At 37.6% G+C, this 72,089-nt stretch overlaps 1 protein-coding gene across 1 annotated transcript; it reads right to left on the bottom strand.

Annotated features, from left to right (window-relative positions):
* Positions 1-20,608: 20,608 nt before the first annotated feature.
* CXXC4 (CXXC finger protein 4) lies at positions 20,609-43,580 on the bottom strand. The gene is made up of 2 exons (XM_037164139.2): positions 42,510-43,580; positions 20,609-24,552 (listed from the first exon to the last, which is right to left on the bottom strand). The coding sequence occupies exons 1-2, from the start codon at positions 43,578-43,580 to the stop codon at positions 24,508-24,510; spliced, it is 1,116 nt and encodes a 371-aa protein (XP_037020034.1). The 3' UTR covers positions 20,609-24,507.
* Positions 43,581-72,089: the final 28,509 nt, after the last annotated feature.

The following is a 72,089-nucleotide window of genomic DNA, read 5'->3' on the forward strand; positions in this document are numbered from 1 at the left end:
GACATTTTGACAGTTCTGAAAGACAAATATGCCAGTCTTTGGAGCTCTGGTTCTTTGAACTCAGCTGCAATGTGCCACCATGTGCACTTGTCCAGTGAGAGTAAGATGATACTACAGTGGCAGTCAGAGTGAGTACAGAAAAGACAAAGCTAGTTCAGGTGAAAAATCAAAGAATAAATTTTTAAACAAATGACATTGTAAGCAGTTTTCAAACAGGCAAAATAAATAAGATTGCATTCCTAAAATTAAATCTTTTAAACAATGGTACGACATAGAGTATAGATAAACACTTTAATCACTAGAACCATTTTAATGGATCCCCAAGTGTCCTTTATCTATGTTTGTTCTTATTCTTTATTCTTTGCCCTATATTCCTAAGTATTGCTAAAAGAGAGCAATAAGGTGGCAGTATGAGTACTAGAAAAAATTAAAAGGTTTGAATTCTAGTTTCATTTGTACTAGTTGATGGTGTGACTCTCTAAGCCAGAGTTTCTTTATTTGTGAAATTAGGAAGATAAGATGTCTATAACCTAGCTATATGGTACTTATCTAAAATATATAAGAAATTAACTACCAAAATGCTTAGCATACTCTGAATGTTAAATAACTTTATTTTTTTAATAATTACATACATTTTGCTTGGGCTATCCTTGCCTTCTCTTATTAAGTGAGGCGCCCTTCCTAAGCCAACTCAACCATTTCCATAGCAGCAGCTACATTTAATTTGTGGTGTTCAAACTGTGTTATCGCTCCAGAGTTCTGAACTCCAGTTCCCACACGTGAATGTCCCCGAGGAAGCAGAACTATCTTTTCTTATTATGTCCAAACTTATCCTTCCCTCACACTGAAAGTCTCATGACATAGAGCTTCTAACCACCACGCCAGACACCTAGCGCCATCCTGGGCTCTCTTTTTCCTCCGCCTCCATTTCTGAGACATGGACAATTTTGATCAATTCTGCCTTTGACCATCTCCGTATGCCATTATTCCTTTAATTGCTCTCTTTCTTCTTCCCTTATCTTTGTTCTTCATGTGTCCAGTCTTGTTGTCCTTCAAATGGAACCAAAGTGCTCTCTATAAAGACAAGCTTATTTTTCCGCTATTTAGCATACCAACTTCTCTCCCTTCACATATGGAGTGAGGTCCAAATGCCTTAGTATCACATATTAGACCTTCTGAGATCTTTAGACTATTCTGAATGTTGATGCTCATTCCCGTGGTAAGCTGTGGCTATTGTGAGTTTGCAGTTGTCTGCACACGTGGTAATATCCCAGGTTCTCTTGCTTCACCAGTTCTGTTCTCTCATCGGAGAATGGCCTTTCTGCCCCAGCCTCAGCCTAGACCTTTCATCGACCTATTGATAACAACTTCATGTTTCCAAGCGTCACTCAAACATTACTCCAGAAAGCCCTCTCTGATACCCTCTTCCCACATAGAACCAATCACTGTTTTTTGTATGTGTGACCTCTCTGCATGTCCTTAATTTGCGATCCATTTATGTGTTTACATGGTTGATTCCATTTCCACAGTTTAATCTCCTTAAAAGCAACACCTATATCTAATTCTTCCTCATGGTATCCTCAAAGCCTCTATCAGTTAGTTCAGAAGACAAATGCTATCCTCAAAGTTTGTGATCTGAGGAGTGTTTAATAATGAAATTTATTTTAAGAAATGTGACTGGAATTTGGGAGATCACTAATGGGTAAGTCAGAACTTGGAAGCTAGCATAGAGTATAGCCGTACTGAATAGGATGGGAGGAAAGAGTAATTATGGAACCCAGAGAGAACAGTTATATGAGCAAGGCCTTCTGTGGCACAAGAGCTGTGGCTTTTTCTACAGGGATGCCACCAGCCTGAAACAAACCCACAGGGAGAAAATTAAGGTTATAAGTACATTTGCTTCAGTATTCTCTCTCTCTGCCCATGGGTCCCCATATTCTGAACCCAACCCCGAGGCCCGGGAAATGCAGCCTATTGATGTAATCCATAGAGATAGCATTTGGTGAAGGGTGGGGAGGGGGTGAGAGGGGGGCAGAGCACCTTGGAACAGCAGAAGAAAATGTAATACAGTGTCTCAAAGGGCTGACAGATACTAATTGCTTAAAAGTGTACGTTGAGTGGAAATTTATTGAATGATTCATGTGCCTTTGCAACTTGTACAAAATGGACAGTAAGGAGTTAAACACAAATGCTCTGAAATAGCATTTCTGCCAGCTTTATAGAGGATTATGTTGTGCAGCCACTTAGCTGCTTCAGCAGAGAAATGCTTTAAAGGGAAAGATCAGGCAGCGCTGGAGAGAAAGGTTTTGTCATATTTCCTGGGGGGGAAATGTATTCCTGGTGGTTTTACCCAGAAGGTGGTCCTTTCTGACAAAATGGTGATGTTTACAGAGGATAGATGGGAAAAAATGAGGAAGGCCTGCGTATGACCACAAATAAACAAGTAGACGTAACAAGAAAGGCACCTAAACGAGAATGCCAACAGCACAAAGATAAAGAAGGGTAGGTTTAGTGATAGGTGGGCAGCAGCAGCGGCATGACTAGAAAGGAAGGAGAAGATGGAGAAATAAGGTGAGATAATAAGGACTGACTGCAGGGAAAGCAGGCAGTGGAATCAGCAGGAAAATGAGATATCTGCGGAAGGAATCTGTAAATCTCCCACAAAACTCATAACAACTGTAAGAGCCTTGGAATAGCATGTCTGCCAGCTCGGAAGATTGTCCAAAAAATGACAGCCTGCAACGCCAGCAGGATCTGCAAGAACAATGTAGGCTCCTAAGGAAGACAGGGACATAAGACGGAAGCGTGAGAAGATCTGGACCCAGGCCGTCTGCATATAAACAAATGCATTTCTCATAATTGGTTACGGACAGCTTTTACTAACTGTGTGTGAACAAACTGATTTTTTGCGGAACTGATTATCATTTTTATGTTCTGGAAATATGGAAGTACTTCTAAATAGAAGAGATAGTTGATTAAGGTTCTAAGGTTCTAATCATGAGGTGTAATAATGTCCCAGCCAGGCATTGTCTATGCAATAAATGCACAACGTCATCAATGCTAGGAAGGAAAATTTATATGAGGCAGCGTGAGAGTGTTTGAGAATGAGGGCTTCACTTCAGACATAGCTTTATGTTGCTCTTGCTCTACCAATGAGCAGTTACGTGAGATGGTTTCTGTCTTAGCTTCTTCCTCTATAAAATGAGAATGTACAGTCCCTTCTTCAGAGGTTTCCTATTATGATTAGAAGAGTTAAGACATTTTAAATTATACACAGTTAACGAATGTGAACACAATGCCTGGCACATGTTATGTGTTGAAATACTAAAGTAGTGTGAATTATAATGGAGCCTACATTTCACTTGTTTTGCATGCGGTTGAAAGCATAAAAATTGTTATAGTTTGAAATTTGCATACTATAACACAATTTAAGATATTATTACAAATAATTATTTATGGTATAGGGAAATTCATTCATAAAGTAGTTTGAACATAGCGATTTGTAATTACAATGCCACATTCATACTGGATTGGTGGACCATCATACGGCACTTTGTTTAAAGTGATAGACTAATCCACAATATTATTTCTTAATTAACTACATGTCAGTCCTAAACTAAAATGTCATCAAATGTCCCAGTTTTTTAAGTCCTATTTTTCTAGAGTTATATGATTTTAACAAGTAAGAGTGTAGAATACCATATTTGTATTATCTAAATCTCAGGGTTTTTAAAAAAATACATTATTTATTTATTTTTACAGAGAGGGGAAGAGAAGAAGAAAGAGAGGAAGAGAAACATGGATGTGTGGTTGCCTCTCATGTAGCCCCTACTGGGAGCCCAGCCTGGTCCAAAACTCAGGCGTGTGCCCTGACTGAGAATCAAACCCACGACCCTTTGCTTCGCAGGACAGCACTCCATCCACTGAGCCACATCAGCCAGGGCTCCTGAATCTTAGTTTGAAGAGTTATTTCATTTTACAAATAAAGTAATTTCTTGTGTGCATACTAGGTGTTTATATTGAAAATTTCTGACTAATAGGTAAGACTTATTTAGATAAAAATATGGTATAAGTCAGGAATCAAAAACATGATAATAAAATATTTTATTAAAACTTTTAAAAATATTTATTTATTTATTTTTAGAGAGAGAGAGAAAGGGAAAAAGAAAAAGAAACATCAACTTGTGGTTGCCTCTCGTGCACCCTCCACTGGAGCTCTGACCCACTACCCAGGCATGTGCCCCAACTGGAAATTGAGCCAGCAACCCTTTGATTTGCAGGCTGGCATTCAGTCCACCAAGCCACATCAGCCAGGATGGAAATAAAATCTTAATAATTGATCACTTTTAACTAAATGAAAGTTTTTGTAAATATAACAGATTCACCTAGCTATAAAATGAACAGGTATTAAATATCACATTAATGAGTGCGAGCCATGAAAAACATTGTAACACATGCCACATTCCCATACCACATTTCCCAACCATTTCCTCCAACAGGTAAAATTTCCAGTCGTGGGGGGGTACCTTAGGCACAGAGAGGATAAAATACTTAACTGAGACCATAGAGCAAGTTAAAAAGTGACAGAACCAACATTTACACCTAGATTATCTGGCTCTAGAATCCACACTCTAAACCGTGACTTTGTGGCACAGAAATTGTATTTTGGCTAAAATATAAACCTGATTTTTCTTTTTCCATAAAGTACATAAATTTACTGCTTTATCCCGTCATGTTCTTTGCTTGTATTTTCAAACCTGTTGCTTTACTGTGTTTTTCTCACTTGGCTGCTATTCATCCCTTCCACCCGGCTTGGTCCCAGCCTCCTTCAGGACTTCCTTGGGATGAACAAAGGGCATTATCCATGTGCTCCCAAGTGCTACATGGGTAACTCCATCAGCATTGTTTATCCACCCCTTCTCCAACAAAGTTCTCAGGGCTGCCATGTGTCAGGCTCTCAGTTAGGTGTATCATTTAAATTGCTTGTTGTAAAAACTTTGATTGCAGGCCTTATTCAATTTTGCATCTCACAAATCTGGTAAAATAGCTGGTACATAGTGCACTTAACATGTTTTAACTGAAACAAAGAGTAATATGTTGTATCTAAGTTACATCAGTATCAATAATCCATAGCAACAGATAAGGCCGTTCAGAAGACCAAGAAACAGCAGGTAGAGATTCAGACAGAACTGTTATCCTTTGCTATAACCGACTTTCTATCATTTAATTAAGATGATCAAATATTTTTCAGTACTTTTATGCGTCAAGCCCCATGTTAGGTACCAAGAGAATACAGGCATCAGCGATGAGTAAGGTTTATTTCCAGCTCACAAGGAGCATGTTCCCCCTCATGGGAACAGTAGTGTATGCACCAGGCCTCTTAAAATGAAAGTGGTAATGACGACATTAATAAAGTTAGAAGAAGAAAGCACTTTGAACTAGAGTAATTAAAGTGTACTTCCAAGAAGAGAAGGCATCCAAATTTCAACTTGAACATATAGAAGTCTAATGGGTAGCAAAAAGGAATTTCAGGAACAAAGAGGAGCCTAGACAGAAACATCAGTACAGAAAAAATATTTTGAGATATTAACTAAGATTTGCCTCCGGTAATGTATTTCCTTTTACTCTTTGCCCCCTTTCTTATTCCTCTCCTCACATTAAGGGAGAAATAGGGTATTAACAAAACACGAAGAAAACCCTTTTGATTTTCAAAAACTAAAGCTTTTAAATCTCAGAAGACGAGGCTTTTGCAGTGAAAGAAACTAAGCCCTGAACCATTCAAGGCACAACGTTTATGCCATAAACAAGGAATAAAGAAGACCTCCTCACTCAGACTAAATAAAGATTCCACAAATTGAGGAAAATGAAAGATAACCCAGAAGGAAGCTAGGGCTTAGATGCTGTTACATTCCTAAAAAGGGCCCTGTACTCTGCCCTACCTGAAATTTGGAAGGTATAACTAAACCCTTGGGAATTAAGACAACGAAAACAGAATGGGTCCTATTCAAGCCCAAGGATAAGAAGGAGAAGAGTCAGGCTTGATCAAGCACTTAATAGGACAAGGCATTATTCTTACCAAATTTTGAGTCATAACTGGATTATAAGGGATTTGCCATAATAGTACCACCATTTTATAGATAACAGAACTTGGTTACACAGAGGTTAAGTAATTTATCCGAGGTCATTCAATTAAAAATGGCAGAACTGTATTTGAATCCCCATCGTCCAATTCTAAATAGTGTTCATAATCATTGCGCCATCTAAGGAAGATACAAAATTACCTGAGATTTAGTTTCTAACACCAGCTAGGATTATGGATCAACATGAAATCAAGTTCAGTTACAGAAAAAGAAAGAAAGCTGCATTTTTTTAATGAATGAACTGTGGACATAATGATAATAATAATGATAGGTTTCACATGAATGATCCCTTTTAATCCCTCCAATGGCTCTGTGAATCAGCCATTATTATAAATTGAAATATGGAAAAGTGGAAGATTGTGTATGTTAACTTGTCCAAGGTAATATAGTAGGTGGCCCAGCAGTATTTGAACTCAGACAATCTGACTCTCAAACGCATTTTCTCAATGGATGCCTTCAGGAAATGACAACTGTGGTTTCCATGAAAAATGCACTGCTTACATTTCCTGCAATGGGGAGAATGATTGACTGAGAGACCCAACTATTGTTTCTCCGGGTCTATCTCTCATTCATTCTAACACTACACCTCCTGCTGGTCTCTTCCATCCAATGACTGGTCTTGACAAGACAACATGGGGGACTGCTCCGATGTGGATTTTCTCTCAAGGCCACCCCTTGGTCTAACGAGTCCTTATTGGAACTGTGCTGCAGTTGGAGGCTCTTCATACCTAATTCCCCTCCCTCACTTGTCTCCTCCCACAGCTGTCAAATCTATATCATGGTTTGAGACTTTTCCTCACCTTATGCTGCCTCTTCACCCAATAAATCTCTTGCATGTCTAACCCTCCTTCGGCATTTACTTTTTGGGCAACCTCAACTCATGCAAGTGGTACTGACAGTGATTTGAGAGAACAAGTAATAAGATAGGGATTCTGTTAGGGTTCACTAACCACCCATTCTGAGTGGAAAGTGGGTCACAGAAAGTCCCTAGCACAAGGCCCAATTGCTGAAGATTTTCAAGGACGTGATGATTTGCCATTCAGGTATGATGTTTCAGGCATTTGAAAGAAGATAGAGTTCACTGCTTACTGCTAAATTGTATTGCTACCGAGACTTTAGAGAGTGAAATACAAAGGGGAATTAACAGTTAATAAGTATGATAGCCAGAAGGATTCTTATAACCTACTATAAGCTTTTGTCTCCTAAAATGGAAAGGCAGACAGCTAAGTAACAGACCAAATATGCAATAGAGTCAAGAGTTCTGGAGACCTTAAAGTACTCAGCAAAGGAAGATCTGTTATGTTAAACTCAGGGATTTGGTTGGGAAAACCTAGGATCTTAAAAAATGAGATGGGGATACATGGATGCCCCTGAAGATGCTGGCTTTCCACGGACTCTCCAGAGCTCACAGAGATAGCTTATAGGTTCCCCTCATTGTTAGAATATGTTGCAGAGACCATTATATTACAAGGCAACAGATGTCCCACTAAAGACCTATCCCCTTGTTCCTGGCTTCCAGGACCATGATTAAAGTTAAATGCCAGAATTACTTAGCTGGGTGTCAGTAAGGGGAGAAAAGACCATATTGAAATGTGCTTGTAAGATTTAGCTAACATGTGCCAGCAAGAGAAAAGTAGCCCTGAAATTGCATTTAGAAAGTGCTTTAATTAGGATCCCCAAAATATAAGATTGGATAAGATGTAATTCATTGACTTTGGTGGAAGGGACATTTTCCGCAGACTGTGCATCCTGAACAAAACTCCCAGGGAAAGGACAGACTCCGCTGGCCTGCATCGGCCTAAGCAGATCCTTGTTGGAACTGTGCTACGACTCACCACTTGTCCTGCAATCTCTTGACACAAATGTCAGACATCTACTCCTTTCCACAATAAATTTCTGGTACCTCTAATCCTGTTCTATTGTCTGCTTCTAGGTGGACCTATACTGCCACAGAAACTAGACAGAGCAGCGGGTTTTGTAGGAGCAGAACAGGAAATGGGGCTGAAAACGAAGGTCCGGATCTAATCATGCGCCTGAAAAGCCAGGGTGAGAAACAGTGTTTTCACTCCTCACTGAGGTGTTGTTGTGAGATAACTAATAAAGATTTATAGTAAATATGTAACATAAACATAACATAGTAAATATGTTACATATGTAAATACGTAACATAAACAATTTTTTTCTACTATGTTTATAAAAAAGTTAGAGTCAGGGTAGGGAAAAAAAGGACTGGGAATCAAACATTTGAAAAGTCATTTTTTTAAACTTTAAGTAATAATGTACGCATCAGATTTTTATATTCAAAATAAAATATGTGAGATTTTTATATTCACATGCTTGACTCAGCCAATGGCAAATAAGAGGAGGTAAATCCCTTTTATTTTTGCCTTGGAGCAGTCCCAGAAACCCAAAGGTCCATTAAGAGGCTCTGTCACTCACCTTCTTTTTTTCCAATTTTATTTTTTAAATTTAATTGTCATTCAAGTACAGTTTTCTGTCTTTTACTACCATCCCAGCCCACCCCTCCCACCCCCCCGCCCAGGGTCACTCACTTTCTTCAGTGGCATTCTGATAAAATAGATGATGAGACAAGAAAGGTTAATACACTTACAAACAAATGCATTTCATTTTCAAATGACTCAACACACATGTTGATATCTGATTAAAAATCATTAAGCAATGGTTAAGAAAGAAAGAGGGTTTATGAGCTGAGGCAGGGTAAGAGGGAGACCGTGACAGAGTTCTGTGCTTTCAATGTTGCCAAAGTTTGTTTAGTTTAAGTTTTTTATCCCAGTACTCTTGATTTCTTCAAACATTTTCTTGTTCAAATGATTTTCTTACAAAATAGAAAGTAATTTGTAAGAATAGTAATCATTTTTTAAAAAGCTAAATGAACTAAAATTAATATTATGCTGGTACCGACAATATCTAATAGAGATGAGGCTTATTAAAATGTCTGTTTGTTTGGATTCTACTTTGGCTCAATGGAAACTTTTGAGGAAGATGGCATTTTATGTCATTACCTAACTTTTTGAGCTATTTGTGACATTAACTCTAAGTAGTTACCTTTTTAGGAGTGAATAGAGCTGTGGATCCTCTTAATTGCCTTCCTCATCCTAAATTGGGACATGCAGACAAGTGATTGAAAATTAATTTATGCTAAATACTACAGAATAATAAAAGTAGTAGTAGCTATATTTGAACTTTCCAGTATCAAAAAATATAACAAATCTTTCTGTCAACTAATTAGGCTTTCAAATATGTGAAATTGTCAATGTCACTAATGTTGTAAACACAAATGTGTTGCTTTCAGGATGAATATCAACTTTTTTTAAAAGCCTGTTTGTATATGTATGTATTCTACTAATAATTCAGGAATGATAAATAATTTGAAAATTCAAAACTGTGGTTACAGACTCATTATTAAATCTAACCATTTATTTTAAATAAGATGTTTTGATTAGATTTTCTGTCATAAATAAATAAAGAATAATTAAATTTCCTGCAAGCATATTTAAAGGTCACACTCCTTATATTCTGCAGCAATGTCCCTGAATACAACTTTTCATGTTGCTATATTGGTAGTACAGTTCTACTTTAGTCCCTAAAGTACAAGGTTTGTCCAGAAAAAGTCCATCCAATGTTAATATAATGAGAATGGTTTGTGTAACATTGATACAACCTGGCAGCCATGGAGAATGCAGTGGAATGTGAATGCATGAACAATGACAACTTCACTGTATTAGTCAGTGGGGGAGACACCACTGAGTGAGCATGTGTACTGTGTGGCCATTGCATTCAAAGTGACTGAGTGATTATAGCAGCGAATCACCATCAAATTTTGCATTAAGCTTGAACATTCCTCTGTGGAAACTACTTGGATGATTCAGAAGGCTGCAGCTGTGGGCAATTGGTGATTGGCAGCTTCATCATGACAATGTGCCTGTTCATGCATCATGTCTTATGCAGAATTTTTTGGCAAAACATCAAATCACCCAGGTGACTCAGTCCCCCTACAGGCCAGATTTGGCACCCTGTGACTTCTGGATTTTCCCAAAACTAAAATCACCTTTGAAAGGGAAGAGATTTCAGACCATCAAAGAGATTCAGGGAAATATGATGGAGCAGCTGATGGCAACTGGGAGAACTGTGTGAGGTCCCAAGGTGCCTATTTTGAAGGGGACGGAGACATCATTGTCCCATGTACAATGTTTTTATATCTTCTTTGATAAACGTTTCTATTTTTCATAGTATATGGCTGGGTACTTTTTGGACAGACCTCAAAGGTCTTACTATTGAAATATCGAAAGAAAGAGAGAGAGAGAGAGAGAGAGAGAGAAAGAACAAAGAGAGGGAGGAAGAAGGAAGGGAGGAGGGAAACCTTAATTCAGGATTCACAAATTATTTTTCTCAGCATTACCTTACTATTTTAGGTGGTTTATTTTTTAATACACATATATTTTAATCCCTCTACATGTTTACATAAATATAAAAGGTCAAATTACTTAAATTTTTGCAATTCTATCCTTTTATTACAAATTGAAAAGCAATAAGAATATTTAAATATGTGCAAGAACAAAATATAAGCTTGATCTTCATAAAGCAAACATATATCTAATTGCTTGAAGAATGTTTTCCATTTTGAATGTTTCACATTTCCATGTTAATGAATAATATCAGTTGATCGATCTGTGTAAGTGAAAATCCCAGAAATAGGCACTTCTGAATCCAGCTATTTAGAATATCCTGTTAGATGTCTTCCTTCTGTCTCCTATCTATGCTTGATGCTGTTTAGGTTCATTTTTAGTCACATTCCCACTCTTGGGAATGAGCAACATAGCCATTAGTAGTCCCAGTCATATATTCAATTTTGACAACCTTAGTAGAATGCATGTTGCTCTAGTGGTTTTCAAAAAATCAGAGAAAAACTTCTGGTTTAGTTTGGTATGAATCTTCTAACTAGCCCTGAATTACCAGTCCATACATATATTAATCAAGATGCGCTTATGTGCTCAAAGCTAAGAATGTGAAATCAGTTTACCTGAACCACAGGGACTGAGAAGAGTTATCTTGCTAATGTTGGCTATCTATCTATCTATCTATCTATCTATCTATCTATCTATCTATCTATCTATCTATAGAGAGAGAGAAAGAGAAAGGAGAGAAGAGAGAGAGAGAATGGAGTAAAACACTTGGGAAAACTGCCTTGTTTCTCTAACAACATCACAAGCCCCGCTTACTTTGTTCTTGTTCCTTCTCTAGCTGAGACAAGGGACCTCAATGATGAGTTGAGTTTCATTTTCCCCATGTACTGAAGAATTACCGCACTTGCTTGCCCTGCTGTATTCTCACATTTCCTCAGACCCCAATCCTCCTCACCTTTCAGTAAATTTGAGAGTGAAAATTTGAGAGTGATAGACTTTTTAGGTCTTTGTATTCCAAAGTGGAAACCAGAAGTCCTATATGCAAGATTTCGACCTCTTTTTTCAATAAAGAACTAACATGTTATTTTTTTCAACTGTGCTGTCTTTGTTTTCATAGCAAGGTTGTTATAATCATTCAGAAATTTTATTATAGTTTTATTATTTCATAAAATAATTGTCATAAAGTGGGAAATCTGACTTTGTTGTTCCTAGAAATAACAAGTAAGAATTTTCTCACGAGCACAGAGTAATTGAGTCCGAGATGGAAAACATTAAGCATGCTGAAACTAGTAAAACTTTGGCTTCAATCATACTCATTAGTCGGGATCCAGTGAAATGCAGGTTCAAAGATTAGGCAGCAATTACAATTAAGAAGTCTATGTGAAGTGCATGTTAAAATCGGTGGCTTAAAACCGGCTTGCGTTTTGAGATTTTTGTTGTCTTAGTTTTCTGAAATAAATCTTCTCATATATAAACCTGTAGCTAATCTTCCACACCATCAATATTTTTATATGTTTCTGTTAGGCAGTGGGGTGATAATAAAAGAGAATTTTGTTGGACAGTCTGTCAAACTCATTGTGAACCATAGTCTTCATCCCAGAAATCGTGCTGTGCTCACATAGACCCAACCAGAGACACCGTGGTACTGTGTGCGTCTGCATGTTGTAAGTGTGCGTGTTTATGCATACACATGACTAATTAATACAAATGCACCTTTTGAGTTAAACAGAGTTATCACGTAATTATACAGAAATTAATTAACCTATTATAATTCCAGTGAAGAACTCAGTTTCTCTGATCCCTCTCTCTGGCGGCTGCTTCCTTGCACATTAACCCTTCAATAAACCATAATATATCTGATAAGGGGTTAATATCCAAAATTTTTATAAAACTTACAAAACTCAAAAAACCCAAAAAACAAACAACCTAATCTCAAAAAATGGGCAAAGAACCTGAATAGACATTTCTCCAAAGAGGAGATAAAGATGGCTAATAGACATATGAAAAGATGCTTAACATCACTAGTCATCAGCAAAATGCAAATTAAAACCACAAGGAGATATCATCTCACACCTGTCAGAATGGCTCTCATCAATAAATCACAAACAACAAGGGCTGAGGAGGATGTGGAGAAAGGGGAACCTTCTGCACCATTGGTGGGAATGCAGACTGGTGCAGCCACTGTGGAAAGCAGTACAGAGGTGTCTCAAAAAATTAAAAAGTGCATCTGCTTTATCAGACAGCAATCCCACTTCTGGGAATATATCCAAAGGGACCCAACAAACTAATTCAAAAGAACATAAGCAACCCTATATTCATTGTAGTATTATTTACAATTACCAAGCTATGGAAGCAGTTCAAGTGTCCGTCAATAGATGAGTGGTTAAAACAACTATGGGATATTTACACAATGGAATACTACTCGACCATAAAAAAAATCTTACCCTTTGTGACAGCATAGATAAACCTGGAGAACATTATGTTAAGTGAAATAAGCCAGTTAGAGAAAGACCAATGTCTTATGATTTTGCTCATATGAGGAGTTGAATGAAGAAGCTGAATTAACAAGCAAAATAAAGTCAGAATCATAGATAGAGAGCAGGCTGACAGCTAGGGGCAGGGGTAGGTTAAGGGGTGGAAGGAAAAGGAAAAAGGACTCCTGGACATGGACAACCATGTGGTGATTCTGGAGGGAGGGGTATATAAAAGGACCAAAAGGTAATGGGAAAAATATTAAAAAAATAAAAACAAAATACAAAAAGTGGCTATTTATCCTCTTGATATTTATTATCATATTTCCTTCCTTCCTTCCTTCCCTCCTTTTCCCTGTCTTTCCTCTTCTTTCCTCTCTTTCCCCCTTTTCATTCCTTGCTTGCTTCTTAGCTTTCCCATTATATTTTTTCTCTTGAAAATCAATCTTTTTGTTTCTGATAGTCATATACTGATTTTTCTCTGTAGAACTGCTTTTCTTCTCAGTAAATGTGGTTGGGAGAGGGTTATCTTCACCTGGATTTTAAGATTAAACAAAACTTCCCTCTTTGTAGTGACTGGGGTGAGTGCTGGGCATATAATCTAATTTATGCCAATCAAATCCACCAGGAATCAATTACTGAATTTTTGCTGGACTCATCAGGAAAGAAAAATTTCCCCTATATAATTCCAAGCAGTGGAAAATAAATCTTTAGAGATGCTATAGGCCACAGCATAAATAAATAAGGCCTCAGAAGAAAGCCAACTGAGAGTAATAAGTAGAGAGAGAGAGAATAAAATGAAAAAGTGTGGTTCATGCTTTATTTCCTCTCAGGACTTTTCTTTTTTTTTTCTCCCTAGGTAGGACTTTTCAATTTTCTGAGATAAACTTCTTTTATTATTTAAGCCACTGTTAGTAGTAACATTTTCTACCTTTTTAAAAGAGTGCATGACTAACTATTAAGTAAAAAATTGTGAAGAGTGCCATTCTCATAGAAACCTTTCACTTCATCTTTTAGAAACCAGGAAGGCTAATTACATTAAACTTAATCATCTGATTTGTGGTTAAAAGAGAGCAATTCAAGAAAAGTCTGAAAATTTGGGGATAAGGTTATGAACACGTTAGAACACAAATATAGATACATTTGCTTTTTAATATTAATCTATTATTTATGTTTTCAAACTTTCCCTATACAACTTTACTATAAATTTTAATTTGTGAGCCTAAAGTAAGGAGCAACACACTTCCTTTTAAATGTTTTAGGACTCATAGCATAATGGCTTTTTCAAATTATAACTCATCCTTTAAAAACCTATTTACTCACCAGTCTCTGAATAAACCAGTAAGTAGTCTACTAAATTAAGCTCACCAAGAAGTAACTTGTTTACTTCTCTTTTTAAAAATAAGCAGATGAGACAGTTACCTACAAATATCAAAATGATCAAAAAGAGCTATTCAGGGACACTCTGATGGCACTGAATAGCTTCACTTACTTAAAGTTCACAAAGTAAGACATATTACTTCATGTCAGGAATAAGATGCAAATTTGCCTTCCAATTACAATTGATATTTTAGAGTTTACAATTGGTATCAGCTGTAGAGAAAATTAAAGAATTCTAATTAAAGCTACTTGAAGCATATAAAACCTACACCAGATTTTTCTGTCTAATACAGTTTCCATCTTTTAAAGATAGAAAAGGATCAATAGTTATATTTCACCTAAAGCAAGAAGAGGTTTATTTACCTATCACATGTGAATTCTGCTAATAACATAAGGAATGCATACGTAGATTATGTAGTAGGGGATTCGAATGTACCACACTGGGAAAGGGTGTGATCATTACTGACAAGAATTCATCAGCATTCCTCATGCCACACACAATGCAGTTAGAACAGAAACAGCAAATCTGTTCAAGTAATGCAAACAAGCCGCATAAAAGGCTAAGCAAGTAAAAGTATATCATCAGTCATGACTTAAATTACATCTTTAAATTGTGTACCGGCCTCCTTTAACTTAGCCATGTAGAACTCGGTCTCTGACAGACTGTACAAATGAAAAGTACTACTTCTCAGAAGGTTCACCATTTTGTTATTATAGGAATACATTTAATAATGCAGCATGTAAATGAATTCTTACCTAATGCAACAGGCATTGTGCTGTGGATACTTATGCAATATTTTTCTTAGTTACTGATGGAATCTGTTGATAAACCTCAGAAATTCTACAGCCATCCATGGTGACAACCTTGCCCAAGCTCCCAAAGAAAGTGTAGATTGCAGGTTTATTGCTAGATTCTTTTCAACACAATTTCTTTTATCCTTGACATTTTCTAAGATTCTCACCATTTTCTACCAAAATCTGAAATCAAGCAGTTCAGTTTTGTTGTAATCACTGCATGTTTGGTCTTGTTCTGGATAGACTGAGGGTCCTCTGGCTTTTAATGGATTGGAATAATTAACATTCAGTTCCTTCAGATTTAGAGCTACTCTTGGTTTAGTCCTCAGCACAATGGTGGCAAGGATTCAATGGTGATCTTTTGGTATGTTGAGATTGACTTCAAATGGCAAGTTTGAAACTGAAACTTGAGTCTGAGGAGATTCTGGTACAATTTTTTTCTCTTCCACACAAAATATAAAGAAACACTTCTATCCTAGCCACGTTATCTGTAATCCATTTAGGCTATGAATAAAAATGTGCATGACTAGCGCTGTAAAGAATCAAGGGGAAGCAAACAAAATCAGTGAGTATTAAGACCTTTGCACTCTAATATCTTAATAGTCATGGGCCAGCATTTTCCCTTGTGAGGAAAAGTGTGGGGAAATCTGAAATCTTATTTTCTTGTGACTGAATCAACCAAATTTAATCCCAATTTGTAGTTTTAACATCTTTCTACTTCCTGCTCAAACATTTTAGTGTCTGGTGATATTAAATAGGAGATAGTGGTTTCATCTTCCTTAATAGAATTGCCAGCAAAACATGTATGAAGGGAAAGATAAATTATGCTGCACTAAATACCGAATTATGCTTAATTTTTAATGCAATAATTCTAGTCAGCATTAAACTTCAAACTTGATGTATTTATATTTGTGTTAGCAGACTAGATTGTCATATGTAATTACTGCATTAGAATATATTTGAGTAAACATACATAATAAATTAAGTTCTGGCAATGCAGTGGAAATGGGATAAATTGATAGGGATAAATAGTGAGTCACCTTTAGATGTAGGATAAGAATTGGGGTAACTAAAGAACAAAAACATAGGTCACTGGGAATATAGGGAAATGGAAGTATTTACTTTCAGAATTTTTCCTAGGTTTCCATTTCTTCTCTACTGTGGTTAGTGTCGAAGAAGACGGACACTAATCCGATAATGATTACAGTGAAGGTGAAGGTACAACGGTTGTAGGTGACTCCTGATCTCAGTTCTGGCCCTTTCTCCCTCTGTCTACCCCTACTCTCTCTTTGGATAATTTTATCCAGGCTCATTATTTTTTCAAATATCATCAATATGCCCAGCTACATTGAACTCCAAGCCCATATATTCAATTAGATGCTTGACATCTTTAGTTGAAGGTCTGAGAAGCAGCTTAAACTTAACATGTTCAAAACCAAAATTCAGTCTTCCCCATCTTATTAAGTGGCAACTTCACTTTTGCAGTTATTCACATAAAACCCCCCAGAGACTCCTATCTGCCTACAAATCCTATTTCCTTTGTTTCAAACTATATGCTGAATTCCACCTCATTTTACAGCCTCCACTGCTACCACTCTGGTTCCACCATCTTCACTGTAGATCACGACAATGACCTCCCCATACCGGTCTCTGCTCTTACATTCTTGACCTTCTGCTAGCCTCCTTTCAACGTTGTAGCCAAAGCGGGGTTTTTCTTGGACTATAAACTGGGTCATGACTCCCTCTAATCAATCCCCACAAAGACTTGCTTTCTCAATCATAGTAAAAGTCAAAGTCCTGAAAATGATAGTACACAATCTTGTGTCTCTTACTTCCTAACTGTATTTCTGACTCTTCTTTTACCAATTGCACGATAGACATAATGGGCTTAAAAATTCCGAGCTCATTCTTGTCAAAAGGTCTTTGTAATTACTATTCCCTTTGGTGGGTAGGTCGTTTCCAAGATACCCACATGGCTGGCTTACTCTCTAACCTCCTTTGGGTCTTACCTCAAATATCACCTTCTCAGTTAGGGTTTCTCTAACTACCCACTTAAAATCTTACCTCTCTTTATCGTTCTCTCACCCCACTGCCATGCTTTATCTCCTTTCCCCTCCTTAATTATACTCATAGTATATGTTACCTTGTGGCATTTGTATTTATTTACTTCTTCATTAGTTTTTGACCCTCTTCCACTAGAACACAAACTCTATGGAAGCAGATATTTTTGTCTTATTTGTATATGAATACATTCTAGTTGATCAGATTAGTGAAGAGCATATTTAAGAATATAATATAGAGTGAATTAATTAATAATTGCTATGAAAAATTACAAGTTACTTTGAGAGCTTGCAATAGGTGAATGTGACATAGTCACAAAAGTTGGGGAGAATTTTTTTAAAGTGAAGCTTTAGCTAGGTTCTGAAGAATGAGGCACCATTATCCAGGAGAAGGGAGACATAAAGAACATTCTAGGTATTTGAAAACAACAAAAGCAAAATTTCCTGAGGTGGGAAGGAAAACTCATCTTTCAGTCCTTACCTCATCTAGGTAAGGACTAGAGGAAAGTCTAAGTGGCCGGAACACACGGAGAGGAAGGAATCACATTTCTTGCTACTTCTTTGCTGTTTTTATTTATCTGTGCATTTATTTCAGCCATTTAACTGAGTGCTGTCATGATGATAAGGGTGTCAAGATGATAAAACCATGTTTTATTCATCTTGACATCCCCAGTAGCTGATATATTGAAGATACACAATACTAGTTGAATAAATGAGAAATTAAATCAATTTCTGGTTTGCCAACACAAAAAATAGCCACAATGTTTCTCTCGCTGCTTCTCTGTAGACATCATGCTTCTGGGGGCTGGGAGGGGATAAAGGCCTTTACTGCAACGTTCAAGGTATGGAAGCTGTGAATTGTCACGTCAGTGGAAGGACATGCAGTTGATGTTCAAATATAGATACATATAAATAGGTCAGCAGTATACAAACCTACCTAAAATGTTCAAATTATATGATGATAATGAATGCAAAGTTGGGAAGCAAATTGTACACTTAATTTTCAACAGTCACTTAAATGACTGAAAATAGGACACAGTGAACTGAAGAGTTAACCCATTAATAAGCTCCTAAAAAGCCCAAAAGATTGCATGTAGCTTTTCTAAATTTTCTGATTCCCAGAGAGTGTTAAGTATTATAAGATGCTCATTCATCCAATTTTACTGCAACTGTACAATGGTGACAGAATCTTTTCTACAAATGATGTTTAATAACTTACAGAGCTCTTTCCCTATTGTGGGGGGATTTCAACTGCTGACTTTAAAAAGTGTACACATGCACACATACACAAATTGATGTATTTCTGCCCCCACACACATTAATAAATGTATAAATATTTATAAATAAATAGAAGTTATAAATAATAGTATAAGGCAATTTATAGAGAGATGAGAAAATTTCTTGAGTAATAAAAGGAATAAGATTTTTCAGCTACATGTTTTATGATGGATCAAAGGTTAAATGGTGCATTTTAAATGTTTTTTTTTTCAATGTCCCTTCCAATTCGCAATTTTCCTGAAGGCATCCATATAATTTTAAATGGATCACTTTTTAGAAATTATTGTAAATCAAACCAAGCAACCAGTCTTGTAGCATGTAACTATTAAAAAAGTTATGTAATTCAGTCTTACATTTCAAATGCTTTGCATGTAGTTTATACATAATAAAAGTAACTTTTGAAAGTACTATTCTGGAAAATAGATGTGTACACTGCTTCCCATTTGTGAAATATTCCACCTGTTAACCAGAATGACTTTTGTCATAGTTAACATGCTGTGAATAAAGCACAGACTTACACTAAAAAGTAATTTGGTTGACATTTCATTTTATATAAATACATTGAAAACAAAAGAAATGTTGATTTAAAAATTGGCCAAAAATTCCGAGTTGCAAAGGACACAGAGGTGGACCTTAAGCCCAGATATGAGAATAAAGGATTAGAAATAAAATTTCCAAGTGAGCAAAACTTTCACATATAACTACGCTTATTTAGTGCATGCAATTACAATCTTAAATTTGCATGCATTGTGTTTACCACCAAGCATGTTTTTTCTCCATTAAAAAATACAAAGGGTGAAAAAGAAATGGAGAAGAGCTTCTGCATGAAACATGTAAACAAAAACAATTTTTACCAATAGAAACATTTGAAAAAACATGATTTTTACAGAAACAATATGAAATTATTAGCTGGCTCAATGTCTAAATCAGTTGTAGAACCCATGCCCCTTCTTTCTGGGTTAATTTAAACTATTCTGAAGAAATGTACTCTTATCATTACATATGAGCCTTCAAATATTCGTATCCTGGAAAATCCCAGAAAGTATTCTGTAGGAAAAATCAGTTATATATATTTTTGCCATATTGTGTTTTACACCAAAATATAATAAAGAAGCATAGTGACTTACCTGAAAAATCTCCGAGTATCCTGGGGCTTTCACAATTCAAGTTACTTAATTCTTCTTCATCACCCTGTGTAATCCAGCTCTGTTGCCATGGCCAGGGTATTTTATATTTGTGATATTATACTAACAGATCACATCTTGAGATTCATAAAATGACAAAAATCTTCTAATGTGATATTATTTTCTGTGGACATGAACTCTCTCAACTGTTTCAAGTTCCATGTTTTAACCATATTAAAGATTTCCAGGATATAAATCTGAGTCCTACATTTCTTGTAAAGAGACAACAAAACAATTAAATCTTCATTGGAGAAGCAGTGAGATAAGGGTTAAGCACATCCACCAGCAAATAATAAGCAGCATGGGTGGACTACAAGATTCCGTAATTTTAAAAAATGTAGTACAATTAAAGTTTAATCTCAGAGAATCCTGGGAGTGGCTGAAGACAAAATTCCATTGTTGCACATTGCTGCTTCCAAGTGCTATTACCAGGACTTTCATTCACAAGAAATTCATGGGTTGCTTTCTCCTGGCACACTTATGATGGAGAGGAAGGAGAAAAGTTTGGATAGATTTGTTTCTTCCTCTACATGATTTTTAAAGCTTTCAACAGAACCATAACTTTTGGAAATGCAAAAAAATCATGTTTTTCCCCTTCTTTAAATATATGAGAAAGACAAAATATATGAGAAAAAACAAAATGAACAAATTGGCATATTTTATGAAAGATTTACATACAGTATTCATTTTGCTAACATAAGGGCAAGTGTAGAATTATAAACTTTTTTATCATAAAATTAGATTTTCAGGATCATATGCTCCTTACTTAAAATACCACAAATAAAAATTTGTTCATGGAAAAATAGAGATATTTTTGAGTACTAAAGTCCTTTATTCAACACACATAAATTTCACAAAAACAACTTTACTGGGCAAATCAAATGTGTTTTTTAAAGTTTTTTTTACAGTTTTGTACATGCCCCATAAGTAATTTTCTTTAATAAATACACTGTTTTCCAAAACTGCTTTTTTATAATTGCACAAGCATACATACACCTTACACAAATATCTATTAGAAAATTTAATAGATAACTGCACAGTTCAGAATAGGAGAGCACTGTGAAAGGAGTACATTTTGTGGCCCACGTTCCTGAAACAATTCTGACTTCCTTGCAGTTGTGAAAATGCAACCCCTCCTAACATAGTAGCTGTCTTCTACCCACTAGGAATACAGATCTCAGTGTGAAACTGCCACATGTAATAAAAACAAAATCGGAAACATTTTGCTGTTACATGAGAACCAAGTGTTTGATATTACGGTGATCAAAGACCCACTACCGCTTTGTGCTGAACATGTCTGACCCTGAATGGTGTGTTCATTTAACCACTCTCCTTTTTTCATTATTTGATTCCAGATACTATCAGCTTAAAGACTTTATATGCATTAGGATTAATTGTACAATTTACTTGCCAGGGGTTCTGAATAAAGAATGGGAATATTACTTTATTTTAGTGATTGCTTAATGTTAATTTACAGGAAGCTCTCCATCTCTTACTCCCTATAAACAGGTTTAGAAGAAGGAATTTGGGTATCTGGAATTAAGCAACCAGGGGACGCTTTTACACACTTTTCCAGTGGAGGAAGACTCAGTGTTTTTTCCTCCCAAGCACAGATACATGTCTACCTTGAATACATGCCTCCACTTGCACACAGACAGGTAGCATCTATCAGAAAGCCACTTTCATCTAAAGGCCTGAAAAGAGATTTGCATTAGGCTGTTCCCGTGATGTGAAGGTGCTGAGTGACAGTGGACAAGGGAACTGCTGCACAGTGCCCCAGGGACTTTCCATGCCCTCCCCAATTGTCGACAGGCGATGGCATCTACTGGTCCACACCCAGGCAGATCAAGACCCCTATGTGTGTAGACCTCTCTTACAAAGCCTTTTATTTGGCTTATCTGATAAGTAATTTTTAAATTGTATCGATAGTCCACCAGATCTATAATTTAATTATATAATCAGAATTTCTTGATTCTGACTAAAAAACATGCAGTGAGAAATTTTAAAAGTTACATTTCATTGGTATTTTAAAATCACGAAAATGTAAACCTTTAAATCACCTCCTTAGAGTTATGATATGCTTTACAAGTTCTCAGTACGTAGACTTAGAAAAAAGAGAAAGGGAGTGAGACCAGAAGAGTATCATCATCAAGGAGAACTTTTATATGCACCCTACATTATACAAATAGAGTTTTAGCAAAAACATAAAAAATGGGCGGTGTAAAAAAAACAATGTCAAGAAGAACATATACGAGAATTAAAGAAAAGCTACACGTTTCCATTTTAATAGTCAACAGATTTTCTTTCATTAAAAATCGAATTGACATGTAAAACACCACATTTTACAATATACAGATTCATTAGTTCTTTAAGTAAACCAACAAAGAAAAACACATCAAGACATGCAACACTAGCATGTATTTCAGACTCTCTCGTACATTGCTATGAGATCTTTACATGTCACTGTGTGCCTATCGCAGCCGCAGAGAACAAAGGCTGTTTCGCTTCTGGGACAAGAATCATCATTTTCCAAAGAGCAAGGCAGGCTGACCATTCAAATGTGAAAGTAAGTTTTCACTTTCTTGTAAGTAATTAGCAAATTGGTTAAAAATAAGTAAAATTAAAAGGGAACTAGAAAGAATTCACATAGCTCCTGTTCCCACAGCTGACATGGAAATTCTAACTAGAAACCCTCAAACGAATATACAGCAAGTAAAAAGCTACCTTAAAACCAACATACAGCATGTCTTAGTTTGTGGTTACTTAGTTCTCTTCTCTAAACATGGATAGGTGTAGTAGACAGGTGTTTGGGAATTGTCCAAATAAGGCGACTGGACGATAACTGCAGACCTTGCATTCGCGTTCTTGGCAAGTCAAAGCACACTTTGTTTACCACATCGGCACTTGTTAGCACCTTACTCATGCCTCCCTCCAGAATCCTTATGAAGAAGGCTCCTTCCACATGTTAAAAAATCTGTCATATTATTTCCCATTCAAAACTACAACTAGCCTTTAAATTACTTATCTGCTAGTCTTTCTAAAGTTTTGCAGTCCTTCCCATCACCCTTTCTCTTATCAAGTTCTTTTCCTTCGTATGATCCATTTTGCTAAAATTTTTCAAAAGGCTAATGGATGTCATAGGTTAAAATAACTGGCTAGTGGATGAAGGACAAAAAAAACCACAGTAATTAACATGGCAACTTCATCACTCTGTATGTTTTTGCTAAACTCTTGTTTCATTGCTGAGGCTGAAAAGTCTCTATCATTTGACCAAATGAAAAGAAAGAAACTTCTTAGGCATCACGCCATCACAAATAATATTTGTCCTACTGGGACAGCCCTAGGAGCCCCGACTGCCATAGGGAAACCAAATCCTGCATGAAAAGGTAGCCCAGGTCCTACGAAGCATTACCCCTCTGCTTGGGCGCTGTTTGCATTTACGGAATTCCACAGACTAGGGTCCAGACTTCTCAGGCACGCCAGCATCACTGAGCGACATGAATGGGGAAGGGAGCAAGGGGAGCATTCCCCCGGAAGGCCTGGGGGAGGACCACTGGGCCAAGTGGGAGGCTATGAGAAAAGGAGAGAACAAAAGACTTAAAAGCCTCACTTTTATGAATGTGTATTTTTTTACTTAAAAATATACCTAGCTATGCCTCAACACAGAAGCCTTGCTGTGTTCAAATTTTAAAACAAAACTACCCACTTAATATCATACATGGAATTAAAACATTTGGATACATTTTATTGTTTTTTTTCCTACCAAAAAAAAAAGAGGCAAAATATAAACAAAAAATATATACAGCCCTTGCTAGGGCTGGTTAACAAAACAAAACAAAACTCAGTCATGGATTTCTCCCCCTAAGAAATATTTTATTCTGTATTCTAGAAAACAGTTTAAAAAAATTATACAACTGATTCTGCATGTTCCACCTACTCAGAGTACTCCGCCTTACAGTGCAACCCAAGACAAGTCAACTACACTAAGTATTTGGGAGGTATACCCTTCTGTACAACTCGTTTGTAAGCAATGCAAGTGCATAACCACTACTCTAATATAGTGCTCAAAAGATTAATTGAAACTCTCATCACATCTTCCCCTCCTATAACAATACAACTGCAGGTAATTGCTGGATGCATCCTCATCTTTTCTTCTTGTAAAACTTGGCGTCAAGTCTCTACGGAAAGGTGCGTGGCGAAATGTGCCACTGCTGTTGCTGCTTCTAGAAACAACTGGCAAAAAATATTTAAAGCTAAAATTTATTGCTCCAGATTTAACTCGCAGAACCATACTGTTGTGTACAAACTGTTAATCTCCATAGATGCTCAGACGTGATTGTCTCCTTGTGTCTAAACACACAAAATACAAGCTGCTATCTGTACAGTTTACAGTACCGAAACACATATATTTGAAAATGAAGTATAGATATGTACTTTGCAAAGATACAGGATTTTACAGCAGGGGTTTACCCAAACTTATTTTTTACAGCCACTTTCAAAATAGACGACAACTTCACTAATATAGCTAAATTACATCAAAGAATCAGTGTATTGAAAGTAAATAGACTGGCCAATTCCCCAAGCTCCCAGATTATTTTTGTATGTCTTTTTTTTCTTTTCTTTTCTTTTCCTTTTTTTTGTGAAGAAACCCCTATACATAAAATGAAAATAATATCTGGATATTTTCTTCAGTGGTGGACTAAGCAGTTTCTTAAAACAAGACATTAGTTTGCCCTTCACTTCCAAATGCCTTGAAAATAAGATACACTACTGCTTTAAAAGAACCATCGGAATGCTTCGGCGCTGGGAACAGGTGTTCTCTATAAAAAAAGAGCAAGAAAACAAGTTAAGCTTTCTTTCTATGCCAATATAAAATTAGAATTTCCTCCTTTATACTTCAGCAATATTTTTAGCCAGCAAGATTCAACATAATGACATATAGTTCAAAATGTAATACAAAATAAATGTTCAATCTTAGAACATTACAAAAATCAGAATATTGAATGTAATGCTAATTTACTAAATATAATTAAAACACATTGGTCTAAGGAAGAGGAAACACAGTCTGGAACATGGATAGCAATCAGAATAAATGGTATGGTTCCTGCTTTCAGTCCACAGCAGGAGGCCCAGCCAGTGAGTGGTGCTTAAAATCTGAATCTGCCACATCACATGCATCCTCTGTGAGGCTGATGTTTAGGATTCAGTGAAGTGATTTTTCTTCATTCTGGAGAATGTCTTTTATGACAGGACTACAATAAATATTATATAAATATTACTTCTATTACTTAACTACTAATGCTAAACATTCTTATGTATAATCTAATCAGTACAATACTGACAAAATACATCACTATTTTAAAGTATGTCTGCATTTTTAATAAATTAAAGTCTCATATATAAAACAAACTTATCTAACCGATGACACTCAATGAAACATAACTATCCTCTTATATCATAAAAATACTATTCTATTCCAAAGAAATAATAAGCTGGCACTAAAAGTTTGAGCAATTCTTTAAATAAAAAGCTTATAGTTACTATGCAGGTTTTGTCTGGTTCAGTAGTAGATAAGCTATTGCATTTCCCCCTATATATTAACATTACATCAATTCATCATGCCACACTCTCTTTTATAAAACAATCACATGAGTACATAGTGAAGGTACATAAGAAACAAGCTAAGAGTAAATTTTATTATACGGGTAACTGAAAGGAGGCCAATTTCATTCCTTGTCAGACTAGTCCCACAAGCCCGTGCAGACTGTAAGATGGCTGTTGAGGACAAACATGTATGTTAATAAGGATATTGACTGTTACCAAAATATTAAGCAGGTATAGAAGAATACGTACACATACCCCTTGTGCAGTGTTAACAGTACTTGAATTTCCTATTTCAGAAAATACATTAAAGATTCTACTACACATACTTTTTGATAATTGGGGTTAGCTTTTATTTATTTCTCACACATAACTTGTTTTATTGACTCAGTCCTATTATAGCAATGTCATCTAGAAATAAAAGTATATTAAGTGAGGGAAACTGAAATTTAAGTATATAAAATAACCATTTTGGACAGTAAAAATGTGTTCACTATCGGTACTTACAGCATAGTCAACACAATACATTTCAAAATGAATGTGTTAAGAACTAATGGTATCTAATCCAAATTTGCATAAAGGCATATATTTCTAAAAATATTTAACTTGTGAAGTATTTTCTAAATATCAGACAAAAAGGTCCTCTGCTCCGGTAAAAATGGTACACATCTTATCAATATTTTATTCTTCACTCCTCATGGTTTCATCTGTTTTCTTTTCTCTAGCTCACTATGCATACCTGGGTCCCCATTGTTTGCTTGACTGTTGAGAAAACCCCTTTACTGCTTTCAAATTAACTTGGAGTGATACATGTAATAATTATATATGCTCTTACATTATTTAATTATTATTCAAGGAAAATATGTAGTAGGAAACATAAGATAGTCACTCTAATATTCATGCTTTACACACACGCACACAAGCAGTAATTGAAAACTCAGAAGTTTATAGCAGATGCTAACTTGCTGCCTGATGCCAACTAAGAATGTATTTTATTTAAGTATGCATACTTATATAAATGTAGTCATTTTAACAAGATCAGTTAGATCAAGCATATCCATGCAATTAAAGATTCACATATGAAAAATAAACAAGTTCATATATATTCATACAGATTCATATTTACATGTACAGTATATGACACAGAGATGCCAACTTACTCTCGGATGCCAACTGGAAACAAGAATGTAAGTATGTATTTACATAATTTTGTATCCTGATAAACATATATGTTTATGAAGATAAACAAAAATACATGGAGTACATTTTTAAAAAATTAGATGAACTCATGTCTTAGATACATTTTTAAATTTCTTTACCAGCGCTTTGCTCTGCATGTGACCCTTTCCAATTCTCAATGTTATTTGTAATATTCTGGGGAAAAAAACGAGCTTTATAAAATGCCACCTGAGATTCAAGGTCATTGGAGAAAAAAAGATAAGCATTTCTCAATGCTTGTTAGCACAAAAATTAGACAAGGCGATGAGAAAAGCAGAGAGCTGGTTTTCTGTATGGACGTGAGCTGTCACAAAACAGCTCTGCTATGTGTACATATTATTGTGCATACGTTGAAACCTGTATGTATTTCCACATACAAGCATATGGACAATCTACTGCTCCAGGGGAAGGGAGAAGTAGGGAAGCATCTCTTAAAACTGATTTCTCTCTTAAAGTTGTATCTGTGAGGTTGTAAAGCATAAAAATGATTGTTGGGTAATCACCTAAAATAGGAGAAGACAAACAAATAAGAAACACTGGCACATCAATTTCAAGGCATTCAACCAGAAACTTGAAGTGAGAGTTCTCTGTTTTATTTCAGGGTTAAAAAGTAACAAAGCTCCTCAGTGTCCGAAAGGCCACACAGAATGCAGGTCGCATCTCCAATCTTGTGCCCAAATTCCACTGCGCCCACTGGAAATTTACGTTAGGCCTGGACTAAGTTCTTTTCAAGATGAGTGAAGCAACATTGAAACATATTTGGTTAAATTCACAGGCAACATATTGGGTTAAATTACAGGTTTCTGCTTGTATTAATTTGGGGGTATATCTTCTCTAATTTTGTCAGTTAATGAGGCCATCTTTGTCAGAGGACTTCCATTTCAAATGGTGCAGGAGCTCCCAGACCAACTGAGGGGATTATGCACCCTGACCAGCTACCTTTAGGTTATATAAATTCAAGAGTCCCAGCTGGGGAATCACACTCTTGATGAGATTACAGTGACTTTCTGGATCTCAGTGATGCTTGCAGGAAATCGTTATCCTGAGTGACAGGAAAGCCAGATTCCCCAGGAAGAGAAGGAGGCGAAGGAGGCTGGGAGGTAAAGAATAGAATTGAGTTGATCAGCATTGTTTAAGGCAGCCTTCACTGCTCACGCAGGTGCGAACACTGAGGAACGGCAGTCTTGCTCCCAGGAGGCCTGGGAAGAAACCTGCAGCCCCTGCTTCTCCTTCCTGCTCTGCTGTAAAGCATGGTGTTCCAGAGAATTCATCCCTATATGAGCCAGATATGAAACGACCTTCAAGCTTAAAGGAATGCCTTCTGTTTCCCTCCTAAATAACTTTAAAAAGCCAGCGTATTTCTTTGACTAGAAGAATGGTACGATCCACGCCCAAGTACATTGTAATTTACATTTTTTAAATATGAATACATATCCATGTCTCTGGAAGAAATGTATTTCAGTGTGATTTTCATCAAATCTGCAACGAAATATAATTAAACAACAAAATAAATAAGATTCCCAAAAGCTGACACTTTAAGGATTAAGCCTACATTTCTCTCTCTCTTTTTTTTTTTTTTGGTGTCTGCTAAGCAGTCACGGGGACTATGGTATCTTCAGGGTGATAGGGCCTCTGCATCTCGTTAAAAATATATCATCTAATAAGAACTCACCGTCTAAAAAGTGAATTTGGAGTATCTATAACTGTAGATATGGAGATAGATGGGATTGGCTATTCATATCTACAAACAGCATGTAAAATGTAGCATATTCAAGACACAATAAAATGAATCATTTTTAACAGAGCTAGACGTGAGTTTTCAAAGAGTAACTCAAGGCTAAAATATACTTCAGAATACATAAGTTACAAATTGAGATAAGGATGGCATTACCAAATTCCGTGTCTAAGTTAAATATATCTTTCCAATATTTACTCTTACGCTTTCTAATAAAAATCTTAGTGATTTGTCTAGGCTTCAGAATTCTACTGTGAAACAAGATGGATCTAACGTGGTGATTTTCAAGCTGACATCATTATTTTGGGGTGCCGTTACTCTTACACGAATCAAAAACTAATTTCCTCCAATCCCATTTATTGTTATTTAAAGAAACGTAAGTCATCCAATCATTTTCTGATTCCCACACGTAATGATGTTTTTTTCTACCCAAAAGCGAAGAAATCTGAAACTACACCCTCTTGTAAACTAGTCTGAAATACTGTTCTCACTGTGAGGAGCCCACGGGTAAGTTTTTTAACTCCTGGTGGTCCCAGGCCTTGACTTTGGAAATACCCACTGTATTTGATTTGCCTCCTCACACTAAACCCTGGAAACCTTAATGAACCACTGAGTTTTTCAATAAAAAGTAACTGAATAAATATGATAAAAGATAATAGTAAGTACCATTGTTTGCTTATAGATGTTTGATTATATGTTTCAATCTTGGGGATGTTTTAGGTGAACAAAAGAAAGAGAACCCCTGCGAGTGGACAAACTACTTTTCTATTATTTATTTCAGAAAGAATGCTAAAATATGAAGTTATGTAGGTTAACTATTTTACTGACAAAATCTAAAAACCTACTTGGAAATGGAAACTGTATTATATACAATGTTACGAATGTCAGTACACACACATGTGCACATTAACACAAATTCTTGAATAATTAATTGGTCTAAAATGATACTTAGTCATGTTAGAGACTCTCCAAAATGGTTTTAGAAGAAATGTTTTCTATATCCTGTTTATAAATAGCATATTAAAAAATCATAGTCCAGCAACTACAATAGAATTATCAGTTAGCATAGGTATAGCATAGGTTGGTAACTTCAAGAGATAATTAATCTATGGTAGGTGATAATCTCATACTCCAGTAATTTACTATTATAAATGAGAACAACTTTATATTTTAATAATACCTTAATTTAAAAATATGTAGATTGATGTATGTATATAGTTTCCTCTTTTTAAATTATACCTCACTTTCTCTTTTTTCCTTCTGTAATATATATGTATCAGATAATAAGTATTACATATCAGAGTTGAAGTTTTCTCATAATTCAGATTCACTTATATAAACTGTATAAGACTTTGGTAAACTCACATCTTATTTTGGCCATTATCCAGATGTAAACTAAAAACACCTAGCAATATTACCACTATTTGGGATGTTAGACCATTTCTTAAAGGGGAGGAGGCACCAAAGAAGTGACTGAATCATTTTATGGCCCAATTTTGGGAGGCCTCAAATACGATTATAAGGAGCATTTTACTTTTTTGTTTTCCAAATCGACATTGGTGGCCAGGATTTCTCTGATTAATGGTGGGAAACTAGAGATGGCCTTTTCATTAGTATCGATTCTCTGTGGCCTGTTGCTCTTGAGACTCCTTCTGCCTCGGGGACAGAAGGGCTCTTCCTCTTCCCACCCCTCCTACATGAACATTACCACCTCCACCACGGACAGCGATGGCGTGACTTTAGAAGGTAAGCCCAGCTTACTCTGGTAAATGGAAAGACGAGTTTACGCATTACTAACTCAAGTCGACATGGTGACTTGTTGTAGAGCTCCTTAGGAAAACAGTCAAAAGGGGAATTTGGGGGGTGATGTAGCAGGAGGGAAAGGAAGAGCTTAAATCATGCTTCACACTGGTGAAGACGTGAGCAGAAAAGGCAGCCACTTCTGGTGCTAGCATCAAATGTAACTACTCCATTTAGCCAAGTCCCTCGATTAATGCAATATATGATTATATTCCAATAAATTTTGGTAAAAATACTTCAAACCACATCAGTCCAATGAATAAGTAAATTTACTGTATTATAAATAGGTAGTTTAGTGATTAAAATGTTTGTGGACTTAGAGACATACAAATAAATTCTAATAGCATGGTACCAGCCAAAAGAGCAAAAATGTTCAGTGATCCATAAATTAAAAAGGTATTTTTTAAATTATTTTATAAATTACTCTCACCCTTTTGTATAAAAGTGAGTGGAAAAGGGAATTAAAAGTGAAATTGGGATTCAAAGAGCAACATTTAGCTTAATAATCCATTGTCAAGCATGACTGAAATACCTAAAGTTCATTTTATTTATCTGTGTTTATATGTCATTTATGGATATTTACACAAATGTAGATGGCTATAAGTAAATCTGAATACACACACACAGCAGAGACAAAAGTTAAGTAACTGTATCTACCCCTCAAGTGACTCTATTAATTTCTGTTGAATCCAACAATACCTGTAGGTGAGATCATTGCTAATCAGGTATTGAAAAACAAGAGCATTTTTTTCCTGAGCACATGGTTAGACAATTTTGAAAACTTTGGTTAATTCTAAAGCAGACAGGAAGCTGTCTTGTTCTTCACTGAAGAGAATAAAAAACATTCATCTAAGTTGTGAGGAAATAGGAGGGGACTGAAAAATATTAAGAGGGGACTTTTTTAAAGTATGAAAGCTATGATTTGAATAGCTCCTAACTTACATTCAAGTAAAATACAACAGTTACACCTAGCTTTAATAAAAGCAATTCGAATTATGGTGCTTCCCTTTTATTTTTATAGATATGCAAATTTTTTAATGTTCATTTTTCTATATTATATAATGAGCGGACAAAAGTTTAATAGAAATGTTTTCTTAAGCTAAGTTCTGTAACATTTGGATGTAGCTATTGAACTTCACTTGGTTCAGAATCTTCTATGACAAAAAGCCAACCACTGAGCTAGTCCCAACCTGGAAACCAAAGCATGTTTTATGTCTCATTTACAGAAAATTTCAATCATTTGAATCAACTAGACGTTATAATCAAAGTAACATATGTGGTTATAACTATACTTCCGAAAATAATATGTAGCTTTTAGAGTATTTCCTTTAATTTTTAAAAATAAGTGCATTCATCATCTAGATGAATATTCAAATTCACAACCATTCTGACTTTTCAGTCTCTCTCTTAATGTTCCTTTGAGATAAAAGTAAAAGGTACAAAGTCAACAATTATTAGAATTTAATTCTATCAAGATATTGTACATTACTTGGCTCTTTAAAAATATTTTGTCATTAATCTGCCTCATTAAGGGGACATGAACTCTTAAGCATTCTCTGCTACCCCGACATCAGCAAGACCTCAAGCATTTAGATTCAAGTTTCTCCTTAGAGAATTTGCATGAACTGCTTCTTCTCCTGTAAATATCATGCCCTCCATCTTGTGCACAGTAACTTGCAGATTTCACCAGCAAAGTAAATTAATAAGCCTAACTTTTTTCAGGCACGAGGTTTATAAGATGCAATGATTAATATTCTTTGTCAATTTTTTCTGGAGTCTTTTCTATATATATGTAATTCTGTATTTTTCAGGAAGTTTTAATTACAATCATTTAAAAATTACACTACTTTGTGGAACCTAATCAACAAAACAAACAAGCAAGCAAAATAGAACCAGAGACATTGAAACTGACAGCAAACAGAGGGGAGTGGGGAGAGGGCTAATGGGGGAAAGAATGGGAAGGTTTGTGAAGGAACATCTCTGAAGGACACATGCACAGTAGGTTCAAGGCCAGGAGGCAGGAATAGGTGGGGTGGGGGAGAGTGGTTGGGGGGAAATGGAGACAACTGCACTTGAACAAAAATAAGAATAAATAAACAAACAAATAAATAGGAAATGGTTAAGTAAATAAAAGCACACGAAAATAAATAAAAAATAAAAGTTACATACTAACAAAAATATAAAAAATAAAAATCACATTACTTTTGAACAATTGGTTGTTTGTGGACATTGGATAGACTATCTCTTTCTAAGAGCCATTATTAATTTTGAGCACTCATTTTCCCATCTTGGCCTTTCTACATTTCTGACTGCAGACCTGAAAAAAAATTAATCTTAAAAAGAAATTACAACAAGAAAAAAAAACCGGTTCCCCTAAAAATCGTTTATCCGCTATGGTAAATAAAAAGAAACAAAGCTAGGAACAGTCTAGTGAAGCTACACCCAGACTCATGGCCTCTTCCCCAAAATTTCGAGACATTAACCTTTTCCATTAATTTCTTATTTAAACAAGACTCAAGAAGATAACCTTGAGCCTCATGATCCTTTCTGCCGACAGTTTTCTTTACGATTTCCCTTTAATCTGTAACTCTGTGGTCTGCCATGGAGTTATGGCAGACCCTTCCTTGTCTGACACCCTCCTTCTTCCCCTCATTCCCTCCCTCCCTCCATGTTTTTATTCTTTTCTTTATACTTCTTTCTCTATGGCCCTTTCTCTTCTTCAGGTCAAACAAGGGTTTCCAGTATTCTGTAAAATATGTTTGAAATAACAAGTCATACTGTAGATTCTCAGTATGTTCAAATGCTCAAGGCGAGCACTCTATTTTTCTTAGTCCTTGAAAAACTTTGGAATACTAATAGAAAACTTACTGCTACACTGTATAACCACATGATGTAGCCAAGTACAGTTCGCAGGTAGCAGTTTGTATTTCTTATCGGGATCTGGGGAAGAATTAAGCCAGAGATGAATCAAGGCATCCCAAGATTTCTGAATAGGGGTGAGATGCTCCAAAGATTTCTAAAATTTCTATTATATAATTTTAAGTGTGTCCATTTCTTGGACTGATAATTAAGATCTTAAGTTGGAAACAAGTATCTTGGATGCAATAAGATGTAGAGTTAGGAAATTATATGGATATTGAAAAGAACCACTTAGGAATAAAGAAAAAAATAAAATTCCTTAAGCTAGGATGCGTGTGCACATGTGCCCATGTGTGTGCACGTGTCTGTGTGTGCTAGTATCCACAACACTCACTGAATGTCTTAGAGAGTAACAGTCCCTTCCTAAAGTTTTGTTCAATCCGACTACTGACCAATGGTTCACCACGTTTAGTAATATACCATGTATTCATGAGTATACAGAAAAGGCACAGATCTGCCTAGAACAGTTAAGACACTATTTATAGAAACACCTTTAAATGTTACTCTTTATCTTGTTAACGTTTTTCCACTTACATATATAATTTCTTTCCTCACTACAGACATGTTCAATTGGGTTGTTGCTTTCAAGCTAGTGTTTTTCAAATGTTTTTGACTGCAACCAACAGTTAGCAACACATTTGACATAGCAGCCTAGTACATGCATACGCATACATTTATGGATCCATATGTAACTGAAACAGAAGTTTAACAATATGTACTCTTACTACATGTGATACACTCATAGTTTCTGTTCCGCTCTACTCTAGACTACTTTGTACAAATCCTGGTGGTAAGCTAACACATTGGTTTCATGGAAGCCCTAATGTGCTGTCTCCTGAGTCTGAAAAACACAGCTCAATGCCATGTGAATAACATGAAGAAAGTCCAAAACCGCTGCATTTCCTGATGAGTTTAACTCTCTATATAGCAGCCTTACACAGGATATCCAATATACTGTATATTTCCTTTAGGGATGAAAAAGCCAGTGGTCTCTGTTTTGTTTTTCATGAATGAAAATTAGAGCATACAAAGTATTCAAGATTTATTGGGAGATTCCACATCTTCTCACTTCTCATCCATTTACATACAACTGAGAATCTTATCTCTTTTCCTTATTCTTGAGTCCATTAAAACATCCACTGATCTCATTCAACTTATAAACAGGAAAATTTCCATAGATGACTCTCTCCACAAAAGTTATTTTTCTGCCACTAATTCACCCTCACTCAGAATCATCATATCCATACAGTTAAATTTATACAATCCATTATTTTGTTTAAATATTTCATCTCTTCTCACTATGTAAAGGTTTGGAGAAAAATACATCTCCAGAATTTGCCAGATTTGCTGAAATACACAGAGGTTCCCATGACTCTTCCTGAAGGAAATACATATCCCTTGCTCTTCTCATCCTACTCGATTTTATTGCTTTGATTTATCAATCATCCAGGAATTATTTTTAAGGTCCTTGAGCAAGAAACAGCATTTTCAGCACAGTTTTCCCCATATTCTGACACTTTCTTCACTTGGAAATATGAATGTAGATATTAGGATGTAAATGAGATCCAAATGGGACCTTACTTCCCACTCATATTGGATGTATGGGTTACACTTTTGGTTACACTTTAGAATCATTCTACTAAATTTTTCAAATGCACAGGTAAAAATAGTGTCAGCTGTAACACAGTCTGTGTTGCCTTGTCTCTAATTCCGCTACCACTCCACTGAACTCGAGCCTTCACTCTGATTCCCAAATCAAATGTACTGAGTCAAGTCATGAAAATCTCCATTCTTTTCAGTTTGCATTCTCTGCAAAACTTCTTTATCTTATGTTGACAATATTCCTTCTAAACACAGTATGTACTACATTGCTTCCTGGTTTGAATATTCCTTTCTCCTTTTTCATGCTGTCTTGGTCAGTATTCCATATCTTTCAGGGCTTATTTATCATAATTTTCCCTAAAAAAACCACCATCCTTTTCTATTACTGTTCATTAACTTTCTTCATTTCATAAATACTTTCTTATCGAAAGGAAAAAAGGAAGCTCTTCATAGTTGCTTCATTCACTTTTAACTCAATGTGTATGTCTATTTCTCCCCCCAATACACACACACTTATCTTCCAAAACAAAAGTAACTCCACACTATTTCAGTATTTGCTGAATATGTTCTCCAACTAGAATTCATGATGAGCATTTAACCATTTATTCCTTACAATGATTTTTTTAAACCCACTGATTCACATGCAGAATAACTCCCTGGGTGTGTTCAAATAAAGAAAATAGTTGCAAAATGAACGCACCAAGTTAATAAAGTGAAACACACATGTACACCCTCACACACAATCTCTTAAGAGGTAAATTCACGGTGGTGGTGTCCACTGGTGGGAAAGATGAAGAGCGATACAATGTCTACTCTGCCTCTCACCGCACCCCCACTGACTGACTGACTACCCGAGGTAGTTCATACAGTTTTCCTGGGCGTTTGATAACTATAAACACAGAAAAACTTGTTTATCGAGTTTATCTCTTTCCACGTGAAATCAAGCCAGATCTTTGGTAAACTGGATGACTAAAATAAATGCTCAGAAAACTCGAGTCACAAAATAGCCTACTTAGACTTCAATTTCTAACTACTCTAGGTAACCTGTTGTTGCACTGAATTATCTCCAAATATAAGTGTTTTCTACTCTATTAGTTAGTGATGACTAAAATAGAAACAAGAAATTTCATAGCTTCTTTGAGTATGGAAAGAACATAGCCTACACACATTATTAAAATTTTGCAAGGCAGGTTGATATCATTATCTCCATTTTACAGATGAGTAAGTAAAGTCGGAGAAGTCACACTGATGTATACAATACTGCTCAAGTGGTAAGTTCCTTGATACTGGTGGCTCTTCCCACACCCCATCATCTAAATGTGGCCACATGGCCCAAATGTAATTTTTAATTATAGATAAAGATCCAAGAAACTAGTGGTACATTTTCTCATTGCAATTAATCTTTGGTATATGTTAGTCAAAGGAATGCATCTTTAGTATTAGTTTTTTGAAAAGTGATTTTTTTGCCTTGCCATTTTCTTTTAATAAAAATGTAATGTGAAGTAGGAAGGTTAAATATTAAAAAATAGAAAAACAAAAAAAATTGAACAGGTTCCCTCTCATACCTGACTGTGGATCTTAGGCTCTTAAAATAAATTAAGAGAAAGCCCCGAAGCTTTCCAGAGGAAAAAAAATATTCCTCGGAATGTTTTGGAGTAGAAGTTCACAAGCCTGTTGGGATCCTTTTAGCCCCTGCAGAGCTGAGTCTTCAACATTATTAAATGACTGTCTCATGTGAAGTATGGGGCAACATAACTCAATAAACAATGGAAAACACACGGTGCTGAACGCAGGGAGGCTTTGCGATGACCCTGCACAATGATTCCATTTCCGCACAGGTGTCTGCATGGGATGGAACAAGACACGACTGAAGGACAGAACCACCCTGCACCCCTCCCCCGAGACTCTAAACTGCCGAGAGTTCAGAGCATAACGCTGGATGAAGAAGCGCATCAGGAATGAGTGGAACCGCCGCGGCACAGCAGAAAGAACACAACTGCACACGTGCAACATCTTCAAAATTCCCATTGATAAAAAAAAACTTCTGAAAACAAGTTTTTGTAAAAAATGCCATTTTCTGAAATGCTCAGCTTCCCCAGTCAGGTCATCTCCCTTCCTAATGAGTGACTGAAAATCCCACTTATAAAAATGAAAGATGTTGCCATGACTTTGGGTTCCTTCTGCCTTTTGAAACCGATCTAAAAATAAGAGGAAAGCTAAAAGAGAAGTCATTCTTTCTCTAACTTGTACATGTACATGAGACTTCCAGTAAATCACGAATTTAACCTATAATTAGATATTTTATATGATGAATACATGAGTTTTTAGTATTTTGTATCATGTGAGTGAAAACAAATGTCAGACATGGAAGCACATTTGCTCTTGTGACATTTATTGGTGAGTAGGACATTTTATTATGCTTAAAAAGTGGATTACAGGCCCTGGCTGATGTGGCTCAGTGGGTTGAGCACGGGCCTGTGAACCAAAAAGATGGAGGTTCGATTCCCAGTCAGGGAATGTGCCTGGGTTGCAGGCCAGTTCCCAGCAGGGGCCAGTTCCCACAAGGGCATGCATGAGAGGCAACCATATATTGATATTTCTCTCCCTCTCTCCTTTCCTTCCTTTCTAAAGATAAGTAAATAATTTTTTTTAAAGTGGATTACAAGTGAACTACATATTCAGACAATTTGACCTATTGAGTTGAACTGTGAGTTCTAAGAGCACCAACTACTGCTTCGGAACAGTTTATGAAACCTGGCACTGATTTCTGGGGAATACTCGAGTAGTTTTAGGTTTTACTCTTATATCTGTAAAGAACAGTCTGGTAGTGAGTCCAGGGTCACCCCAACACAGAGGTTTGGTCTCCAATCTGGTCAAGCAGGGTGAATATGGATGAAATGCCTATTCTTTTTGCACACATTTCCATCTTTAGTCTTACAGACTTTTAAAAATTATTTTGTATTTATCAGTCTGTAAATCTGACTGTACAAAGCCTTACCTAGAACACCCGGGTAAACAGCTGGCTACCACTAAGCAAAATATAGAGTAGTACAGTCATCCATTCATTACACAGTTTAACAATCAAGTAACTTTTATTTCCCTCATCATGAGATACCATTTTTATTTAAAATATCCAAATATTTTAAAGTCTATAGTTTGTTAGTGTTATTTATTCTGATCAACTTTCTGATTGTATTTTGTTTGATTGTGGATGAATGTCAAACCACCATTCATATAGGATAATTTACGAGTGGATCTTAATTGCTTTTATTTCACTATTCCTAATTACCAATCAAAAAACTGTTGATACCTGACATGACATTTTGATGAGGGAAGGTATTCTTTTCAAATAAGAATTATAAAAAATGTATGGTTCTTTTAAAAACAATTATCTTATATTAAATTTGGTGATGGGAAGAGAATTTTATTGAACTTGTATTATAGTCTGATACTGCGGCTACAAGTAAATCTATTTTGTGATATTAGTTAAAGATGAAATTTTCTGTGCTTTTTTTCTTATTATTTATGAAATTCAGTATTTTCTACATTATTTCTTTATTACATTCTCGTGTTAATATACTATTTTTGAATATATTGAAAGCTTTCCGCTTTCCCTTTGATTGTTATACATTTGTGTTTTTAGATTAAAGCACACATTTTAATTTTTATACTGGCATGTTTTTGATTCTTGAAACTGAAAATTCAAAACTCATTTTTAAAATTATGATGTAAAATGATAAAGTAGTATGTGTTTCAATTTATAATGTACAATTTTTAGATAAAATATTTTATCTATGAAATTTTTTTAAGTCACCAAAGTTCGAAAACTTATGACATGTTCAATTATTGACTGGCTTTATTATTTAACTACACAGATTCTGAGTGACACACCTATTTTACTATTATCTACAAATAAATATCTTCAGGAAGCTGGTGCTGTCTTCCCACACAACTGCACGCAATGCTTTGCTCCGAATTTTTCGACTGCCATATATGTGTTTGGGACTCTTAGACCTTAGCAGCGTATATATCAAACGTGTCCTTCTTCCCCTAAAATACTCTTAGGTATCAAGTTTGGGTCAATATCTAGATGTTTTCCACCAAACCCCTTAGAAGAGCAACCCAACTTGTGAAAATGTACTGTTGGCTGTACATTCGGCGTATAAATTTTCAAGAGAGAAAATAAAGGGAACAGAATTGTCCCTTTCCCTGACCTCACAGTCTCTCAGTCTGTTCATTATCACATGGCCCTTTCAAGTCCCTGCACCAACACATGGAGGGTCTGCGCACAGGCAGTGTGCCACTCACAGCAGAGTGCCAAGGGGGGCAGGGAACTCTCCCGAGGCCCTGCTTACTAATGTAATTCCATAAATCAGCTAATGGGAGAGAAACCAGATCTGTGTGGTCTCTAATGCTGTCCCACAGAGATCAATCATGTCACCTGAACAATGTTCAGGGCCTAAGAGGCTGGGGTTGCCCCTGGGACAGTTTTATCCCCTGAGCCATACATGGCAAGTTAGGATATTTTAAAAAGTTAGATCTTAATATAAAAAATAGAACTGCTATGAATATGAAAAGTGAAGGTTATCTTTCTGTGACACAAACTGCTATTATGTAACTTATTATCATAATGTAGAATCACATGTTTCTCAAGCTATCTGGGAATGTGGATCAGTTAGGATACAAGTTTTCAAAGTTAAGTTTTGGAACATTAGTGGCATACAGCATTTGTAATAACCGATTTGAATAATTAATCATGGGTGATTTTGAAATATGGTAACTGACTAAATGAACAATGTTATATGCAAACATACAGTGCACAATATCATACAAAAACAAAGTTAGTTTTATGCATATTGTTATCATATGGAATGTGTCAAGGGGTGGTTATAGACATAGTTCTGAAGCATTAAGATGCTCTTAACAAGAGACTAAGTAGAAAATGTGTAAGGAAGTCCAGCCGTTTTAAAAGGAATGCTGGATGGTAGACTTTAAAAGACATGGGCAAGAATCCCAACAAAACCACATGAAAATATCTTAATTTCATTTTACTCACCCTGAAAATCTGATGCTACCTGCCATCTCTGGAATGAGTCAAATACAAGAAGTGCACAGGATGTTTGAAGTGATAAATAAGAATATATGTAATGATTATGATGCAGATATTAATTGGTACCAATAATTCAAAGCTAACAAATACTAGCTACTGCCTGAAATCCACAGGTAATAGCCATGGTAAATTCCCAAATCACTATCCTCAGCCTGAGCCTCTAGCCAGTCTCTAAAACATCTCACAGATGATGAGAAACTGCAGCAACCAAATTAGAGATGGAAGCAGGTCAGCAGGAGGACTTTTCACCAACCCACAACCACTGTTCCAGCTTCAGCTCAGTCAGGTCCACCTTGTCACTCTGACACGTGGCCACCTGGTTTCCTGCAACCCTAACTGTGTGGTCATACGTGTACTTAGGGCAATCATGCCACCACTGCCTTTTATGAATGATCTAGATAGAATCCTCAATTAAACAAGCAAACCAAAACCTCACAACTCCTTTTGCCTTCTTTCTGGCACAGAGCAATCCACTCATAATCTTAGCCTTGAACTACAGCCCAGTATGTGGTGGGAAGAGTATGTGGTTAGGAAACCATCTTCAGAGAGTTCTACAAAGAGGGAAGTTTGTTTGCCCTCTCATTCACACCCCGCCTTTTGAAGAGCAACATAACTTTTGAGCAAATGGATTTTTGAAAATATGAAAAAGCAGTACTGTGTAATCTTAATGTGATCAAAATGCCTAAGGAATATAAACATCACAAGTTTGTGGGAAAGCTATCAAAAGGAAGAAAGAGGAAATTCACAAAATTTGTTTGGACTGATGAATCAACATAGAAACCTGTACTAAAAAGCCTATTGCCACTCACAGTAAGTTCCTCCAGTGGTTATTTACTAAATAAGTCAGAATTACTCAGTGGCCCTATTGACTACATACCCTAAATTGGGCCCAGTGCCATGGGTCTAGCTAAAGATGAGAATTACTAGCAACAACAATATATAGTTCAAGAGGAAAAAATAAAAGCCATGTCATACTTATCAACTGGGAATTGATAGAAAATTTCAGGATGAACTGAATTTTCATTTCCCATGAGCCTTAGAGACCCAGAGAAGTTACAGTAAGTTAATCCAGAAAAAGAGTATTCAAAACATAAATACTAATCTGTGCCACCTCAGAAAATGCATGGACCTGCATTTTCATAATTACTATCATCTTTGCTTAAGCAGAGTTGCCAGAGAAAATGTAATAAACCCCTCTAAATTCAAATTTTCAACAAAGATGAATTTTCTTATAAAGAGGAATAAATGCAATGTTTTGATGAAAACACAACAACAATGTTACCAATATACTCTGATTTTGTTTTTTGGAATCTCAAAGCACTTTTTGCTTTAATTTATATTAATAAAGCTTCTTAAAGAGAAATCTGTATTTTATTTGTTTTCAAACCTGCAAGAAAGATCTCTAACTCTTCTCTTTTATTATTTTAAAGACCAGTCCTACCTGGAGAAAATGACGTTAAGCAGTGCTCACAGTTTTTTGAAAAGAATGTGCAGGTGCCCCTCTGATGACAATTCGTGAGAGCCACTATCTGCCTACAATCCAGCCCAAAGAATACTCCCCAAGGCTAAAGCCACCACCTGTGTTCTCATGTACCATGAGCATCTGTTTAGCTATCCACTCAGTGAAATTTAGCAAGAAGCTAATTATGATTATTTGCCCATATTTCTCTGCTAAAAATACCACCCAAACCATTTACCTGCGTTTTTTCCATTTTCTCCCTTGTTTTGATCAGATTACCAAATGAAATTTCCACCAAACACATCACTGTTTGTATTTAACAGCATTAAAAGCCTAATTTAACAATTACTTTAGTGATAATCGGTACACTGTCTCTTTTAAGGACTTATAGGTATAGGAAACTATTACTGACCATATAGCGTATCCACCCAAACTGTGTTTAGTGTATACAACAATTCGTGACCACAAAATGGTTACTTTGTCCAATGCAGAACCCAAAGCACTATTTTCAGGGGTAACTGAGTTTTAGGAGTCATTCATTTCTGAAACTATGTAAAGCAATTCTTAAATAAAATCACCATCACCTGCATTACGTGAACTAATTGTATCCCTTTATTCTAACTCTGCAACTCCTTAAAAATTGCAGGTACTGTTCAGCTTTCTATATGCTATTTCTGCTTTCTTAAAAAAAAATACCAGGCATGCAGAAAATTAAATGGGAAACGGAAACACTGTGTCATGATGAAGAGAAAAACTGTTCTAGAAGGGGTCAGAAAATCCCCTTCAAAATCCAGGCATTGCAGTGTCAGTGATTACTGTGTGTGTCTCTGTGTGTCTGTGTGTGTTTTTGAATGGGCACACAGGCTTGTGTGCCATAAACTGTGTCCTCGCTGTAACAACTGGGCCACTAATGAGCCTCCCTTGGCCAGTAAAAGTGTATAAAATGTGAGGTGTCCGATCTTTGGGGCAGAGATATCTTTAAAAATAATCATAAGGGGAAGGGAGCATTTTAAACCACCAAGAGAAATTTTTGACCATATTGAATGTGAAACTTCTGATTTTTCAAACCAATTACATTAGTTTTTCCCCAGAGATAAAAAGGAGGAGCGCCCTCCCCATCTGGAGGGCGGTTCCACAAGAAGTGCAGCTGGGGAGGGTGGAGGAGAGGCCGTGACCTCCGCACACCACCTACGACGGTATCTTACAGCCTGAATGAAGCTTCAGGAAGGGGGTACTGCATCTTGAAGCCAGACAAGAAGCCCTGAAGGGGAGAGGGGAGGGGAGTAAGGAGGGAGGGGGGGAGACTGGGAAATAAGAAATCATCTCCTCTGACCTCTAGCGAAGTGCCAGGTTTTTTCTTTAGCTCTTCACATTTTCTAAATTTGCAGATCTGGTGTCCCGTTTTGCGGTTCCTGCAACTGCTGCAGACGCCACAGTTGATGAGCCTTTTGCAGGGCACGCAGACCCCACACCTTTTCCTCTTCTTCTTGGCCGGGTTGGCTCCGCTAGCTCCCCCTGAGGAGGACGAGGAGGAGGAGGAATGATTCTGCGGGCAGTCTGCCAGATTGGCAATTTGAAACGCACTGTCTGTGACGGCTGCTGAGGCTGCTGCGGGGGAGTGAAGGGCTGTCATGACGATGACCCCTGGAGGTAATGAGATGCCCCCTAAAGCCGGGATAGCGGAAAAAGTCCCCACGCGCTCGGGGAGATTCATTATCTCTGCTTCAGCAGCGCCGCATTTGAGCTTGTTCATGCATTCCCCTGCCAAAGGTCTGCAGTGTTCAGGGGATAAGGTGGAGAGGAAATTAGTATTTGCCATTTGCAACGACGGCTCTGGCGGGCAGCCAGCTTTCCCCAGCCTCTGGGAGTCGTTTCGGTGGTGCATGCTGGTCCTGCTGCTGCCGCCGCCGCCACCGCCGCCGCCGCCTCCTCCTCCGCCGCCACCCCCGCCGCCGCCACCGCCGGCGGGGAGGATCGCAGAGGAGGAGGTGGAGGAGGAGGCGGCGGCGGAGGAGGATTTCCTGCTGCCCCCGCCTCCCCCGCCGCCGCCCCCGCCGCCACCTCCGCCGCCGCCCCCGCCTCCGCCGCTGCCCCAGAGCATGGCGGTGGCGGCAGCGGTGGCCGCGTTGTCGCAGTTCCAGGGGGACATGCCGATGCGCGCGGCGGCCGCAGCGGCGGCGGCGCTGCTGGGGAAGATGGGGGTGGTGATGCGCGCGATCTTGGCTGCCTGCGGGAAGGCGCCCCCGTTGGTCTTGTAGAAGGAGGTGGCAAACGAGCGGTAGCGCTCCATCTCCGAGTTGTAATCCACAAGGCTGTTCAGGGCCCCCTCGGGCAGGTGGCTTTCCTTGGGCAAGCCCGGGGCCTCCGGGCTCGGCCCGGGCTCCACGCAGACATTGGTGTTCATGGTGCAGGGGGGGAAGAAGGGGTGCAGGGTGGAAGTGGGGACCGCCTGGTCCGACACCTGGGTGGGAAAGGGGGAAAGATGGGGGGGAGGGAAGGGGGTGATGGTGCTGTCGGGGTGGGGGCCGAGGCGGGAGGGGAAAGTGGGTCCGGGTGGGGAGAGCAAGGTGAGGAGGACTGCTTTATTCCTCTCTGGGGCGCATTTCCACAGACGGTGAATTCCCAGGCAGCGTCTTCGTTTGCATTATCCTCCAACTGTTACAACTAAAATAAAGAAAGTCATTCCAACGAGCTGCACGAGGGAAAGGATTAAAAATAAATAAACAGCCTCTCTCACGACCACGCCAGACACTGAAAGCTCCCACATTCTCCGTCAGGTCGTTTGCATAACAATCATCAAGACATGACCCCCCCCCTCCCACCTTCCCAACCCCGCTCCCTCCCTCCCTCCAGCACACCACAGCTCCTCCCCCCTATTCTTATAACCCTCCTGAGAAAATGTATTAATAGCCAGGATACCCAAGGAAAGACGGGGGTGACAAATGCCGAGGGAAAAGGGCAATTGGAGTGCTAAAGACATGCAAATCAGGGGTGGGAGGGCGATACTACCTATAAGCAGAGGGCATTTAAACATTATGAAATGTGTGAACAAGTGCTGCCTGGGCATGCAAATGCTGTAAAGTAGAAAACAGCAATGGCTCTATGAAGAAAATGAACAGGAAATTAGCAAATGAAGTACAGAGAAAGTCTACAATACAGCCGAGTATAAACTGTAAGCAAACACAATACAACTGAGAGCTAAGAGACTGCCCACATACAATCTGAACTAAAGAGGCAGGGAGGAAAAAAAAAAAGAACTACCAGCTGCCACAGTGTCCTTCTGTGTCTGCGGTCATTAGTTTGAATCCCAGCACAGCTGGCTCTGTTAGGGTCTTAATTCAAAGGACCAAGGACAGGTCTCAATTGTACAAGCCATTTGGTGGTGGGGCTTGGTGGGGGTAAGAGGGTGGTGTTCTACTTGCTTAAAATAAGAATAAAAAAAGAGAAAAGAAAGATGGACTAGAGAAAAAATTCAATAACACAAATAATTTCACAAATTTTGAACCAAGTGCCTGCAGCCTCTGTAAGAATATTCCCAATAATTCCTTATGGATATTCCTGTCTCTTCTGAAGACAAGAAGAAAACATGGGACTTATTATTTTTTTTTAAGGATCTCACAGTGACTAGTTTTTACATTAAGTAAATGAATGGGGGAAGGGGTATCTCTTAAGGTGTTGTTTACCTGAAGAAGTAACCATTAAAATGATGTTTTTTCTTTGCTCCTTTTAAGAGGAAAGTTTAGTGTTAACTGGATATTTGCATTCATCTCTTTGCTTACAGACCATTATTATGCTTTAGAAAGAGGTATTTTAGTTGTTTATTACAGAAGGAGAGGTAGACCACAGCCTTTTAAAAAGAAAAGCAAAGGTATAAAGTGTATATTAACCTAAAAAAACAAAACAAAACACAGTTTCTTTGTTTACAGGTTTTTTTTTAGACCAGAATATCTTTTTGTGACATCTTTTGGAGCCCACATATTGCTCTAGAATGTGGAGTTTAGGGATTTCTAAATGGGGCCCAGTAGTCTCAGTCTCAAATATTCAGTTCAAAATGGATATCAATTATAGTAATTATGCTTATAATTAGATTAATGAACCATTTATGCTCAAACTCCAAGTGCAAAAACTTCAAGACCTGCTGATGAGGTGCCCTAAAAAGAGGGGTTTATGTAAACAAATCCCCATTAGGCAAAGTAAATCGAGATAAGGAACCTCACCCCAGGCTGGATTAGAAGCTAGCAGGCGTCTTTCAATCACAGCAAGTCCCTAATCACTCAGGAACCACCTCTGTGGTTTCACATTAGGAAAAACTGCTCCCTTCAGAGCTCTGATGGCAATACAAAGGGTGCCCCCAAAATGCTCCTGGCTAAATATTCTTGATGCTTGGAAGGAGGTGGGGGAAGACACAGCAAGAATATGCATACAGCATCAGTTTCTGCGAATCACATTATAACTGCAAGACCATAATAACTGCTACTTAGTAAAAACTAGTTAAGCCAGCCATGCATTAGATATCATCACATTGAGTGGAGGGAAAAATTCCAACATTTATCTTTTGACCTTGTTCCAAATAAAGAAATAATTTAATATCCCCTTTTTCAGAGTATTAGCATGGTGTTTCCAAACAGAAGCTTCCCTTGCTTTTTTTTTTTTCTTTCTTCCTTTTTTTTTTTTTTTTTAATTGCTATCACCTCCCCCTTCCTCCCTCAAGGTTTAATGCCACCAGAAACTGTAGAAAATGACTGTGCCCAGGGTCCAGGTCATTATTGTTTAATCAATGCATCTCTGGAGCATGAAAAAGGTACCTAAGCCACAGCTATTGTTTGGATTTTCTTTAAAAAAGCAAAATAAAACGCACAAATAACTATAGTCATATCCAAAGCGAAATTAGACATTCACACTTCATGATCCTGTTTTGCCTTTAAACAATGTGACTGTACATGTCTAATACTGTATGTCTGGTCTACCAGAGACATAGAGATCAAAGGTCATATTTAACATTCAGGAGGAGGGGCGGGTGCAGATTAATTAATAAATTAATACAGCGACGTCTTTTATTGCTGGAGTCCAGCATTAATAATCTACTTTTACAATCCCAACGGACAGCAAACATTTAAGAGCAAAAAGCCAGAGAAAGAGAAAGAACAATCACTTACCAGTCTCTTTTTATTTGGGGAGCCTTAGAATTTGCAGACGCTGCCAGTCTGCCTTTAATTAGTTGCACATCACCCCTAACACAAAGAAACACAAACCCAGATGTGTCTTGGCAGCTCCCAATTACAACTTTAATACTTGTAAACAAACTGTTGGGGAGGGGAGATAAATAAATATGCGGATCAAAAAAAAAATACCTGTAAATGGCTTTTTTTTTCTTGTTGCAGAGAGAAGGAGGAGGAGATGGTGTTAGTGGTGGGGGTGGAAGGAGGAGGAGGTGGGGGGAGAGGAAAGAGCCGAGTGTGAGTGTATGTGTGAGAGCGCGGGGCTGTTCTCGGTGGTCTCTCCTCTCCCAGCGCGTTGCTCTCCGTCCGTCTCCAGTCGCTGTGTGCGAGGGAGGGAGGGAGCCAGGGAGTCTCTCCTTTCTCTCTCTCTCTCTCTCCTCTCTCTCTCACCCTGCCCCCCCTTCTCTCTCTGTTTGTATGTGTGTGCGTGTGCGTGTGGTTGCTGGGGGAGGGGAGCGCGAGGGAGGAGGCGGGGGCAGGGGCGGGGGCGATCGGCGCGGAGGTGAGGAGGACGCAGAGACGCGGACACCTACTGATGATTGGCTGCAAATTACACGGGGAACAAGAGGCGCACGCGGCCCGCGCTCCCTTCACAAATCCTCTCCGCGGTCGCGGAGCCACGTTTCCCGGCTCGCCCGCTGCTCGCCCTCCCTCCTCGCGCGCCGGCTCCCGGGCTCAGCCGCCAGCACACAGGGCTGTTGATTATTTTCTTTTGCTGTCAGAGATAATTGTTTGGAAGGGATGGAAAGAGGGCGTTTCCGCCACTCTCGCCGCCTGTGGAGTGTGTGTGTGTGCGTGCGTGTGCGGGTGTGTGTGTGTAAATAAACTTGTCTGGGTTTTCTGGCTGGGTTGAGGAGTGCTGGACAAGAAACTGAAAAGGTCGTGTTTGTTTGAAGATTGCTCTCAGTTCGCACCCTACTCCCAGGCTTTTAAATACTTTTCCTGGTGTACCCAAGACTTAAAAAAACATAGTAGAATTTAGGTCTTTAAAATAGGGGAAAACAGATCGACGTTCTGGTTGTCCTGATCATTTGAATATTATTGTGCCAGAATTCAAGAAAAAAAAATGATGTGATGCTTGACTGATCTCAAAATCAATCTTACAATCTTGCTCCTCTCTCCCTTTCCACACGGGTGCCTCTCTCTCTCTCTCTCTCTCTCTCTCTCTCTCTCTCTGTCTTCCCCCCTCCACCCACCCACCCACCCAAACCATCTTCTTCTACTATCCCATCTGGTAGTTCCAATTATTAAATCTGGTTTTTAACATACTGCTCTATTTTTAATCCCAAACTTTACTTAAACAAAAACTACTTTTATAGCTACATTAATATATTTTTATACTAATGTGATTTCTTGACACTTGAGGAAAATGGTTAAGTAATTGAAAGATAATTTTTTTACCACAGGTCAAATATAAATAAAACTCATAAGTGCAGCTATGAATTAACTTCTGCACTGCTGATTTCAAAAACATGAGATATTCCTGGATACATGCTATTCTGCTATTGAAATGAAGTGTGCTATAGTGGAAATTCTTATGAAATAAGATACAAAACATGAACTTGCTAATTTTGAGAAAAATTATAGTGGCTAATGATAAGCTACAAAAATAGGAAAGAAAAAATTCAGGTTATTTAAATTGGCATTATAGAAGCAGAATAAAAGTTGTGTATTAAAATTAAAACTATATTCTAGGATAATGCAATAGTATAGTTTCAGAGAAGAAAGTATTATAGTAAATTATTTCTCTTATAATACAAAATGCTGAAAAGGCATTTTATATCATTTTGCATTTGAATTATCAAAAGCTTGTCCTTGACCATATCAAGATTCTGGTAACTATAGAGGATTGACTTTTGATAAGATATTCAGGACTGTGAGATGCATCAATGACGGTGCTATTTCAAGACTGTGCAACTATGATAACGGGAAAAATTGTTTTATGGCTCACTGATTAGTAGGCATGTGTTCTCATTTTTTAAACATAGAATAAGTTTGGTTATAAAAGTCAAACTGATTATTTGGCATTTATAGACAAAATAACTGGTGTTTAGTAATTACTTAAGTCCATTAATATATTTTATACTTTTGTTAATGCCTTGTAAAAGCAAGGAAAGAAATTTTCCATTTGAATTTTTTTTGAGCTGAGCATCATAGAAAATTTATCAACAAAATATAGGTAATTTTTAAGGAGTGAAAACATACCAGAAAGATGATAGAGTCTTAAAACAATTTAAATGTTGAAAATATCAGTCTAATGATAGAAGTTTGGAAATGTATAAATTAAACAGTTTTTAAATCAAATAAAAGTCTCATGCCAAATTTGTCTGACTTTCAGAATGCTTCAAGCTTACCTTCAAAATGAAATAAACAAATGAAAAAATAAGATGTTAATTCCAGAGAATTGTATTTTCCAGCTCATAAGGGAAATACTGCAGAACATTGTCTTAATAATTAGAGCTACTATTAATGACCCATCTGTGTTAGACACTGTATGGAGTAATCTAATATTTTATCTTTGCAATAACCCTAGGAGATAGTTATTGTTATTTTCATTGGAAATAACAGGACCATAGAAATTAGGTATTTCTAGGAAATGAGACCCTTAAAAGTTAGGTAACCTAGGTTGGTTCATAAAGTTAATATGTAACAGGAATGATTTTTATACTCAGTCCTATCTATCTCCAAGGCCTTATGCTTATAACCTCTACTCCAGTCTCAGTATCAATAACTACTTAATCAACAAACCCTCTCTGCATATTAGAGCCTTACTTTTAATCATGATTACAGACCCATCATTAATTGAACATAAAGTACATAATATAAACAATATATCTCGTAGCTCTGCCATAACATTCATTGCCTTGCCTCTGTAATAAAGGGGAACATGGCTTTTTGGCCTACCTCATATTCTTTTCTTTTAAATACTAATTTGCTGCCCTTGTATCCGCAATATCTCATTATTCTATGGCCTATGTTGTCTTCTACAAGGTGATGTGTCAAGGTTTTCAGAACCATTACCGAGAACTCTTAGTTCTCTGCTACTTCTTCAGAATCCACAGTTGTATAAAGTACTAAAACTTAAAGTTTGTTCCCTTTGCAAAATGCCTGCTACAGCTTTCAATGCCTGGAAGTGGTTTGTGACGTTACTCTCATGTATGTGTTTTGTGATCTGGAGTAGGAGTACAAGGACTTTGTTGGTATCTTCATGAGAAAATAAAAAATTCCAACTGGAGTATCTGACAAAGTGTCCCTTGCTTTGCAGAAATTTTGTATTGTGCTGTTTTTGTTTTGTTTCTTAAGATTTTATTTATTTATTTTTAGATGGGGGGAAGGGATGGAGAAAGAGAGGGAAAGAAACATCAGCATGTGGTTGCCTCTCACGTGCCCCTTACAGGGGACCTGGCCGGTAACCCAGGAATGTGCCATGACTGGGAATGGAACCAGCGACCCTCTGGTTCACAAGCCAGCACGCAGTCCACGAGCCACACCAACCAGGGCGTATTGTGCTGTTTTTAATGCACAACTGTTTTCCATAATCATCATGATCATTATGATTGTCATTATCCCAGAATTTGTAAAAAAGTAATTTATCCATGGTTACAAATAGACTAAAAATGTGTATTAGTGAGAAAACTATAGAAGTATATAGTTTTTATTCATGTAATAATCCAGAGTGGGAATTTCAGATTAAAGGATAGCTATTCTCCCTGAGCGATTCATGGATCTAGGGTTCTTCCACCTTGGGAACTTTATTAGCCCCAAGGGACTGCTTATCACAGAAGGGCATGGAAAAGGCCTGATCTCTTCTTAAACACCTCGGTCTTGAAGTGACCCACAGCACTGCAGCTAACATGCAATTGTCAAAAACAAGTCCCATGTCACTTCTAGCTGCAGAGATTGCTAGCAAGACACTTCCTAGATGGAACTCTCTGACTGTGGAGTGGAGAAATAATTTTGACGAACAGCTGACCCTATTCCCCACAGAGTAAGACTGGAAGAAGAATAACCTGCTGGAAAGGTTAAGTAGACCACACAGCCAGGGACCCACCTCCAGATTCCTCTTCTCCTGGGAGCATTTTTGCTGATTACCACCCTTAGAGATTACCATTAAAAGCAGTCTTAATGACTCTGGGGAAAGTTTGGCAACTATGAACAAATTATGCTTTCTAAAATACCTATAGGAGAGCCAAGTCGTGCTTAGAATATTCAAACTAGAATTTACTAAAGAATAAAGAAAGCATAAGTAAGACAAACCAAGGAAATACCATAGATCTAAAATATACTGACTTGGAGATAAATCTCAGGCATTAGCAGTTTGTCCACTGGTATTTTTAAAACCCAGTGGCAACCTTTAACCCCGCACCAATAAGATGTTCCCTATTAGTCTCGCAAACAAATTAAAAAAATCAGGTTAGGAAACCTGTGCAGGCCTCTTACCTAACATCCTAGAACCCACCTTCCCAATTCATGTTTACAGTATGAGGGCTGCCTCTTTCCACAGTAATTTGTACTGTAAGAATGTAGCAACTGCGCTCTTCCTAGAAGGAATATACTGCTAAGAAAAGAGAGAGAGAGAGAGAGAGAGAGAATAATATCTTTAACTCTCCTTTGACTGTAGCTACCTGCGATTTTTATGTATCTGTTTTCTTTACCAGAACATGAGATCCTTGCCATCAAGGGCTGTGTCTTACTCAGCTGTGTCCCATCCCATATGTTGTCCAGCATATGAGAGATTTCCAACACTGTGCCATGCACACTGAGGGAAAGTAGCACACGTACCATGTGCAAGTAAGTTCCTTCTTGTAGCATAAAAATGCAAAATTCATAAAAGGGCATTTGGAGCCCTTCTCCAACTGGCCACATTTTTTGAATCTCGTTTCCTATTATACCTTGAAAGAATGCTTTATTTCAGCAGGTCCACTTCTTCGAGAAAACATCATTCACCTTATCATAACCAGGTGGAAAAAGTATTTTTAATAATAATCATAAGCTAAGATGAAGGTACTGTTGTTTACATAAAAGAAACCTTTTGCTTATAATAAATTATCATGTTATAATGAAATAATATTTTTAATTCCTTAACTGAACATTTTAAGGACAACTTTTTTGGTGATATAACAGATATTTGATGTAATTAGTTCTTCAAATCAATATTCTACACACCTGTTATTTTCTTTCACTTCTAATTAAATAGCAATACATCATTATTACAGTGCCAACCTCCATATTCGAAGCTGGCACACTTAACCAGTCAACATCAGGTCATATGCTTTGAGCATTTTTTCAGCAATAAAATTTGTCTTAAGCCATCGACACCTTCTTGCTTTGTCTTTCTAATGACTGACAGGGTGCATTTATGGAATGACTGACCGCTGGCAGGATAAAATCTGTGACTATTGAGGATAATGAAAATTATTGGTTCACAGGGTTAAACCCATTACCTGGGCCTCATTAGCACTGTATTCAAATGAATTACATTCATCAAGTACACATATTCCTTTATTTTTATGTACAGTTTGGACGCTAGCCAGATGTACCAAATACTATCTTGGGTATTGATTTTAAAATTGTTCTTCACCAGACCTTATTTGGGTTAGGCCCATTCTTATTTCTTCATGGCATTCCTTTTGTTTTATAAACTCTCATTTCTATAAAATTACATCTGTGATATTCCATGGAAGTGTAATAGGAGTTGTCCCCAAACACAGTGAAACCCATACAAGTGAAATAACAATAGGCTAGAAATGGAAGTTTCCAGAACACTTCTTCCATAGGCTCTGGAACTTGGCTTTGTTCTGAAGAGCTATGGGCTTCCTTGAATGTTGCCAAATATATTTGGTATGCTTCGTTCATAGGATTATTAGAAAACCCAAGCCATTCTGGTTTTTCTTAAAAGTATTCACTCATGGAGGAAATAATACTTTTTTCAAAGAATCATGGAGGAAATAATATGAAACACCAAGTCATGGCAAGTAGCTTCCAGAAACTAACAGATCTGGACACACATTTGCTATTTAAGCCCCAGCTTGCTCTTTGGGGGTCTTTCTTTTCCTCTGCATGGCAGTCTCAAGGCACCATTCATTGGCCTTTATCCCAGGGAAATATGCCTTAGGTGTGAAGCTAACTGTGTGCTTTCCTGGTCGTATATCTCTTAAGAGAGATAAGTAATAATGAAGCAATACGAAGTTTGAAAGTTTTTTGACATACTGGCGATGACGACCTGACCAGGAAGCACTCCATACAGCTCTGTCAACGAGCACTCAGCGTCACTGCAGGCTGCGTTTCCCAGATAGCAGTAAGAATGTCAGCCTGTTGGTTCCTTCCGCTCCGCCATTCACTTCTGCACCCAAGTCTTATCTGACGGGATTTACTGAACACTCGAAAGCACGTAACAGATTCCTCTCTCTAAATCCCTCTCCTTATTGGCAGTCAGACCTCAAAACCAGTAACACAGTTAGCTAATGTTCTTCTTAGCCCAAAGGAAAGAGGTGAACTTTGGATAAAATTAATCTATGAGCACAAACTGAACATTTTGTACATGGGCTTCTGGATCTTCAAATTATGAGGCAGGACTCATCCAATTATTCAAAACAAAGAAACAACAAATCTCCAATATTTGTAATAATAAAGTTATTTCTAAAGTTCATCTTTTAAACACATAAATTTAGGCTTATAAAATTTCATTTTAAGGTCTGTATATCTATGAAATTAAATTTAAACTATTTTTATTAAATAATGTTAATTGAAATCAACATTTGAATTTGTCATTTTAAAATATAATAAAATAAATTTCTGTAAAAATGTTTGTGATTTTCTTCTGAACTGAAATTTGACCCCCAATGTCCTCTGGATAAGTACATTTTTACAAGGACAGAATTCTGGTATTATTTACAACATTCTATCTCAAAGCAAAACTGTTTTTATGCATGATTTTTTTAAAAACATATGTTTCCATTGTTTATCTTTAATTAACCCTTTTAAAAATATAGGATTATTTTTCTTTGTTATGAGGAAGAACTGAGGGTAACATCCCTGAGTTGTTAATGTTCAATCCAGAAGGTTTTTTTGTTTTTTTCCTCAGTGCTGACCTTTGTTTTGCCGTAGTTATAGCAACAAGAAGAGTTCCTTCTGTCTGTCTGTTGTGTTCTCTTTCCAGACTAATGCCAGTCTTTTCTATGCTGTTGTATAGTGTGGTGAATGCTTTACATGCATTGATTTCTTGATTTACTGATGCATTTAGCTAGCCAGCAATTTAAATGGAAATATTTTAAATAAATGCAATTAATTGAAATGGAATTTGCGTATTACATATGTTTGTGGAATATGGATTGTTTATCTAGTTATTTTTCCTTTTGTCTTTAAGTGTCCCTAATCAACTTTGCAGTTTAAGTTCTCAATGATCGAGTTTATTTATCCTATCACTGTATCTGAAGAGGGAGAGAGAGATTGAAAGAGGTAGGAAAGCCCTTTTTAGGGGCATAAGATCATGTAGTTTGTCTGCCAAACTGGGTCAGACAGTCTCACTATGACCTTGGGCATTCTAAATCGCATTTTACTGTTCTGGAATATCAGTTTAATTATAGTAATTACCTATCTCACAGGGTTTGTGAGGTTTAATTAATTCTAGCAAAGTGTTGGAGCTACTTAGTAGAATAGTACTATAAAAGGCAAACTACCTGAAAATCACAACTCCCACCTCCCCACACAGTGCTTAATTTTATCCACTCCTTTTCTTTCTTCTTCAGAGTTAATATCACATTTATTGCTCTTTTGCACTTCCCTCCATATCTATATCTGTGGTTTTCCTACTTGAGGCTTACCTTAGTTGAAAACTATGGCCTCTGCTTCGCTTCTCCCAGTTCCACCATCACATCCAAGAGCTGAAACATTCTTGAACCCAACAAAATCAGGATTAACCTTAGTATCCAAGAAAGCAGCTGTGGCTATGTGCTCCCCTTAAATCAGAGTCAACAGTCACTCCACAATTTGTATTTGGGCCTCAAACACCTTTTATTTGGGTCCATGGTATTAAATACATGTAAACTGAATTAGACATGTACCCTCTTAAAAAAAAAAGGGAGATCTAAAAGCACGACCACCCTTCCTGGAAATAGTAGCTAAAGCTAGGATACGCAGTGGGGTCTTCCATTTGCCAGCATTCTTAGCACCACCTAAGCACTGGAATTTGCAACTCAGGGCCTCTGAGTACATTTGTGTTAGCTCTTCACTGCACAATGCCTGGCCAAATGGACAAGCAGAGGCTGGAATCCAGCCCATTGCTCTGCTTGCCAAGACATGTTCTGGTGGGTCTAATTTGCACAAAGCATTCTAGGGACCAGAAGTGTCCTGGTTGGTATTCTAGCTATAAGTCAATTAATTAGTGCAGTGAATGTTGAAACCATATTAATTAGTATTAAAAATTAGCATCCCATCTTTGAATTATATCCTGTAAGACTATATCTAGATTAAGCTTAAAGTCATATTCAATTTTATCTTTATCCTTTTCTTTGTAGACCCATTTTTATTAGAACACATTACAATATAAACTACTTTCCAAAGAAGATGTAAATAATACAAAGATTTTAATTGTGCTAACTTAGTGCAGCTGAAACAGGGGCTGTATTTAATTGAAAATTAACAAAATGACTGAAGGAGCAACGTGTATTGGATGGTCATAATAATATTACATTTCTTTCGTTGGGGACACCTACTCTTTGAAAGAAGAAGCCATTGTTCACACACTAGGCTTTTCCTGTTAACTGCCAACAGTTTATAATGGTAACCCTGCTTGAAAGAGCAGTTGCTTTTACCTATTTGTATCGCGGCTCTTTTAAAATGCATGATGATTTGATAACTTTTTGAGTGTTTCTTTTTTAAAGCTATTCTGTACCTGTAATTTTGGCTCCTTATATTAGTGAAAGAGAAGCAATGCTCTTACCCAATGGCAACACTGGTTTATACCTCTTTCTTCACCAATTTCAAGACTCCAAAATTTGAACAATGTCCCATGAAAGCTAATATTTAGATATTTTACTGACCACTAATCACTTACAGAGGAAATCCAGATATGTGTATTCTTCCCGTATACAAAACCACAACTTTATTCTTCAACCCTAGAAAGAAGAAATAATGTCAGATTTCTACTGACTACCTGTAAGAGAAAATCACTGAAACTGGCTTCAGTGACGAGTCCCAGGTAGGGCAGGCCTCAGGCAAGGCACGGTCTGTGGCTTCAGTGTGTCATGTGTGATGCCGTTTTCTCCCCATTTCTCCACTCAGCCCATCATTTTGGCTCTTCCCTCAGGCAGGTCCCCTCACAGTTACTGTTCCAGTCATCATATCCAAGCATGAAAAGCACTCAAGGAAAGAATAAGACTGTCTTTTCTGTGTCTATGTCTTTAGAGTCATAAAATCTTCCAGAAACACTGGCTGATTTCCACTAAGATCTCATTAGTGGAAATGAGCCAAAATTAGGTCACATGCCCACACCTGAACCAACCACTCTGAGTGAGAATGAGAGCGACTTGGTCTTTTATGCATCTGTTATTCCTGGAGCTAGAAATGAGATCATCCTGAAGCACATGACAGTGTGAAGGATAATATCTGAACATAACCATGCTTCGACTGAGGAAGAGAAAGAAGATGGTAGGGGGATGGGATAGATGTTGGTCAGTCTGGTATCAGTGTCTGTGGATGCCTTATATAACCCCATCACTTCAGTTCTGCTCTCTTAGAAAAGGTAACCAGCCCGAAGTGTCATGGATATTGCCAGGTTATACTTGATAAAAGGTAGTCAGTCCATTATAGATGCCAGCTCTTTATCTTGAATGAATTAGTCACTTATACTTTCAGTTTTGACTGTCTATAAGTAGAGCTTGTTTTTTGTAGCATGCCTTTCTGGGTGAAGTTTTGATTTGCCAACCTTTTCTTACTGAATCCTTTCAGGTTCATAATCGAAGAACTTGTGTACTGTGCTACACAAATCAAGAAATACCTAAGCTTGAGATACAAGGGATGGGGCTAAAAACTGTAGACATAGAAGAATGCAGAGAGAATGAGGATGGTAAACAAATTCAAATTACAAAAAAATGGTAAACATTTTATAGTATGACACATCTATTTGCATAATTAAGTCCATCATGAATAATTCCCTCATACCTTCTGCTGGCCCTTAAAACTATTATTTCAACATATTTGCAAGGTATCAGAAGCCAAGTAAATAGCCAGTCTTTAAAATTGCAAGTTGATCCCCAAACTGACTCAAATTTGCAAAAATCTGGCATAATTTAAAAGTAAATAAATAGAAGCAACACTTAACAGAAGGTTCCCAATGTAAACAAAGCTGTGCACGTTTTGTTTATTTATGGGATTCATGCAAAGTGTCATATTCATTTAAAAATATTCAGCACAAGAATGATTGATTTTAAAAATTGAATAGAATTAAGGAGCATAAGCCTTCCTTAAACCTAAAATTTTAGTGAGGAGGAGAATGACTACTTTTTATAATGCTATGTTTGGGAAAACATTTTCTCCTTTATATCTGTTCAGATTTTTTAAAGGTTGACTGAAAAAATAGCCACCATCTCTCAAAAAATGTATTTGAATTTGGATGTGACAAATCCTCATATAACACTTATGTATTGCTCAAGGTTAAGTGTGGAAATATGGGCCAAATCTCTATATTGTTCTTTTTCATTCAATGACCTTTCACAGCACTCCCCCAAAACAAAACAGTTTCAAATCTCTGTCCTTATGGGATTCACATTGTACTGCCATCTCCTTGTTCAACTATGCCATTCACTCTTCTTTTCCAGGCAGAATTATTCCCTGTAATATTTCAACTGAACAAACATTTCTTAAACACCAGTTAATGAACAGCACAGTGTGAAGTAGTAAGGGAGTGAGAAACTGCCTCAGTTTAGATGATTAGATCATGAGGAATTCATAATCTAATAGGGAGTACTCGGACAAGGAGAAAACACACACATACACACCGGGGCGGGGTAGGAGGCAGGGAGACAGAGAGAGACCTCTAAAGGCAACTATTTTACTTCTCTTTTACCAAGAATTTATGTGAATAGGCAAAGTGTAATAAAAAACAGACTCTGAAAACTTCTACATTGGTAGTGCAAAGAGAATGCAATGACAGCAAACAGGAAAGACTGACTATTTTGGAGGTTTGGAATGCTCATCAGAAAGTCCTCTCAAAAGAAGTCTTCTCTGAATGGGAATGACGAACAAATGGAGAAGAGGAGAAAGAATATTTGGCATAAAGGAAACAATGTAGGGAAAAGCTGAGGGAACACAAGTATATATCAGAACACACAAATGATATGTTGCTGAATATGGCTACTATAAAGGGCCCCCCCAAGATAAAAAAAAAATGAGGAGAAATAAGACTCAAGAAGAAGAACGGAGTCAAACTGCATGTAATCTTTAAAGGTGTGCTGAGGGAAAAAAGTTTTGCTTAGGAGTAAAAGGAGGACAGTAAATGTTTTGATCACAGGATGTTTACTACCAAGCGGAGAAGGTGATTTGGAGGGAGGGGGGAGACATTCTGTCCCTTCAGGGCATTTTTAGATCTCAAATCCCTGATGAAGAATGGAGCAGGCAGGAGACCACAGAAAGTTTTTGAAATGCTTACCGTTTATTGAAGGGATAGATGAACTTCAAAAGACCAAGAAGGTGAGTCAGAAAGGACCACCAGGAAGAAGATAGTGAGGGAAATCCCAAAAGAAAGGGTATTCCTAAATTGCTGAGTTGTCCACAGAGATAATTATGCGGAAAGTTCCAGAAAGGCTTGAAAGAAGCTGCTGAGGACAATCCTGGGGGTGTCTTCAGAGCAGTTTTATTGTTGCCACTAATTGATTTGGGAAGAAACGGCAGATTCCCATCACTATCACTGCTCTGAGTACAACTCCACAATTGGTTTCTGCTCATTCATGTGCCAAAATTATGGTTATTTTCATCATGTGTTTTATAGAGGACTAATTTTTTTATTTTTGTGGAAAAACAGAAAATGGAAGTACCTATCATATATTTGGGCTTTTCCCATAGGGAGCCAACATATCTGGCAATAAGGACTCTGTTGTTCAGAGAAGATGTTAAAGGCTTTATGGCTGCATGGATAACAATGCAGTTAAGTTCATTACTTCTCTGGTCTTTACACCTCCATCAGTGTGATGAAGAGAGGTCCACAGAGTCTGACCCTCGTGTGATTCCCAGGGTTCACCTCCTCATCAGGGTCATCAAGATCATCAGGACTCATCCCTTTATTACTTTATCAATACTTTTATAGGTCACAACCAGAAACCTTGAATTCCCAGGAGATAACTTATTTTCTACACTCTTATTTCCATAGAGCTCTGCACACCTGCCCTTCAGTTTGCCTCCATGATTCCTGAGACTCTGTGTCATTAGCAAAACCCCCCATGTCCTCAATAATTGATCTGAAAATTCCCTTTGTCTTCTTGCTCTTGCTGAAATATGGTTTCTTTACAGGCACCAAATGCCCTGTAGCTCTTTCAAATGGCAAAGTGGCAGGTTCATCCTTGTTCTTCAATGCCACTTACAGATGACTCTATACTCCTGAACACTCCCCTTCCCCACTTCAACATTTATGTTATCACACTACATCATCTACTTCTGTCCCTTGTTGAAATCATCTATCTAAAGAACTTTGAGGTTCTCCTTAATCTTTGACACATTTAACTTCAGCTCCTTGCTTACTCCACCCTAACTCCTTTCTTGATTCTGCCCTTTAAGCCCATCCCCCCTCTACCTAAAATTCATTCGCTTCTTTGACAGCAAAATTTCTTGAAAGTGTGGTATGTATGCAATGTCACATTTCCCTGTCCCCTTTATCTATTGAACTATAGAACTGACTCCAATCAGGCTCTCGTCAAGATCTGACTGTACCTTGTAATAACTGAAGATTGATTTCAGTCCTCCTCTCACTTCACCCACCAGCAGCATCTGACATTTTCTTCACATGGCTCTTAGAAAATCACCATCTTGGCTTACCTCCTGCCCTGCTAACCTCTTAGCACTGAAGGGACCCAAAGTTTAGACTTCTTTTTCTTATCTGTCTACACTCATTCCCTGGCTGACCTCTTCCAATCTCATGGCTTTAAATTACATCTATATTCTTAAGACTCCAATATGTACATCTTTGGTCTGGACTTTTATGTCTCAGTATTTGAAAAATTCACTTTTAATTATCTAAAATTGATCACCTCTCTTCCTAATGCTACCAAAATTGACCCTCAGTTAATGGCAACTATAACACTCTAGTTATTTAGCCTAGAAATTGTATTGTCATTCTTTGCTCTTTTTTCTCTCTCACAATCCACATCTAATTTATTAGCATATCTTTTTTGTCCTATTATAAAAATGTATCAAAAATCAGACCACTTCTTGCCCCTTAAACTGCTAACACTCTGGTTGATACCACCTAGAGACCCTCAAGCCTGGGTCCCTCCTTCCCCTTTCTCTCCTAGGGGCTAGTAGCTATAGTAAACCTGTTAAAAACAAATGTCAGTCTTTTCATGCCACTGTGTGATAATCCTAGGGGCTCCCTACTTCCCTCAGAATGAAAAAGCCAAAATATCTATCATGGCTAAAAAGGGCCTACTTACTCTGGCTCTCTTTTACCTTTCTAGGTCATTTCCTCCATGCTCAGCTATTCGGATCCCCTTGCTATTCCCAGAAGAGCTAAGTTTTGCTGGGCCTCAAGACCAGGCAATGCTGCTCCTCGGCCTGGCTTGTTCTTTCCTCCCCCAGATTCACGTGGATTGTTCCCTTACTTACTTCTGTTTTTACTTAAATGATCTCTTCTCAGTGTGAACTTACCTGTCCACTTTTTAAAAATGTTCCCCTTCCTACTTTTTATGTGTCAGCCAGACAGGGCCATAGGATGGCTAGATGTGTGGCTAAACATCATTTCTGGGTGTGTCTGTGAGGGTGTTTCTGAGTGAGGTTAGCATTTGAATCTTTACACTGAGTAAAGCGGATTGAACTCCCCAGTGTGGGTGAGACTTATCCAACTCATCCAGGTACTGAATAGACAAAAAACAGAGGAGAGGAGATTTGGCTCTCTCTTTGTGACTGTTTTCAAACTGGGACCTTCAGACTCAGATTGGATCTTACACCATCGATTTTTCTGTTCCCCAGGCCTTCAGATTCAGGAAAGAAGTGTACCACTATCTCTCCTGGGTTTCTAGCCTGCAGATGGCAGATTATGGGACCTTTCAACATCCATGATAGCATGAGTCAATTCCTTATTTTTTATATGTCCGTGTCCTATTGATCTGTTTCTCTAGAGAATTCTGACTAAGGCACTGCTTATTTTCCCTGATTGTGTTTCTTACTCCTAACAGTACATAAACAACATATTTTAAGAAGTTGTTTCTCTGTACCAAAGGTAAGCTATATCAGAACCATGAGATGGTTTTGTTCAAAGCTGTGTATAATGCAGGGTTAGTAGTAGTTACTGAGTAAGAAAAAGTGTGAATAAATGAAACAAATATAAAATATATGAGAGAGAATAATGATAAAGTTAACAGTGGAAATTTAAGAATTTTAGTTCTTTAATTTCTAGAAGTTCAGATGAGAGAACTAGCCTTGGAAGTGAGTAAAAACAATCTTCTTCTGAAAAGAAAGGAACAAAGAGGGAAGAAGAATTAGTAAAGAGGAAAATGTGAGAATATAATGGCAAATCCTGAGGCAGTGAAGCGGGATTAAAAAGAGAGAATTCAATTCTGAGTACCTCAGCTATTCCATTAATGCAGGAGGTAAGGAACACCTGGTTAAAGTGCGGGAGTGAGGGCAGATGTAGTGTCTAAAAATCAGTGGTAAATATTTGAAAAATTTACTCAGGGAAATAAGGAGGGCAGTCCAGGATTTAACAGAATATCTGGAATACACTAAATATGCAATACATATGAGTTGACTTGAATTCAGTTAAGTAAGCTAGAGAGGGTTAAAATGGTGGATTGCCGTACTGATAGTTGAACATAAATGGAGTAAATTCATGCCTTTGCAGTGCATTTTTAGTGGCTCAGGAATGGAATAGAGGAGCAGTGCAATGGGGCTGATGTGGGGTGAATGCTTGGCATGATGACTGTGGCCAGATTAATGAGGGTTATAGGATTAAAGATCCTGTGGAGAATCCTGCTTTTGCTTTATGAAAAATGCATTGAAATGAGCATCAAGTTGTTCATTGCATTCCTTATTGTCAATGTCCATAGGATCTGTAATAATGCTCCCTTTTTTATTTCTAATATCAGTAATTTGTGTCCTTATTTTTTTAATTTAGCCTGGCTAGAGGCATATTGATTTTATTGCTCTTTTCAAAAAACCAGCTTTTTGTTTCTTGATATTCTCTATTGACTTGTTTTCAATGACATTGAATTTTACACTAATTCTTATTATTTATTTTCTTCTGCTCACTTAGGGCCTAATTTGCTCCCCCTCCCCCAGTTATCTAAGGTGGGAACTTAGTTATAAATCGTAGATATTTTTTCTTTTCTTACATATACATTTAATGCTATAAATTTCTCTCTAAGCACTGCTTTCACTGCATCCCACGTATTTTGATAATTTATGTTTCTTTTTATTTAGTTCAAAATGATTTTTAATTTCCTCTTGAGATTTGTTCTTTGATTGATTTTGTCATTTGTAAGTGGGTTATCTAATCTCCATGTATTTTGGTGTTTTTCACTTGTCTGTATGTTATTGATTTAGGCACTCTAATCTTCACATAATTACTCTATTTTCTCCCTATAAAATGTATCAGCTTCATTAAAATATGCTGTACTGCCTTCATTTTACCTTTGTCACCTATTCCTTCAGAGCTAGTGGTGGCAATGGTCCTGAGCTAAATTTCTCTCCAACAATTGCCCTCGGTTAAGGAGGCAACTTTACTCAGGGTTATATCCCCTCTGAGAGTGGAGTCTGCATACAGAGACTAGTCGGTTCAAGAGGCCTAATGGTCTGTTTGTCCTCCATGCCTTGAGCCGAAACATCATTGAGGGCCACAAGCTCTTGAACTGAGGATCAACTGAGTGTCTCGTAACAATTGCATAACAGTTCAAATTCTCCTCCTGCTCAGTCCTTTCTCCTTCATCCCTCAGAGTTATTGTCCCTGGGACCTCTACCCAATATTTCTCTGCACAGAAATATCAGAGTCTCATAAAATTCCTCCCATGATGATTTTGCTGGAGTTGATCCTAGGAAGGAGATGTTTGGAGCTGGGTTGCTTACCAGCCAGGTGGCAATAAAAACTTTTTCAGTGACAGTAGATGCAACATCGTAAGGTCCAGACATCTGGTTGTAGTGAAATTATTAAAATGTTCAACGATGCATAACTGGGGACAGATAGATATTAAAAGAAATTAACTGACAGGTATAATTTCTCAGAATTTTGAGAATTTCAGCCCTGCCTGGTGTGGCTCAGTTGGTTGGAGTGTCATGCCATAGACCAAAAAGCCAAACCATAGACCAAAAGGCCTCAGGTTTGATTCCTAGTTAGGGCACATGCCTAGGTTTCAGGTTCAATCCCCAGTTGGGGTGCATATAAGAAGGCAACCAATCAATGTTTTTCTCTCACATTCATGTTTCTCTTCTCTTCTTCTCCTCTGTCTCTCTCTCTCTCTTGTCTCTCTCTAAAAGCAATGAAAATGTCCTCAGGTGGAGATAAAAAGAAAGAAGTTTGAGAATTTCAGAAATAATACTCATTTTAAGGACTTCCAAATTTAATGGCTATTTCTGAGGGGCATTGATATGTTAGAAGCATGGAAAGTCTGCGGGTGATTAATTACTAATATAAGTATAGTATGAAACTCAGAGGGTCTCTTGTGACCAGTGGAGGACAAAAGCTGAAGATTCACTATTTAATTAAAGAGGAGTAGAGTTCTTTAGAATGGGAAATCCTCTACTAAAGGGAGTTTGCTATGCCAAGGTCAGGTATGAGATTGGGAAAGAGGAGAAGTCTAAAACCTGGGATGTGGATATTTCTGTTGCAGAATTTCCAAATATTAAATCTCCAGCCACTCCTGAACTCTTTGAAACTGTCAAATACATTCTTCCTTGTTAATTAATGGGTTAACTTAGCTTAGGTTGAGGTGTCCTCCTGCAAGACCAAATGTGCTCTTCTCAGGCTATTCCCCCACTTCTCCTCTCCATCACTAAGCCAATAACTAGGATTAAATTATAACGCAACCCTCTGAAGTGCTGAGTCTACTAAAGTGGCAAAAGAGATGGTAATTTTAAAGAAAAGTTGGCCAATATATGATGTCTATCTGGAAAAAGTCCAGCCATTGTTAATATAACAACAGCAGTTTGCATGACATCCATTTAACCTGGCAGCCAAGAAGAATGGACTGTATAGTGTGCATTCATGAACAATGATGACTTCACTGTACTAGTTAGTGAGGGCAGTACATGCAGTTGAGTGAGCATGTGTATTGTGTGGCCATTGCATTAAAAATAACTGAGTAAGTAGAGCAACAAATCTGCATCAGATTTTGCATTAAACTTGAAAATTCTTCTGTGGAAGTTATTTGGATGATTCAGAAGGCCATGGCTATGGGTAACTGGTGACTGGCAGCTTCATCAGACCAATGCTCCCACTCATGCATCACTTCTTGTGCAGAGTTTTTGTTTTTGGCAGAACATCAAATCATCCAGGTGACTCAGCCCCACTACAACCCAAATTTGGCACCTTGAGACTTCTGGCTTTTCTCAAAATTAAAATCACATTTGAAAGGGAAAAGATTTCAGACCATTGGTGAGATTCAGGAAAATATGACAGGGGAGCTGATGGTGATTGGAAGAACTGTGTGAGATCCCAAGGTGCCTACATTGAAGCAGACTGAGGCATCATTGTCCTATGTACAATGTTTCCTGTATCTTGCATCTTCTTCAATAAACGTCTCTATTTTTCATAGTATAGGGCTGGATATTTTCTAGACAGAACTTGTACACTGGCTGGATCCAGAGAGCACATATGGGCTTGTCTTCTGAGAATGCTGGATAAATGAGGGTTCATGGGTGTGATAACACTGTCCCTGGTTACAGGATTTAAAAAACATGCAAAGTCTCTGGGAAGGGGGCAAACCAGGAGCTGGGATGTTTCTCAAGAAGCTTAGAGAAAGCGATGAACCACACTCTGTGAGGGAGAAGTGCTGCACTGTTGTATTTACAATTGTGGAGGGGTCAAAGTCCTCATAAAAGTGTGCATGCCTGAGTAGACACGTTAAGTAGGTTGGATGTTCTACCAGACCCTTATGATCCATGAGAGAAAACTCTACTTACTGAAGGAGTAAGGAATGTGCTGGTAAGAGGAGCATGGGAATGGCTGTCATGTCCAGTGGTGGCTGTCCTCCAGAGGCCAGGGATAACAATAGAAGATGTTGTTCATACCTGGGCTCACTGACAGCAGTGGGACTCAGAGGACCTCTGGTTAATAGAGGTAAGGCAGAGGTGCTGAACTATCAGAAACAAAGTGGAGGAACTATTATAATGAATAGCAACATCAAAGTGGAGGCCAGGAGAGGGCCTGCAAAGAGCTTCAGAGGTGTTTCCAAGGGTAGGATATATGAGTAGCCAGCTAGCATATGGCTCAATCTGTATGGCTCAAGAGTGGGTTCTAAGAGGTTGAGGGCAGTTACCCTAATAAAAATATTTCAACCTCTTATCTAGATCCCATACCTGAACCCGTTTTCAGACCTAGAAATTGACTGAAGGAGAGATTTGTACCTCAAAGTGTAGAAACCTACAACTCCAAGGCAAGGGTCCACCACAAAAATTATCCCATGCCCTTCCAAATGGACCTTGCCTTTTCCTTAGTAATTTTACTCTGGTGTGAGGGAGAAAATACAAACAATTCAAGACGTCTTGACACAGGATTGAGGCCAAAGCATCGCAATGGTCCTTCAGTTCAGGGCAAGAGTGAAGGGACTTACTCAACAGCTTCAAGTTCCTGGTGTGGCTCACAGTGGGCTTACTGGGACCACTGGGTTTAAGGACTTGCTTGGTTTCCAAATTCACAATTGAAGTAGAAATAACACTTAGGTTTTAAAAACACCCTACAATGGCTGATTGGTTTGTAGGTTAAGAGCCATCATTGTGGGAAAGGCGAAGCCAAAGTCTGTGTTGCTTGCCCCTCACAGTTGTCTTGAGTATATTTATATTGCAACCAGGGGAGAATAAGCAGAGATTATTGCCCCTATTAAAGACATGGTAGATTCAGGACTAGTGACCCACATAATGTCACCATTGAATTCATTAGTCAGGCTCCTGCATAACCCAGATGGATCCTGCAATTACAGTGGAGTCCTTACTAAAAATTCAGCTTAAAAGAAATTCTCAAGTACAGTTGCTTTGCTAGTTGTGGTATCTTTGCCAGAGCTGGTTAACAACATCTCAGGTACGTGGTATACAGTAAGTGATCTGGCCAGAGTGTTCCTTTTCACCTCTTCAGAAAAGAGGGCAAGAAACCATTTATATTCACTTCAAAGGGTCAACAGGGCTCCAGAGGCTTGATTCATCGCTGTGTTAACTCTCCTACCCTGTTTCAAGATATAGTCTGGAGGTACTTCAGCTACAGACTTTATTAGCTTAGTGGACATGTTACCAGTGAAAGAATGCTCCCAATAAGATTCACTGTGAGTGTCCCTTCTTTAAGCTATGGCTGCCAAGTAGGTCACTTTGGGGTACTTACACCTATTCCCCCAACACCGCCACCCACCCCAACCCTTCCTTTCAAAGAGGTTCTTCACAAGAACAAGCTCCAAAACACTCCTTAATGCCAATTGCAGAGTCTGACAGTCCGTTTCCTTGGCAACTGACCTTCAACAACTTTTAACCTGCCATAGAATTTACTCACCTACTGTTCTTGGTGTTTATTTTCTCTTTCTTCCCTATAGAATGTGAGATTATTTGCTATCTTTTCATATGTAACCTAATGTTTGAGAATGGATCCTGGCTTGCTGAAAGCACTCAAGAAATATTTGAATAAATGAATATTGCATTTGAAAGTTTAACTTATTAACTTTACTTTTGGAGAGAGATTATGACTGGTTTTGCAACCCCAATGTCTCCAAACTGACCTTATTTTTTACAGCATCCAGCAATGTGATCTAGGGTTTTGGAAACCTGCTTTCTGAAAACTAAAGACCTAATTTTAAGTATATCTAGTGACCATATAATTTGCTGTTCCTTTTTAAATAGTTTTATAGTTTTTTAAATTATCTAGATAATGATTTATTTTTACTCAAATACCATAAAGAAGCACAATGGAAAGGTAATGTTACAACCCAGAGATAAATACTATTGGATGACCATCCTTGAAAATATCTCTCTTTTACCTAAATATTATATTTTCTTTTTGTTATTTGTTTTTATTTTGTTTGTTTTTTTTACCTGTACTACCCACAGATCAATTGTTTTCTCCACCACCAATATTTATATTCTACTGTTCATGCACATATAATCATTCAAAAGTATAATTACACCTTTTGAGTTTGGGCATAAATTGTTTCAGGCATTGCTATGAATAGTGGTACCACCCAAATCCCCCTTCAGTGAAGAACCTGAAGTTGGGAGTGCTTTCAGCAGATGACCTTGGCTCTCAGTTTCTTTAGAAGTTGCTTCAGCTGCAGAGAGCCAGTTCATCCAAGGTCATACCATTTCCTGGGCAGCCCAGGTCAAGTGACTGGTATAGGTCAGAGTATGACTTACTGGCCATTTTGGCCCAGTGCAGGGACATCCTGATGGCCCATTGCAGTTTTAGACCTCCCTTCTGTGTCAGCTGAGATTCTCATCAGGCCTATTTCACCCTCTACACAATCTTGCTTTTTTTCTCTTCCTTCCACAGGTGTTGATTTGAAGACACTCACTAATAAATATCTAAGCCTAAACTACATTTCCAATTCTGCTTCCTGGAGAGTCTGACCTGAGTAATGGCTCATATCATGTACTCACCCCTGCATCTTGTTTTTCCTTCTCATTCTAATCATGGACTCTGTCCCAGACAATTGACATACATTTAACGTTTTCTTTTGAATGACTATGTAATTTTCCAGTGTTTTCATGTACCACAATTTGCTCAATTCTCCACACAAGGGAACACTCTATTAGTTTCCAGAATTTATTTGTCATCATTCAAAAAGTTCTGGAATAAATATCCTTGTCACAAACCAATTTAAACTAACAATTACATGATTACTTGCAGTGTTCCTATTACCTTTTCACCGATCAATTCTTTATTTCTTCAATGAAGTACACAGAAGTCCACTTTTCTTTTCATCTACTTTCTGAGAGTTCCATTACCAACACAGGTCAATAATTAAGGAATTCATAACTAACATCTATAGAATTAAAACCCTTCATAATTTCTGTAATTATTGTTTCTTAATTTAATGAAATATGGAAAAACAGTACTATCAATACTTTTCTTTAGCTGGGATAAATCACTCCCATAAAAGTAACAATGCCACTTTTACTACTGTCTTAATACAATCCATATGCACTGAAATAAAAAGTATTAAAACCTATAAATTTTGAAATCACAGACTAAGTTGGAATCCCGGCTATACAAATATTGAATGTCCAATATGCAAACCACTCAAATTCCTCATTTGTAAAATCTAACTACCTTACTGGATGTTAGTGATCTGAAATCTTTGCAGAACTAAATAGTCTGTGGGTTCATTGTCTGGCAAAATGCATGGCACAGAGAAGATGGTCTGTAAATCATAATTATTTTTTACATATTCTTGGTTTTCGATCTGGGTGTGTGTGTGTGTTTGTGTGTAAATGCTATACTCATATATTTTTTAAGTTATTTCTTTTGAAAGAATCCACCTTTAACTTTACTTACTGAAACTAAAGAATGCCACCTCATGTGACCTTTGTGATATTTAATTATGCATTTACCCCTTTGTAAAATTTCATATTTGCTGTATTTCCCAAGTCACCAGAGTATACTTGTTGCCCACGTGATAAAAGCAGATATGAATAGAAAATTTTATGAACTTTATAAATTGAGTCAGACCTTTAGTTTCAAAACTGGAAAATAAACATATGAACAAACAAATAAACAAATAACTACAGGTTCAAGGAGCCAGGTCAGATTTCAACCAGAGCCATTGCAGAGCCTCAGCATGGAGTCAACCAGTGTCAGTTCTGCACTGTTCCCTGCGTCAGAAAGTGCTTTCCTCAACTGTGTGTGCCTGTGAGCCCTCTTTAGTGATATTCAGAGAACAGGATGCTGCTTCCCATCCCACCTGGATTTACTTACAGGTAATAAACAACACTGTTGCATAGCACCAGTTCAAATGTTCCTTTGACCCATATTTTTTATTTTGCTTTTATTTTTTGACATATTTTATGATAATGCTATAACAGTTGTCTAATTTTTTCTCCCCCTTATTCACCTATACCCTGTACCCCTCTCCACCAGCATTACCTCACCTTACTTCATGGCCATGGATTGTGCATATAAGTTCTTTGGCTTCTGCATTTCTTATACTGTTCTTAACACCCCCCTGTGTATTTTGTACCTACCATTTATGCTGCTTATTCTTTGTATCTTTCCTCCATTTTCCCCCCACCCCTTCCCCACTGATAACCCTCCATGGGATCTCCATTTCTATAAATCTGTTCCTGTTCTAGTTGATTGCTTAGTTCATTTTGTTTTTGTTTGTTTAGGTTCAGTTGTTGATACTTGTGAGTTTGTTATCATTTTACTGTTCATATTTTTGATCTTCTTTTTCTTAGATAAGTCCTTTTAACATTTCATATGATAAGTGCTTGATGATGAGGAACTTCTTTAGCTTGACCTTATCTGGGAAGCACTTTATCTGCCCTTCCATTCTAAATGATAGCTTTGCTGGATAGAGCAATCTTGAATGTAGGTCTTTGCATTTCATGACTTTGAATACTTCTTTCCAGCCCCTTCTTGCCTGCAAGGTCTCTTTTGAGAAATCAGCTGACAGTCTGATAGGAAGTCCTTTGTAGGTAACTGTCTCCTTTTTTCTTGCTGCTTTTAAGTCTCTCCTTATCTTTAATTTGGGTAATGTAATTATGATGTGCCTTGGTGTGTGCTTCCTTTGGTCCAAATTCTTTGGGACTCTGAGCTTCCTGGACTTCCTGGAAGTCTATTTCCTTTGCCAGATTGGGGAAGTTCTCCTCCATTATTTTTTCAAATAAGTTTTTAATTTTTTGCTGTTGTTCTTCTCCTTCTGGCACCCCTATGATTCATATTTTGGAATGTTTAAAATTGCCCCAGAGGTTCCTAAGCCTCTCCTCATTTTTTTGAATTCTTGTTTTTTTATTCTGCTCTGTTCGAATGTTTACTTCTTCCTTCTGGTCCAAACCATTGATTCAATTCCCAGTTTCCTTCTCTTCATGGTTTGTTACCTGTACATTTTCCTTTATTTTATTTTTCATAGCCTTCACTTTTTCCTCTATTTTGCAACCATACGTAACCATTTCGGTTAACATCCTGATTACCATTGTTTGGATTCTGCATCTGATAGGTTGGCTAACTCTTCATCTCTTGATTGTATTTTGTCTGGATCTTTGATATATTCTTTCATTTGGGCCATGTTTTTTTTTTTTTTGTATCAGCATGCCTGTAATGTAGTAAGCGGTGGAACCTTAGGTATTTGCCAGGGTGGGACAACCCACATTGCTGCACTGTGGTGCTCTGTGTGAGGGAGGGTTCTGAGAAGGAACAATGGCCTTGCTCAGCTCTCCGTGGCTTTCAGCTACTTCCTCTTCTACCCACAAGCAAATTGGGCCCTTCTGGTGCCGATTCCCAGATGGTTTGTTTTGTGTACATTCTAACACCCTGTGGATCTCTCCAGTGAACTCTCCTGTGAGGCTGGGAGGTCTTCCCATGCCACCAGAACCCCCACAGGTTGTTTTAGTCAGAGGTTTTAAGGCTTTATTTTGCCTCACTGGAACCCTGGGTCGTACAGTCTGTCTTGCTTCCCAGTTGTTTCTGCTGATTGAACTGCATGCACATGTGGGACTGCCCAATCCTCCAGCTGCCACCTTGCCACAGGTCCCCTCCACCCCAGCTGCCTGTCTCCACCCTCCCTACCAGTAAGGATGAATGTTTCTTCTTTAACTCCTTGGTTGTCAGACTCCTGTACAGTTCAATTTTCTTGCAGTTCTGGATGTTTTTGTTTTTAAATTTGTTTTTTGTCCTTCCTTTGGTTGTCTGAGGAGACACAGAGTATCTACTTATGCCTCCATCTTGATCAGAAGTCCTTTGTGACATATTTTGCTATTTGACAACATTTTATTCTTGGTTTGTATTCCCTTTGACCTCCTAGCTTTTTTGGATTATTTCTTTTATCTTGTCAAGCAGTTCCACTAATGCAGGCATACAGTGGTAGTACTCATGATCTTTCATCTCTTTGAGTCAACTCAGACTATCTCACCTGTGGAAGACTTAATCTGTGAGTAGGTACTTAATCCATGAGTTGGAGAGCAGTGGACAGAGTGGATGAAGCAGGAAACCTTCAGGAGAAAATACAAGAGAGGCAAAGAATTATCTTTCAGAGAAACTCTCTAAATCTTTACCCCAAATCTGTGGCAGCAGAGAGAGAGTCCAAGATTCAGTCAGCACTGAGAAAAGGCCCAAACCCTATTTTGTCATAGAGTTTTGTGAAATAACACAGATCAGAGGCTGCTTATTATCCTCTAGGTGGTATAGCAATGTAATGTTTTAGGATGACCAATTATAAGATATAATGGTAAGACAACTATCCAGTTACAAATGTTTATTAGATATCTACAAAATCACTATGAAGTTTTTTTTAATTTTTTAAATAAATTAAAAAATTATTTATCTTTAGAAGTGAAGGGAAGGAGAGAAGGAGAGAAATATCCATGTATGGTTGCTTCTGGTGCATCCCCTGCTGGGAACTGGCCCCTGCTGGGAACTGGCCTGCAACCCAGGCATGTGCCCTGACAGGGAATTGAACCCCGATCTTTTGGTTTGCAGGCCCGTGCTCAGTCCACTGAGCTACACCAGCCAGGGATATGAAGTCTTTTTTTTAAATGCTTCACAATTTTGGGTGTTAGCTATCCCCCCTCCAAAGCATCTGAAAATATGTGAGAACATTTTGGACCACTGATGTGACTGAGGGATAGTAGCTTGTCTATTGTTGGCAGTGACTGAGGATGTAAAATTAACATCCTGTGCAGATTCCTGGAAACCCAATAAAGAATTGGTATGCACAAAATATCATTGGTACTTGGAACTGAGAAATACAACAACATAGATATAGATATGCTGCTAGGCTAATCACAACCTCATTGTTTTACATGCTGCCAATAGAAGTCAGTCTTCAGCATAGCAGTTACCACTGCACACATCACCTCCAACCCTGGCTACATAGACACAACGTGCAGTATTCAAGCTCATCTGCTTTTATTGGGATAGAAAGTCAAAAGAGTCCCTTGCTATGGAAAATTAAAAAAATAAAAAACCTAGCATATAGGCTTCTTTCTAAGATATACATCTCATCAGTTGAGGACACTTATTTTCAAGAAGATATACACAACTAAGGAATAACCTGCTTTGATTTGGAGAACAAAACTCACCTAGACCAAAAGTTTTTTACACGTTCATATAAACACATGAATACACATACACAACTCATTATGCAAAT

Source organism: Artibeus jamaicensis, unplaced genomic scaffold (assembly GCF_021234435.1).
Source record: "Artibeus jamaicensis isolate MK-2021 breed Jamaican fruit bat unplaced genomic scaffold, CSHL_Jam_final scaffold_3222, whole genome shotgun sequence".
Lineage (NCBI taxonomy): Eukaryota > Metazoa > Chordata > Mammalia > Chiroptera > Phyllostomidae > Artibeus > Artibeus jamaicensis.

Bases quoted from the DNA above. Each gene is read 5' to 3' on its own strand.
- CXXC4 (XM_037164139.2), bottom strand. From the start codon at position 43,580: ATGAACACCAATGTCTGCGTGGAGCCCGGGCCGAGCCCGGAGGCCCCG. The intron at 24,553-42,509 runs GTCAGAGGAGAT...CTTTTTTTATAG, and splicing joins AACCTGGCACTTCGCTAGAG to AGAACACCTGTTCCCAGCGC.